The following is a 72,089-nucleotide window of genomic DNA, read 5'->3' as shown; positions in this document are numbered from 1 at the left end:
ATCTCTTTATTTATTCTGAGCATGCGTGGCACTTTGTCCGTCGGATTTGTGTACACACGATCGGAATTTCCGGATTTTGTTGTCGGAAAATTTTATCTCCTGCTCTCCAACTTTGTGTGTCGGAAAATCCGATGGAAAATGTCTGATGGAGCCCACACACAGTCGGAATTTCCGACAACACGCTCCGATCGGACATTTTCCATCGGAAAATCCGACCGTGTGTACGGGGCATAAGTCTACTTATTTAAAGTCAGCAGCTACAGTGTTTGTAGCTGCTGACTTAAAAAAAAAAAATTTCGCTGGCCGGAATCCCGCTTTAAGTTAAAACAATAAGTGGCCCCCAGTGTTAATTTTGACGACGAAAATATTTTCCTCATAATTTTCGTCAGCGGCATTTTTCCAGTGATGAAAAGGAAACGAAAATCACTAGGAAATCTATGACGAAAATCAATTCCAATTTTCGTCTAGGAAGGAAAATGGAACGAAAATGTGAGGGAGGGACACTTTTTTTCTTATAAAGACATTATATAACGGATAAATCTGTGTCTGTTTAGTTTGTTAAAACCTTAATACCATAAATAATAACATATTATGATTTTTTGGTTTTTACTCCAGGAGTATATGAGTTTGGAAATTCTACAGAAATGCATAAATAATGCATTACAATTTAAAGTGACATTAAAGTCTTGTTTTTTTTTTTTTCTTTTAAAAATAACAAACATGTTATACTTACCTGCTCTGTGTAATGGCTTTGCACAGAGCAGCCCGGATCCTCCTCTTCCCGGGTCCCTCGCTGGCGCTCCTGGCCGCTCCCTTCTGCCGAGTGCCCCCACAGCAAGCAGTTTGCTATGGGGCACCCAAGACAATGCTCTGTGCATTCAGACATGAAGCCGTGACTTGGCCCCACCCCCTCTCTCTCCTCATTGGCTCACTGACTTTGACTGATAGCAGCGGGAGCCAATGGCATCTGCTCTGTGTCTCAGCCAATCGGGAAAGAGAGTCCCGGACAGCTGAGTCTCTCGTGATTGTTGAATCGAGATGGGACTCAGGTAAGTATAAGGGGGGCTGCTGCACACAGAAGGTTTTTTTATCGTAATGCATAAAACTCATTAGGATAAAAAACCTTCTGCCTTTACAACCACTTGATATAAACCCATTTGATTTTAGTTGCCTGAAAAGTAGTGCAGATTTTAGTTGACTAAAACGAAAACAATGCAGATGACTAAAATACGACTAAAACTAAAATGGCATTTTAGTCAAAAGACTATAACTAAAACTAATGCAAAATTTGACGTCAAAATTGCCACTTGTGGCCCCTCACCTGTCTTATCCCTCCCCCTCCCCTTCTCTACCCTTCCCCTTGTGTTTAACAATTGCAACATCTCATATCAATCAATTCTAACCAGGCTTAAACGTAACCATGGAGAACTTAAGACCATATTTTACAGTGCCTTGAAAAAGTATTCATACCCCTTGAAATTTTCCACATTTTGTCATGTTACAACCAAAAACATAAATGTATTTTATTGGGATTTTATGTGATAGACCAACACAACGTGGGACATAATTGTGAAGTGGAAGGAAAATGATAAATGGTTTTCAATTTTTTTTTACAAATATATATGTGAAAAGTGTGGCGTGCATTTGTATTCAACCCCCTTTATTCTGATACCCCTAACTAAAATCTAGTGGAACCAATTGCCTTCAGAAGTCACCTAATTAGTAAATAGAGTCCACCTGTGTTTAATTTAATCTCAGTATAAATACAGCTGTTCCGTGAAGCCCTCAGAGGTTTGTTATAGAACCTCAGTGAAAAAACAGTATCATAAAGGCCAAGGAACACACCAGACAGGTCGGGGATAAAGTTGTGGAGAAGTTTAAAGCAGGGTTAGGTTATAAAAAAATATCCCAAGCTTTGAACATCTCAAAGAGCTCTGTTCAATCCATCATCCGAAAATGGAGAGAGTATGGCACAACTCCAAACCTACCAAGACATGGCCGTCCACCTAAACTGACCGGCCGGGCAAGGAGAGTATTCATCAGAGAAGCAGCCAAGAGGTCCATGGTAACTCTGGAGGAGCTGCAGAGATCCACAGCTCAGGTGGGAGAATCTGTCCACAGGACAACTATTAGTCGTGTTCTCCACAAATCTGGCCTTTATGGAAGAGTGGCAAGAAGAAAGCCATTGTTGAAAGAAAGTCATAAGAAGTCCCATTTGCAGTTTTTGAGAAGCCATGTGGGGGACACAGCAAACATGTGGCAGGAGGCGCTCTGGTCAGATGAGACCAAAATCAATCCTTTTGGCCTAAAAGCAAAACGCTATGTGTGGTGGAAAACTAACACTGCACATCACCATGAACACACCATCCCCACTGTGAAACATGGTGGTGGCAGCATCATGTTGTGGGGATGCTTTTCTTCAGCAGGGACAGGGAAGCTGCTCAGAGTTGATGGGAAGATGGATGGAGCCAAATACAGGGCAATCTTAGAAGAAAACCTGTTGGAGTCTGCAAAAGACTTGAGACTGGGGCGGAGGTTCACCTTCCAGCAAACAGCCAGAGCTACAATGAAATGGTTTATATCAAAGCATTGTCAGGTCTTAGATTGGCCCAGTCAAAGTCCAGACCTAAATCCAATTGAGAATCTGTGGCAAGACTTGAAAATTGCTGTTCACAGACGCTCTCCATCCAATCTGACAGAGCTTGAGCTATTTTGCAATGAAGAATGGGCAAAAATGTCTCTCTCTAGATATGCAAAGCTGGTAGAGACATCTCCAAAAAGACTTGCAGCTGTAATTGCAGAGAAAGGTGGTTCTACAAAGTATTGACTCAGGGGGGCTGAATACAAATGCACGCCACACTTTTCGGATATTCATTTGTAAAAAATGTTGAAAACCATTTATCATTTTCCTTCCACTTCACAATTATGAGCCACTTTGTGTTGGTCTATCACATAAAATCTCAATAAAAAACATTTACATTTTTTGTTGTAACATGACAAAATGTAGAAAATTTCAAGGGTATGAATACTTTTTCAAGGCACTGTATAAGAAAATGGCTGCCACATCCTGTGATATCCCCCCTCCTACCCACCATGTTTCCTTTTTTTCTTTTCTCCTTTCCTCTCTTCCACTATTCTACTTTCCCTCTTAATTTTCAGTCTTTCTTGCATATTTTGGCCACCTACATTACCGTACTGCCACTTAACCTTAAGCTTGTGCCTTAATCCTGTAGCCAATATAAGCGGTTATAGTTGATCCACAACAATCAAAACAAGGGCGAGCAAAACAACATTGTGTGAAGCTCCAGGCACATTTCTTTTCTATGCCATTTAGGCCTCTGATTGGTACATATATACATTTTGTTATTCTATATCTTTTGATGTATGATGAACAGCCCCTGCATGGGCGTGATACTTGTTATGCTCTGATAAATACTCAAATACTGTGTATCTACCTCCACTTTCCTATACCTGTAATATTCTCATAGGCGTGCGCACAGGGTGTGCCAGGTGTGCCCGGGCACACCCTAATCGCTTTGTGTGGTGCATATTCCCCACTGTTTAGACCACTGATATTTCATCCCCAAAAAACATGTTATAAAATAAAATAATTTCTTTAAAAAGAAAATAAAACTAATGAGACTGTCCACTGCCCTACTGACACCATCAGTACATATACACCTGCATATGTATTTGAGCTTTGGGGTGCACACCCTAATGCAAGAGGCTGCGTACACCTATGAATATTCTGTTGAAATAAATTGAAATGCAAAATGAAGCACAACCTATTGACGTGGCACCACATCCAATAAATATTTAAACAAAAATGAAAGAAGAAAAAGGACTTTATAGGTTGCCACATATAACCCCTAAATAAAGGAGGTGAGTACTAGAAGATTATTCAGAATCCAAAAATCTTTTCTGGGGTCACAAATATGGGGATCGGCCTTCGAGACTGTTTGTGGATGGTCATCTAAGCAAATTTTTCATTACATGGAATTTACTTACCATCCCAAGAAATAATGTATGACCTAATATGAAGCCACATTTGTTTGAGGTGACCCCATACATTTGAGTGGTGTACTAACCTTGGGGGGGGGGGGGGGGTTCCTGACAGCTGTATTTTATCTTGATATATCACTCTGATTCTGGGGTGGCCTGGACTCCTCTGTGGGCACTGAGCATCTCTGAGCCTTTCCAACTCTTTATGCAATACTCCTAAAGCCATTTTTGGCGAAACATGTAGAGATCAAGACTAACTACAGGCAGTCCCCAAGTTACGAACACAATAAGGACTGTAGGTTTGTTTGGAAGTGGAATTTGTTAGTAAGTCGGAACACTGCATTTGTAAGTGTAACTTCCGCCTGGGTATGGATGTGGGATGTCCTGGGCGCTTGTTATTTCATCTGGGGCTCCTCTGGCCATGCAGTACATATAGTACTGCAGTGTGGGATGTGTCCGGAGGTGCTCGGAGGTATCCAGGACCAGCGTGGAGCACAAGTGGCCGGCATTTAAGGCCGTTTGTAAGTAGGAGTCGTTTGTAACTAGGGTGTTCGTAACTCGGGGACTGCCTGTACTGGATTCCCTACTACCTGGCCCAGCACAATTTGTTTGAAACTCGTCACTTACAGTATCTCACAAAAGTGAGTACACCCCTCAAATTTTTGTAAATATTTTATTATACCTTTTCATGTGACAACACTGAAGAAATGACACTTTGCTACAAGTAAACTAAAGTAGTGAGTGTACAGCTTGTATAACAGTGTAAATTTGCTGTCCCCTCAAAATAACTCAACACACAGCCATTAATGTCTAAACCGCTGGCAACAAAAGTGAGTACACCCCTAAGTAAAAATGTCCAAATTGGGCCCAATTAGCCATTTTCCCTCCCTGGTGTCATGTGACTTGTTAGTCTTACAAGGTCTCAGGTGTGAATGGGGAGCAGGTGTATTAAATTTGGTGTTAAGGCAAGGAATATATAGGAAGTTCATGGGAGGAGCAAGGAGTTCAAGGTTCAACAGAAATCAAGACACAAGGCAGGGTTGTCCAATGGGTCAGGCAGGGAGCTGTCTAGCATCCCAGATAGCTCAGCGAGAAGAATAAATGCTAAACAACAAAGAGGTCCCAGGTTCGAGCCCAGGACACCTCTTCTCAAGATGGTGCATGAGAAATCCTGCAAACTAAGGACATGGATTACTGGAATAAGTAATGTTGTCTGATGAGACCAAGATAAACTTATTTGGTTCAGATGGTGTCAAGCGTGTGTGGCGGCAACCAGATGAGGAGTACAAAGACAAGTGTGTCTTGCCTACAGTGAAGCATGGTGGTGGGAGTGTCATGGTCTGGGACTGCATGAGTGCTGCCGGCACTGGGGAGCTACAGATCATTGAGGGAACCATGAATGCCAACATGTACTGTGACATACTGAAGCAGAGCATGATCCCCTCTCTTTGGAGACTGGGCCGCAGGGCAGTATTCCAACATGATAACGACCCGAAACATCTCCTTTACCCTTTAAAGAGGGTAAAGGTGATGGACTGGCCAAGCATGTCTCCAGACCTAAACCCTATTGATCATCTGTGGGGCATCCTCAAATAGAAGGTGGAGAAGCGCAAGGTCTCTAACATCCACCAGCTCAGTGATGTCCTCATGGAGGAGGGGAAGAGGACTCCAGTGGCAACCTGTGAAGCTCTGGTGAACTCCATGCTTAAAAGGGTTAAGGCAGTGCTGGAAAATAATGGCGGCCACACAAAATATTGACACTTTGTACTCACTTTTGTTGCCAGTGGTTTAGACATTAATGGCTGTGTGTTGAGTTATTTTGAGGGAACAGTAAATATACACTGTTATATAAGCTGTACACTCACTACTTTACATTGTAGACAAGTGTCATTTCTTCAGTGTTGTCACATGAAAAGATATAATAAAATATTTACAAAAATGTGAGGGGTGTACTCACATTTGTGAGATACTGTATGTCTAGCTATGTTGTGTATGTTTCTGGGCTAGAGTTGTATGGGTTATAAGCATTGTCACCCCATTTGGAACTGTAGCTGACATCCAATATGGATGTATTACGTTTGTATACTGGTTTTAACGATTTTTGGATTATGAATAAACTTTGTACACTTTTTACACAATCTTCTAGTACTCATCTCCTTTATTTAGGGGTTATAGGTGCCACTGCCAACCTATAAAGTCCTTTCTTTTCTTTTCTTTTTGTTTAAATCTCTGTTGCAATAAAGTTTATTTTGGTACCAGAAAATGGCAGCCACACTGGTTGATAGGCTATCCAAATATCACAAAATCTGGGCTCCTTAGATTACACAATACTTTTTACGATACCCTTACTATTTTGATCATGTTCATACTATTTAAGCTTTGTTAATAAAGCCCCCAACATTGATAACTCATTCCAGTGAGCTCTGGTCATGCCTTCCCTCTCCTCTTCTTTTACCCCAACTCCCACCCACCACCAACATGACCCTATCCTCTTGTTTTCTGCCCTTAACTTCAGTTCTGGGATGAAATAGAATTGTTCTAGTGCAGAACAACATTATGCAAAGCTTCCGGTACATTTCTTTTTCAATGCCATTTAGACCTCTGATTGATACAAATATACATTTTGTTATTGTGTATCTTATGATGTATGATGAACATGGGCATGTTACTTCTTATGCTCTGATAAATACTCAACGACTGTGTATCTTCCTCTGCTTTCTTATACCCATAACTTTCTGTTGCAATAAAGTTTATTTTGGTACCAGAAAATGGAGGCCACGCTGGATGATAGGCTATCAAATTAAAAAAAAATTAGGGCTGCTTAGATTACACAATACCTTTGACCATTCCCTTACTATTTTGACCATATTCTTACTATTTAAGCTTCCGTAGCCTCCCTGATGGTTTTCCCGAGTGTGGCTCGGGGTTAAAATTCAGTCCCATTAGCGGTAACCCCGAGCCACACTCGGGATTACAGTGCAGGATACTGGTGCGGCATTTCTTACCTTGTCCCCAGGACCCTGCGATGTCCCCCGCTGTGTCTGCGGGCTCTGTCTCCTCCGAAGCCTCTCTGTGCCAGGCTCCATTCCCTTTGAGCGTCGCAACGCACGGGGGCGGAGCCTGGCAGCAAATTCAAAAAATTGTACAGATTACAGTACTGTATGAAATTATTTCACATCCCTTTTGTCCCCAGTGCTTTGTCCCATGCCCTGCATGCAGTTTTATGTTATATATACTGTTCTTTCTGCCTGGAAACTGGAGATTGTCCATAGCAACCAAAAAGTGTCCCTTTACATCAAAAGTGGTTTTAGACCAGCTAGAAAACAGCGATAATAAATTAGAACACTTGCAGAATTGAGCGATAGTGAATCGTGGGGAAATTTATTTTATTATTATTATTATTTTTTTTTTTTTAATTATTTATTTTTATTTATTATATTATAATTTATGTTTTTGTGTTTCAAACTTTATCATACCCGGGATGTCTGCTAGACTCTTGTTTGGACAGATTTAAGTTTGTTATTGTTAAGAATTACACACCTACAAAATAAAACGCCAAATTTCCATGCAAAATAATTTTACCGCTTTCAGCACCTAAAATCTGAAATAATCATACCGCCAGGGAGGTTAATGGGGTTGTAAATGCTCATGTTTTTTCACCTTAATGCATCTTATGCATTAAGGTGAAAAAACACCTGGCAGTCACCGGCCCCCCAGCCCCCCATTTTACTTACCTGAGCCCCTTCACCTCCTCGGTGCGTCCCCGCCGTCCTTCTCTCCATGGAGTCCCGGGATCGATTGGATAGACTGACACAGCCATTGGCTCCCGCTGCTGTCAATCAAATCCAATTCCGCAGGTGCTGGGGCAGGGGGCCGAGTCACACACTCTGCGTCTATGGATGCCGAATGAATGACTCAGGAGCTCGTCCACAAGGCAACCCCCTCGGGAGAGCGCTTCCCCTAGGGGGTTATCTAATGGGGGGAGGAGCCGCGAGAGCCACCAAGGGACCCCAGAAGAGGATGTTCGGGGCCACTCTGCGCAAAACGAGCTGCACAGTGGAGTTAAGTATGACATGTTTGTTTTTTGTTTTTTTTTTAAACAAACCTTTAGTATCACTTTAATAGATCCCTCGACATCGGAAACTCATGCCACTGAGCACTGTTCATGTCTTCTCCCTCCTCTTCTTTTACTCCCACCCCCACCAACATGGCCCTTCCCTCTTGCTTTCTGCCCTTAACTTCAGTTCTGGGATGAAATAGAATTGTTCTAGTGCAGAACATTATGCGAAGCTCCAGGTACATTTCTTTTCTATGCCACTTAGGCATCTGATTGGTGCAAATATACATTTTGCTATTCTTTAACTTTTGATGTATGATAAACAGCCCCTGCATGGGAGTGATACTCCTTATGCTCTGATAAATACTCAATGACCGTGTTTCTACCTCTGCTTTCTTATACCTATAACTTTCCGTTGCAATAAAGTTTATTTTGGTGCCAGAAAATGGCGGCCACAATCATCTCCTTTATTTAGGCTTTATATGTGCCAACCTATAAAGTCCCTTCTGTTCGTTCGTTTTTGTTTAAATTTATGTTGCAATAAAGTTTATTTTGGTACCAGAAAATGGCGGCCACACTCAGCTCCTTTATTTAGGGGTTATATGTGCCAACCTATAAAGTCCCTTCTGTTCGTTCGTTTTTGTTTAAATTTATGTTGCAATAAAGTTTATTTTGGTACCAGAAAATGACGGCCACGCTCATCTCCTTTATTTAGGGGTTATATGTGCCAACCTATAAAATCCCTTCGGTTCTTTCGTTTTTGTTTAAATTTATGTTGCAATAAAGTTTATTTTGGTACCAGAAAATGGCGGCCACGCTGGATGATAGGCTATCCAAATTTCACAAAATATGGGCTCCTTGGATTAGACAATACTTTTGACCCTTACCATACCCTTACTATTTTGATCATATTCTTACTTTTTAAGCTTCCTAAATAAAGCCCTCAACATTGACAACTCTTTCCAGTGAGCACTGGTCATGCCTTCTTTTACCCCCACTCCCACCCACCACCAACATGACCTCAACATGACAGATTAATAGCTTTCCCTGTGTTGAATGATAGCCTTGTTTGGCTTTTTTTCTATAATGTTATTTCAATTGCAACATAAAGACTATGCACTACTTCTGCGTTAATGCGTTCTTACCTATAAATTCATGAAAACTCAATATAAACTATTGAAAGAAAAAAAGAAGAAAGAAAAATTTCACGGCTGAGGAAGTCACTGATTTATGTGTATACTATGAACGTGCCCATACTTTAGACTGAAAAAGTGATCTCCCCACCCCGTAACAAGTACAACCCAGCAGACAACCTTGACCAAATCTTTGAACGTAAACACTGCCACTGCCTAGAAGCAGATTACCGCGCTTTGATAGATCTTGGGCAGATTTTGCTATGTTTTTACAGACAGGATTTGCTTCCCTTAATTCCTTTTTAAGTAACGACTTGGAAACTTTCGGAGAGCACGTTGTTGTATTAGTTCCACAGATACACTCCAGGGTCCAGGGAGAGAGGCTAACTTAACACCTGAGGATCTTGATTAATGTTTGTGGACCTGCTGAAAAGAATCTTTATGGAGGCCATAAATGATGTTCTCAGTATTTCCAGACCTCGGAACAAGACAAGAAACACTAGATGCAGTGAAGAGCCACGCTGCCATTATGAATTACTTCAACCGGCTGACTCATTTGCAGTCTAACGTGTGGAAATATTTTATGCATGCACACACACACACACACATTACCAATTTAGGCATGGCGTATATGGGACCACGCTAATATCACCAGGCAAGGAGTCTGGGTCTTCAAAGTGGTCATAACTCTAGTGTAATGGTGTAAGAGTCATACAGAAACATTCCATACATAACTATAGACAGAACACAAATTTATTTCACATAAAATATGCATCAGGGTATTAACAGCGACTAATCCGCTATGCAGATGGAAAAGCTGGGAGAGGTTTTATTTAAATATGAGACAGTGGAACCTTATAAATCCAGATTTCTATCTACAGTACGAGGTGGAAAAAGTTACCTTTTTCCTTAAACTTCTTGCAATTTCAACATTCAAACATATATATTATTTTTTAATTAGAAATTTTTAATTTAAAAGGTTTTGCAATTTGTTTCTTTTTTTTTTTGCTGTGCAAGCAGTACAAAGTGAGAAACAAAGCTGACCCAACAGGGGGGCTTCTTTCCTCTTGGCATACAAGTAGGCAGCTTCTATTAAGCCAGGTGAAATCTAAAGAAACGCTGTACAATACAGTCTACAGTATAGATTTAGTATTACAGCAATACATATTCAACAGAAACTGTATAGAACAGTCTTTTTCAACTTTTTTTTACCCCAGAGGAACCCTTAAAATGTTTTTTTTTTTTCAGGTTTTGAGGAACCCCTGCTTAAAATTGTTATACTTAGAACCCTCATAGTTTTCATTTTTTTAGCAGCTAAAATAACTATAGCACGTGCATGGAAATCACCTGTAATCAATGTTACGTTGGTGAAACACAAAATATCCTGGATTATGATCAATGAAAAATTGTCCAGTATTTGATAAGATAAGCAAGCTAGGTTTGAAAAAATGTGGAATCCCTGGATTTCTTATCTCCAGGCTCCCTGAATGCTGAGCTCTTTTGTGAGGGGAGGTCCGGGTTGAGGGGACCTACTCTACTCTACTTTGCGCTTTTCTGACTCCTTTTTCTTTCTTTTCATTTTTCACTTTTCTTGCTATTGGTTCTATTATACCATAATAATAATTCTTGATAGGATGCTGCCGGGGGGCAGTAAAGTCTACCCGATCATGCTATATATTTTTTTTTTTATCATCAAAAAGTTTTATTTGAAAGTTATAAACAGCTTACAAATCGAAACAATGAATCAAAGCAATAAATAGATTACAAATCATTCCGGAAACAAACTTCTGATCTATACCAAAATGCAATGTATCACTGTTTCTCGTTAAAGTTGAGCCAATGTAGTGTTTGGTTCGTCTAATATATGGCTTATAATACAGCATAACTATGTCTTATGGAGTATCATATAATACTTATTGTTTCACGTCAGTTTCTGCTATTATAAACAGCCTTGATTTTGAGATTAAGAAATGTATAGAATAGATAGGAAAGTAGATAAGGGTATTTGGATGGGATGAGGTATTCAGGGATAACATGTTATGAATTATTTTATTACTTCTATTATGTTATCTATATCGTCTGGTGGAGAGTGGTCGTTATTGCTTACAAGCATCATATATTTCTGTACTATATTTTAGTTTGCGATTCTTCACTGTTTCATCAACTCTTCATATGTTTTAGAGAATTTAAAAGCAAACCACGGAGACCTTGTCTTTTGGAATTTTTCTGCTTTGTCTGTGGATTGGGCTAGGGTGTCTTCCATGTAGCTAATTTCAGCGACTTTGTTTAACCAATTTTGTATAGACGGAGGGTTCCTATTTTTCAAATTGAATGGTATTAGGGATTTAGCCGCATTGAGTAAGTGTTTTGTCAGTGATTTTTTATATCGTTTAAGCGGAAAATTTGATATGTGAAGTAGACAACAGGGTGCATCAAGTTCGAGACTCGTCTCCGTGATTAGCTTCACAAGCTCCTTGACTTTATTCCAGAATGCACTTATTATGGAACACTCCCACCAGATATGTATCAGAGTACCTTTCTCTTCCTCACATCTCCAGCATCTGTCTGAGGCGTGAGGGAACCATTTCTTAAAGCGGGGGGTCCACCCACACCGCCAAAAAAAAAAAAAAATATTAAAAGCCAGCAGTTACAAATACTGCAGCTGCTGACTTTTAATACATGGCCACTTACCTGTCCCAGGGTCCAGCGATGTCGGCAGGCGACGCCGAGAACCCGCTCCTGGGAGCTGTGTGTTTCCCAGGAGACAGCGCGGTGGGGACAGGAAGAGGCATAGACTCCCATGGGAGTCAATGCCAGAAGTGGGTGCAAATACCTGTCTTAGACAGGTATCTGCACCCCCCTCCCCCCTGAAAGGTGCCAAATGTGACACCGAAGGGGGGGGAGGGTTCCGAAAAGCGGAAGTTCCATTTTTGTGTGGAACTCCGCTTTAAGCTTATCAGGTGTAGCGTACCAGTGTGTCAGGAGTTTTGTATGACGTTTCTTGTGTTTTAGTACTTATTGAGCATTTGTGTGACATAATGCACGCTGCTTTCCACTGTTTGTCAGTAATCTCAACTTGTAGTGCCCTAGACCAAGCAACCTTAAATCTAGCATCTGTTTTCTCTTTTGACTTTTGTAACCAGGTGTATGAGATTGAAGTCGATCTGCTAAATTACGTACCCTTTAGACAGATTTCCTCTAGTTCTGTTAACTGCCTTAGGAAGAAGGGTTTTCTTGGCTTGCTAGTTAGGTAGCTATGTATTTGAAAATATGACCATAGGGGAAGTCTCATGAGATCATTTTCTTGTTTGAGTGTAATGAAATCTTCAATGTTGCCTTTATTTATACAGTTCACTGCTAGTAGTTGTTGTTTACCATCAGGTGTCTGTAAAGTCTTGTTCTTAAGTCCTGGTGGGAAGTCAGGATTGTCCATCAACGGGGAAAGTGGGCTAGGAGCTGAGGTCAGTTCCGTGGTATTTGCTATTTTCTGAAATAGATTTAGTGTGGTGCCTGTCAGTGGGTGTTTTCTAAGTTGTGTATTTTGAGTTTTCCATGGTATCCAGGGGGAGAATTTCAGAGGGGTTTGGCTAGGCATGTGCATTTCGTTTCGTTCCGAATCGAAATTCGGACGAATTTTTCATTATTCGGAAATTCGGATGCATCCGAATTTCCGAATGACAAAAGTAAAGAATTTAAATGAATCCGAAAAAAAACGAACGAATTCGAAAACATATTCGAATCGAATTCGAAAACATATTCGAATCGAATTCGAAAACATATTCGAAAACATATTCGAATCGAATTCGAAAACATAATCAAATTAAAAAAAAATAGAAAACGTTTTTCTAAAAAAAACAATAAGGTAGAATATAAAATAATAAAGCAATAGAATATGTATATATATATATATATATATATATGTTTTTTTATGCTTTTCTTTTCTATTATTTTATATTCTATAATAGTATTTTCAATTCAAATTCAAATTCATTCTATACGAAATTCGAATTTCGAAACATGGCTTCTGAAGTTTGAATTTCGTATAGAATGAATTCGAATTTGAATAGAAAAGATTAGAACAGAAAATAATAGAAAAGTATAGACTATAAAAACAATAGAACAGAATAGAAGAAAATATAATATATATATTATATTTTCTTCTATTCTGTTCTATTGTTTTTCTAGTCTATTCTTTTCTATTATTTTCTATTCTATTCTAATCTTTTACATTCAAATTTGATTTCGGTCTATATGAAATTCGAATTTTGAAAGATGTTATATATATATATATATATATATAATTTTCTATTCTGTTTCATTGTTTTTCTATGCTATTCTTTTCTATTCTATTCTAAACTTTTCTATTCGAATTTGAATTCATTCTATACGAAATTCGAATTTCGGAAGATAGCTTCTGAAAGTGGAATTTCGTATAGAATGAATTCGAATTTGAATAGAAAAGATTAGAATAGAAAATAATAGACTAGACAAACAATAGAACAGAACAGAATAAAATATAATATATATAATTTATTCTATTCTGTTCTATTGTTTTTCTAGTCTTTTCTCTTCTACTCTATTCTAATCTTTTCTATTCAAATTCGAATTCATATTATAAGAAATTCAAATTTCGGAAGATGGTTTATATATATATATATATATATATATATATATATATATATATATATATATATATATATGTGTGTGTGTGTATATGTATAATATATATATATATATATATATATATATATATATGTGTATATATATTATATATATATATGTATATGTATAATATATATATATATATATATATATATATATATATATATATATATATATATATATATATATATATATATATATAACCATCTTCCGAAATTTGAATAGAAGAGAAAAGAAGAGAAAAGACTAGAAAAACAATAGAACAGAATACAAAAAATTATACATATTATATTTTATTCTGTTCTATTGTTTGTCTAGTCTATTATTTTCTATTCTAATCTTTTCTATTCAAATTCGAATTCATTCTATACGAAATTCCACTTTCAGAAGCCATCTTCCGAAATTCGAATTTCGTATAGAATGAATTCAAATTTGAATAGAAAAGTCGGCGATTTTGAAGATCTGTCAGCTCAGGATCGCAAGGGATCGGCGTATAACACGCACCCATGATTTTCCCCTGATAAATACGGTATATATATTTATATATATTTTTTTTATTTTTATTTTTTTTCTATGCTGGTCTATTGTTTTTCTATTCTTTTCTATTCTTTTCTATTTTATTCTAATCTTTTCTATTTGAATGCGAAATCATTCTATACGAAATTTGAATTTCCGAAAATGGTTATACAGAAACAGAATGAAATAGAATGAAATCGAATTCTAATAGAAAAGACTAGAACAGAAAAACAATATAGCAGAAAAAAAAAATATATATATATATATATATATATATATATATATATATATATACACACACATCTTCCGAAATTGGAATTTGGTACAGAATGAATTCAAATAGAAAAGATTAGAATAGAACAGAAAATAATATAAAAGAATAGCATAGAAAAACAATAGAACAGAATAGAAAAAAATATAAAATATTCTATTCTAATCTTTTCTATTCTAATTCATTCTGTACCAAATTCCAATTTTGGAAGATGGTTTTATTTATTTTTATATATATATAAAATATTTCTTTCTATTCTGTTCTATTGTTTTTCTATTCTATTCTTTTCTATTAGAATTTGATTTCATTCTATTTCTATATAACTATTTTCTGAAATTCGAATTTTGTATAGAATGAATTTGAATTCAAATAGAAAAGATCAGAATATAATAGAAAATAATAGAAAAACAATAGAACAGAATAGAAAAAATATTTTATATATATTTTATTTTATACAAAATTCGAATTTTGGAAGATGGTTTTATATATATATATATATATATATATATATATATATATATATATATATATATATATATATATATATATATATATATATATATATATATATATATATATATAAAACCATCTCTTCCAAAATTCGAATTTTGTATAAAATTAATTTGAATAGAAAAGATTAAAATAGAGTAGAAAGAATAGACTAGAAAAACAATAGAACAGAATAGAATAAGATATAATATATATATTATATTTTATTCTGTTCTGTTCTATTGTTTTTCTAGTCTATTCTTTTCTATTCAAATTAAAATTCATTCTATACGAAATTCGAATTTCAGAAGCCATCTTCCGAAATTCGAATTTCGTATAGAATGAATTCAAATTCGAATAGAAATGTTTAGAATAGAATAAAAAAGAATAGCATAGAAAAACAATGAAACAGAATAGAAAAAAAAATATATATTATATTTTATTCTCTTCTGTTCTATTGTTTTTCTAGTCTATTCTATTTCTATTCTAATCTTTTCTATTCAAATTCGAATTCATTCTATACAAAATTCTAATTTTAGAAGCCATCTTCCGAAATTCGAATTTCGCAAAATGGTTATATATAGTTTACTTTTTCAAATTCAGTTATTGTTTTTTTCGAATGTTATAGTTTTTTTCGAATGTGGTAGAATTTTTTCGAATTTGACAGTTTTTTTCGAATGTGGTAGAATTTTTTCGAATTTGACAGTTTTTTTCGAATGTGGTAGAATTTTTTCGAATTTGATAGTTTTTTTTTTCGAATGTGGTAGAATTTTTTCGAATTTGATAGTTTTTTTCGAATGTGGTAGAATTTTTTCGAATTTGATAGTTTTTTCGAATGTGGTAGAATTTTTTCGAATTTGACAGTTTTTTTCGAATGTGTTAGAATTTTTTTCGAATTTGATAGTTTTTTTCGAGTACGGTTGAATTTTTTCGAATGCGGTTGAATTTTTTCGAATGCGGTTGAATTTTTTCGAATTCGAATACGAAACGAAACTAATTCCGAAAACGAATGTAATGAATGCAACGAATTTAACTAAACGAATTAAGTTAAATAACGAATTGAAACGAAACGAAACTAAACGAATTTTTTCATCCTGCACATTTGGCACAGTGAGGCCTCCAACATAACCCAATCTTTAGACTCAGCATGGCAGTGCCAGTCAATCACCCTTGTGAGGTGTGAAGCAAGGTAGTAGTTATAAAAATTTGGTATTCCCATACCCCCCTGATCTTTTGGTCTAGTGAGTAGTTGGAATTTGATTCTGGCTTTTTTGTGTCCCCAGAGGAATTGTATCAGGGTAGATTGCAAGCCCTTAAAGAATACTTGTGGTAGCTTGATTGGGAGGGATCTAAGTAGGTATAGCAATCTAGGAAGAATGACCATTTTTACTATTGCAGCCCTACCAAACCATGAGAACATGCTATAATAATTTTTTATATGTTTAATTGGTCAGGGTCACGGATCATTGGATAATGCATCCTTGTTTTACAAAATTTTCTGACGAATATTTGAGCATACACTTCTGTATGATGTTTTAAAAATTGTAAACAAAAAAAAAATTGTTATGCCTACAATTTGCAGTACATTAGCGTGAAAATTTAATTGTAGAATGTTTTATATACAAAAATAAATAATATGGCATACTTTTCACAATTTTCCACAACCCGCCTGCTCTGTACAACAACATTTTTGGTAGTAATCTTGAAATTAAATGAATAATAATAATAGAATAGAAACACAGACAGTAAAAATGGTGGTGTCCCCTAACATTAGTGGTCCCTTGCACTAGTGGCCACTGTATGTAGAAGATCAATTCCTCATTGCCTGCTGCTCAATGAACCCCTAGCAAACTCAGGAGGAACCGCATATACACGGGTGGACTTTTTGACCGGACTGGTCCGACAAACTTTCCAGCGGACTTTCGACGGACTTTTGACGGAATTCCGACGGACTTTCTAATGAACGGACTTGCCTACATACGATCACACCAAAGTCCGACGGATTCGTACGTGATGACGTACACCGGACTAAAATAAGGAAGTTGATAGCCAGTAGCCAATAGCTGCCCTGGCGTGGGTTTTTGTCCGTCAGACTAGCATACAGACGAGCGGATTTCTGGGTCCGGCGGAGTTACGACGTAAAGATTTGAAGCCTGTTCCAAATCTAAAGTCCGTCAGATTTGCGGCTGGAAAAGTCCGCTGAAAGTCCAGGGAAGCCCACACACGATCGGATTGTCCGCCGGATTTGGTCCGTCGGCGTCCATCGGACTTTTGTAGCCGAAAAGTCTGACCATGTGTACGCCCCATTAGAGTTCCATTGAACTCTGGTTGAGAAAGGCTGGTATAGAACTACTTTGATTCAGACCTAAATTAATTGGTATAATTAAATCACTCAACCGGATTTGATTTACTAAAATCAAATAGGCTGTTCACATTGCAAAGCAAGCTGCACTTTAAAAGGGAATTTGCACCAGACCTTAGTGAATGTGGTGGAATTTCACTTTGCAAAGAATACCCAATTACATGTAAGGCAAACAAAAACACAGCTTTTTTTGCATGCACACAATTGCATGGTGGAAGTCAGAAGAGATTCACCTCAATGACTAAGCTCTGGGGCAAATTCCTTTGTAAAGTGCAACCTTCCGTACATAGTGAACAGCCAATTTGCCTTTAGTAAATCAAACCCCTTATGTGTATTTGTAGGTAATTCACCCATATTTTAATCTGTTTGTTGCGCATGCCATAGTGACTCCAGAGAGACCCTACATGAGAAGTTGAGTAATTAACTATCCAAGGGTCCAAGGTCATGAATTCAAACATATTTTATAGCACGAAGAGTTCATTTATACAGTATTAGGCATCCATTAAAGCAGCCTTTCTCAACCTTTTCAACGCGGAGGAACCATTTAAATAGCTTTCCGGTCTCAGGGAACCTCTACTAAAAATTACTGTATCTACAACTCATGATTATATAAAAGAAAAATAAAGGTTGCAACAAACATATATAATTTATGTCAAACTAATATTAAATATGAACTATATATAATATCAGTTTGACATAAATTATATATGTTCGTTGCGCCCTTTATTTTAATTTATTTAATTTATTTAATTTTTAATTTCAATTCCAGGTGTAGCATCAGACGTATTAGAATTTCAGGTTTGGCGCTGACACCCCATTTTTCCACTTTACAACTCATGATTAGTGTGATGGTCAGTGGGATGAATGCTCCTTACACTTGTGGTCATTGGAAAGTATTCCCCCCTTACAGATCGCTAAAAAGATCAATGGTGGCAGTGGGAACTTATCTGACAGGCAGAAATTGTCTATTGCTCCAAGAAACCCCTAGCAACCTCTGGAGCAGGGGTAGGCAACCTGGGGCCCTCCAGCTGTTGCAAAACTACAAGTCCCATCATGCCTCTGGGAGTAATTGTAACTGCCAGCCTTGCAATGCCTCATGGGAAATGTAGTTCCACAACAGCTGGAGGGCTACTGGTTGCGTACCCCTGCTCTGGAGGAACCCTGGCTGCGAAACCCCGCATTAAAGATTACACTAGATGTCACATGGATAGTATATACAAAAGATAAAGGCATTTAATTCTAATTGCATTGATTTTTCAATAATAACTTATAGTCAGGGCTGGCGCTACCTGTAGGCAAGGTAGGCGCTGGCCTAGAGCGCACATCAGTCAGGGGCGCTGCAACCTCGCTCAGTGCCAAGCAACACAGTCCCTCCACCACCCACTCACCCGCCTCCTGGCTCGCCCACTGCACATTCCCCGCCTGCTGCACATCCCCCGCTCACTGCAAGGCATCTCCGTCATGAATAGCAACCACCGGCCACTCTCTGTAGGCAGCGGAGGCTGGTGACATAATGGAACGCCCCTTTATGTTTCAATCAGCAGAGAACAAACACCTTGCGCCTGGAGTCTTCTTCCGGGGGTACATGCTCAGCCAGCCAGCATTCCAGAACTAGAGGGGTGTGTTTTACCTACTGACCAGTGAGAGAGAGCGTTTAGGAGACGTTCACGCCCACTCCTTTAGCCTAAAGGGTCGGGTGCTGCAAAGTTAAATGGCCCTGGAGCTACCTGTGGTTGTGTGTGCCACGTCTGCTGGAAGTGTCAGAGGGAGGATGTTGGGGGTGATGGTGCTTGCTGCTCGGCCGGCCTGTGCTGGGGGCGCCCCCTCATCCCCGAGACTGAAGTGCAGATCACAGTGCTGGAGAAGCCTTATATCTGCAAGAGGAGGACTAAGACTGGGAACATGCTGCTCCTAAACGCCTGTGGGTGCATAAACACATAGGCTAACATGTAGGGGTATAGTATACAAACAGTGCAGGGCCAAAAAGAATATAATAAATTATACATTACTGTGCATATATCCAGGGCTGGTGTTACCTATAGGTAGGGTAAGCGCCGGCCAAGAGCGCACATCAGTCGTGGGCGCCGCAGACTCGCTCAGTTCTAAAGTTGGGAGGTATGCGTGTGCATGGGCAGGGCAAAGGGTGTGGAGTCGGGGGTGGAGCCAAGGGGGGGGGGCTGCAGAATGAGGTTTCGTCTAGGGTGTCAAAAATCCTTGCACCAGCCCAGCTTGTAGTAAAGCAGTAGTCTCCAAACTGCGGCCCTTTGCTTGCTTTTATCCGGCCCTTGGGACACTATTTTATAGACTGATACTAACATTGGGGCATAATTCCTCCCACTGACACCAACGATGGGACACCATTCCTTCCAATGACACCAACGATGGGGGACGATTCCTCACAATGACACCAACAATGGGGCATAGTTTCTATCAATGACACCAACAATGGGGCCCAATGATATCAGTGATGGGGCACAATTCCTCTCAATTATACCAATGATGGGGCACTATTCCTTCCAATGACACCAACGATGGGGGACAATACCTCACAATCACACCAACAATGGGGCATAGTTTCTATCAATGACACCAACAATGGGGCCCAATGATATCAGTGATGGGGCACAATTCCTCTCAATTATACCAATGATGGGGCACTATTCCTTCCAATGACACCAACGATGGGGGATAATACCTCACAATGACACCAACAATGGGGCATAGTTTCTATCGCTGATACCAACAATGGGGCTCATTGACATCAGTGATGGGGCACAAATCCTCTCAATTATACCAATGATGGGGCACTATCCCTCCCTATGACACCAACGATGGGGCACAATTCCTTCCAATGACACCAGCGATGGTGCTCGATTTCTCTCAATGACACCAACAATGAGGCCCAATGACACCAATGATAAAGCACAATTACTCCCATTGAAACAAACAACGGGGCATTATTTTTTCACAGTGATTTCGGGACCTTTTCACTGACCACAGTCCGGACCCTCGTAAAGTCTGAAGGACAGTAAACTAGTCCTTTGTTTAGAAAGTTTGGAGACCCCTGTAGTAAAGTACTTTACATTTTCAGGAATTAGTAGGTTTGGATTAATTGATAATAAAGGGATTTTTCTCTATGTTCTAAGCGCAAAAAACCCTCTTACCGCTGACCAATGCTAAAAATAGGATTTTTTACTTGGACGTCAGTGATCACCGTTTTTTTTTTTTTGCAAGTGCAAAATACGACTCTATTTTGTTGCAGTACTTAGAAGTGCTCTGCCTTTTTTGGCACAACACAATTCCAAATGGAAAATAGATTGAAGGCTGAGCTTATTCGAGTACTTCAGAAAATCGTCACTGGTCTGTATGTGGAAGAATTTTCAAAATAATAGCTGACAGTGGGAAAGCCCCTTTACACAGCTTGAATTCATTTAGGTTACAATGTAGCGAAAAGTACAGTTAAAGTGGACCTTTACACCCCCAGAACACAAAAGTACATGGTGTATGAAGCACTGCATGAGCATACATAAACACCATAAAAGTAATTGGTGCAATAAAAACATTTTGGTAAACTTACAATTTGTTAATTCCTGGTTTCCCCGAGACCCTGGTGACGTAGCCCCCACCCCACAAGTGCTCCCTTGGAGGGCTACATCGCCAGCAAAATTTTGCATGAACTCTCACATGGGCCGTATGAGATGTGGGGTGTTTTGTTATTGTTCAATAACAAGCAGCCCCATATCTTGTACCGCACATAAGTGAGAAGAGTCGAGATGCCATTGTTCGGCCGACAATACAACAAGGAAGAAGAAGCTGCCAATGGCACCTTCTTTTGAAAATAAGATACAAGGAGGAGAAAGAGCAGCACATTAGCATAAGGCGACACAATATAGGAGGAGCTAAGCAATTGCTTTTAGATTAGTATATTTAAATTTTTATAGCACAATAATTATTATCAGATGAGGGGGAAGACCACTTTAAAATGACCCATGACTCTTCTTTCTATCTGTTAAAGTTTACAGATCCCTTTATCATGTCACAATGCTCGAGCAATCCTTGGACAGCAGCAGGTACATTTTTCCGGGTACTGCTTAGGTATAATTAGCATTTGTAAATGTTTCTGTAACATAGCAAATCCTTAATTTTTTAGTTCAGGTCCACTTGGCTACCCACCAATGACTTCCTTAATATAGAGCCATTCAGCACCAATAAGTGTATCACTTTGCTAGCTTCTGAGGAAGTCAGATGTCAGGGGGAGGGGTGACCCCATTGAGGCACCAGGCAGCAGAGCGAATGCACAGGTGGTTTGCATGCAGGGCCATCTTTAAGGCAGGGCAAAAGGGGCAGCTGCCCTGGGCCCCATCATTGTTGTGGGGCCCAAAGCAGCTGCCTCATACTTGCCAACTATCCCACTTTCAGTTCCCTTGCCCCTTGGAGTTTTAGTCCTGTGCTGTTTCCCCGATATCTCAGTGTGAAGTTCTGCTACTAATGCTCCCCATCTCTGCCCTATTGCCGTGTACAGACTCACCTGCAGACTCTGTGTTTACATGTAAATAACCTGCATTGATATGTAAATAGTTTGCATTAATTTGTAAATAGCCGCAGACCAACACCATTGATATGTAAATCATGCCCCCCCCTGAGGTTATATCCACCATCACGTCTGCTGAATGCTGGGGTGGTAAAGGGGCATGCTTGAAAGTCTTAAAAGTCCTGCCTGTGGTCATTAATCATACCACCAGCCTGTTCTGGAAAGGTAAGCAAATTGCCCCTTACTTTGGTGGTCAGTGTAAATCCCCATTACATTGGTGGTCAGTGTAAATCCCCGTTACATCGATGGTCAGTGTAAATCCCAATTACATTGGTGGTCAGTGTAAATCCACATTACATTGGTGGTCAGTGTAAATCCCCATTACATCGGTGGCCAGTGTAGAAACTCCTCTTTATATTGGTAATCGGTAAAAAAATTCAGACTTACATTTGTGGTTAGTTTAGAATTCTCCCTTACATTTGTGTTCCATGTAGAAGCCCTATTTAAATTGGTGGTGAGTGTAAATCCCCCCTTACATTAGTGGCCAGTGTAGAAATCCCATTTTATTGGTTGTTAATGTAAAATACCCCAATACATTGGTTGCCAGTGTAAATTCTTCCCAACATTGGTGATCAGTGTACATTTTCCTTTACATTGGTGATAAGTGCAGAATTGCCCTTACACTGGTAGTCGGTGTAAATCCCCCTTTACATTGGTGCTCAGTGTAGAAGTGTCACCTTACATTGGTGGTCAGTACAAATCTCCTCAACAATGGTTGTCAGTGTAAATTCCCCCTTACATGGAGGTCATTGTATATTCCCCCTTACACTGGCGGTTGGTGCAAATGCTCCTATTACATTGGTGTCAGTGTAGAAATCCCTCTCTATATTGGTGGGTGGCGTAAAATCCCCTGTTACATGGTGGTCAGTGTAAATTCCCCTCACATTGGTGGTCAGTGTAAATCCCCCCTCACATTGGTGGTCATTGTAAACCCCCAATTACATTGGTGCTCAGTGTAGAATTCCCCACTATATACTTGTCAAATATTTCCAGCTTTGCTGTACATGATTCAGATTTTGCCACAGTGTACTGCCTCCTAACCAATCCCATCCCCCCCACCGCTGCCACTGATCCTATCAACCCTTCAGCATTTCCACTGATCACCGCCCTCCCCTCAGCATCGCCACTGGTCACCGGAGTCCTTGGGGTTTTCTGCCTATTGATGGGTCCCCTCACCTCCCCAGTCCATGGTGTGCAGGCAGTGAGGAGATGATGTGCTGTAACCTTTAGCAATCAACGAGTGAGCAGTATTGATGTACAGTAATCTCTAGCAACCAATCATTGAGCGGTAAGGAAATGCAGGACCCTCTTGCAACCAATCAGTGAGCAGTAATAATGTACAGAAACTTCAAGCAATCAATTAGCGAGTGCTAAGGGTGTCCAGTAACCTCTAGCAACCAATCAGTGAGCAGTATTGATGTACAGTAATCTCTAGCAACCAATCAACAAGAAGAAGTCATGTGCTGTAACCTCTAGCAAATAATCAGCGAGCCATAATGTGTGCTGTAACCTCTAGCAGCCAGTCAGTGAGTGGCAATGATACGCTGTAACCTCTAGCAACCAATCGCAATCGCTGCCTAACCTGATTCAGAAAAAAGAAAATGTTTGCCCAGGGTCCAATTAATATTAAAGACGGCCCTGTTTGCATGCATGCGGTATATATTAATTTTGATGTGAGGACCAGTTTGAGGTTAATAAATTATTTTACACACACGGAGAGCATTAGATTTCGTTTTTTTTAGGAATTGTCATGCAGTACCTAATTTTGGAGAAGGCTGCAGCACTTCGCAGTGGAGATGCCTTCCCAGAGGGAGGATTCGGTTTCCGACATCCCAGAAAGGGGATGAGACTGAGGGACAAGATACAACATTTACAGTATGTTACAAGTGATCTTGACCTTCTATATTCATAGGGGTCAATACCTGATGGTGAGCCCATATTATTACATGTATGTTCACATTTGGTATTTTGGTACTGATGGAGAAATACTTAAAGACATCAACCTGTTGAACATTAATGATGGACACTTTAAATACTGTGGACTTTTGAGTTAATAATTGCACAGATCTATTGTATAATAATACACGTTTTTTTGGGTTGCGAGTCACTTTGAGGGATCACTTTGGTGGAGTGATATTTAGGGCAATATATTCACTATTTTGTCAAGTGATTATGTTATGAGGATTTTTTTTAAATATAGCCTTCTTACATTATTGTTTGTATAAGGTGTTAGAGTTTTAGTAATTTACATTTACTAGGAGAAGAGGAGTGCTGCACTGTTTTTTGTTTTGTTTTTTGTTTTTTATCTTAGAGTTTGTGATGGCTAAATTGCAGTTTTTCTCCTGACTTCCTGTTTGGTTAAACCGCCGTCTCTATGACAGTAAAATTTGAAGGGAAAATCTCCCTAACAGCACCAAATAACAGTAAAACTCGAAAGTAGTTTCGCTACTTGTGCAGCATATTCATTAGACACACATTTTTTTTCTAAAAACTTCAATATTTTTTCCCAAAATGTATTAAAAATGAATAGATCCATATAAAAACATTTGCCATAAATGACTCAAATACCTATGGTCCTGTATTATAGCGGTGTGATATAGATCAATCTCGACATGTTTCGCCCTCACGGGCTTCTTCAGGGTATACACAAGCTGCTGACAATCAGAAATTGTTTGGTTTGGCATCTTTGTCCATCTATTAAACATGGCCCTGGCTTCAGGCAATCCGTGGCTGTTCACAGGGTAAGCTTGGTAAAATCGGCAATATTGAGCATGCATGCATATGTTGATGATTGTTTATTTTGGTGTTATATAGAATGCTTACATTGTTTTTTTATCCTATAGTAATTTCTGATTATCAGCGGCTTGTGTATCCCCTAAAGAAGCCCTTGAGGGCGAAACATGTGGGGATTGATCTATATTACACAGCTATAATAAATGACTATATGTATTTGGATCATTTATGGCAAATGCTTTTATACGGATATATTAATTTGTAATACGTTTTTGAATAAATATTGAAATTTTTAAGAAAAAATGTGTGTCTTATGAATTTTCCGCACCGGTAAGATTCCATAAAATTATTTTTCTCTCGATATATCAAAGGATGCTGTGCTATAACTGAATGGTGATCCATCCACATAAATATAGACTCGTTTTAATACTTCTCCACCCTATCCAAACCAAACAAAAAAAATAAATAAATAAAAATATATATATATATATATATATATATATATATATATATATATATATATATATATATAATTTTTTTTTTTTTTTTTGGGCTAGATTTACACTCCTCTAAAGAAATCTCTTGGTCCAGTTTTCTAATAAAATGTCCATTTCAAAGTTGTCCATGTTTTGCCTATATTGTCTGATTTAAGAAGAGCAAATATCATAAAGTGTCCTGTACTTTATTAGTTGTACATTTTCAATACAACTCTTTATACATGGCTATGAAGAAGGATAAAAACTCCATATGTGTGATAATAACATTTATGTATTTTATCTACTGCAAAAGGATAAATGTTGTATCATTGGGTGAAATAAGTGTTTTCCATTCAGATATCTATATTTTAGAAGAAATATGTTTTTGTCGTACAAGTGACCCATCAATCTCATTTACAGAGGAGCAACCTATAGAAAAGAAAGAAAAAAAAAGAAGATGTTTTGTGTTACATATTTAGAAATAAAAATATTAAATAAATAAATGGGTTTCCTTCATGAGCTGAGAACTGATGTCTTCTTTGAGACCACAAACAATACAGTGGGTATAGAAAATAATTGCCCCGCCCTTTAAAAAAATCATATTTTGTTGCTTTGCAGCCTGAAATGAAGACAGACACAGTTTTTGTTTTATCCAGCTGTATCTACTCAGTGCAACTAATAACATCCAAGTGAAAGATATAACGCCAATATGTCAGAAAAAAAAGAAGAAAAATATGAAAACAGAATCACTGAGTTGGAAAAGGGATCACCCCTTCCTAAAAATGACTTGTACACTCAATCAGGCGTAGCTAATCACCTTCTCAATGGCACACAAAGCCATTTGACTTTCAACTGTGATCAGCTGTGGTCATTTTGATTAGCTCAGCATGAAAAGAGCTTTCCTAGAGCATTTTAGTCCCTGGTAATGCAACTGAAGCAAACAATCAACTATGGGTGGCATGGCACTGTCACCGGGATCTCCGGGATAAAGTTGTGGACAGGCACAAGTCAGGAGATGGATACAAAAAAAGTCAAAGGCTTTATATCTTTCATTTGGATGTTATTATAAGTTGCACTGGGTAAAAACAGCTGAATAAAACCAAAACTGTGTCTGTCGTCATTTCAGGCTTGAGCCAGAGTGTGCTGGGAATGCACATTGAGCTGCGCATGCAATAGAGCCGGGGTGTGCTGGTAATGCACATTGAGCTGCGCATGCAAGCAGGCAGGTAAGCATGTGTTATTGCAGAAGAGACATAGCATGTCACAGCTGCTCACAGTTTTTTGCAAGTTAGGTTTAGTTGCACTTTAGGCTGCTTTTACACTGCTCCGTTGCAAAAACGTGGTTAAAATGCATATGTTTTTTTTTTTTTTTCATGCTCTTCCAGTGTTTCTTTTTTTGGTGCCCTATTACCCAGCATACACCTGTGAAACTTTGATATGTGACTGACAAATGCACCAAAAAAATGCAACCACGTCGCGTTTTTGATGAATTTTTTATGTGTTTTCAATGCATTTCAATGAGGAGGTGCGTTTTTGGTGTGATTTTAAACATGCACCAAAATAACAGCATGCAGCACTTTTAAGAACGCAACGGACCTGCAACTGACTGGTGTGAAGAGTTCCATAGGATTGAATGGTCATGCATTTTTCTTCTGCTTTTTGTAATGCAAAAACAGAAGAATAACTCAGCAGTCTGAAAGCAGCATTAACATCAAGACACTCATTTTCACACTGCTCCCTTGCAAAAACACGGTAAAATTGCATATGTGTTTTTGCCACGTTTTTGATGCGTTTATGTTGAGTTTTCTGGTTGCCTGCACCTGTAAATAATGGACATGTGACTCAAAAAAGGCACCAAGGTGAACGCGGTGCATTTTTTGATGCGCTTTTGCCATGTTTTCCATTAATTTCAATGTGTTTTTAGCGTGGTTTTGAAAACCTCACCAAGGATACAGCATGTGGGACTTTTTAAAATGCACCGCACCCACAGGGCAATGGTGTGAAGAGACCAATAGAATTTAAAAGAGATTGCGATTTTGATGCATTTTTAGCATGGATAAAACTTAGCAAAAATGCATCAGCGTGAAAGCAGCCTTAATATATACATTTATATAATATATACATGCACAATGAATAGATATACAGTATGAATAAATATATAACATAATAATAATAAAAATTAAATATATACAGTGCCTTGAAAAAGTATTCATACCCCATTGACATATTCCACATTTTCTCATGTTACAACCAAAAAACGTAAATGTATTTTATTGGGATTTTATGTGATAGACCAACACAAAGTGGCACATAATTGTGAAGTGGAAGGAAAATGATAAATGATTTTTCCAATTTTTTTTTACAAATAAACATGTGAACAGTGTGACGTACATTTGTATTCAGCCCCCTTTACTCTGATACCCCCTAACTAAAATCTAGTGGAACCAATTGCCTTCAGAAGTCACCTAAGTAGTAAATAGAGTCCACTTGTGTGTAATTGAATCTCCGTATAAATACAGTTGTTCTGTGAAGCCCTCAGAGGTTTGTTAGAGAACCTTAGTGAACAAACAGCATCATGAAAGCCAAGGAACACACCAGACAGGCCAGGGATAAAGTTGTGGAGAAGTATAAAGCAGGGTTAGGTTATAAAAAAAATATCCCAAGCTTTGAACATCTCACGGAGCTCTGTTCAATCCATCATCCGAAAATGGAAAGAGTATGGCACAACTGCAAACCTACCAAGACATGACCGTCCACCTAAACTGACCAGCCGGGCAAAGAGAACATTCATCAGAGAAGCAGCCAAGAGGCCCATGGTAACTCTGGAGGAGCTGCAGAGATCCACAGCTCAGGTGGGAGAATCTGTCCACAGGACAACTATTAGTAGTGCTCTCCACAAATCTGACCTTTATGGAAGAGTGACAAGAAGAAAGACATTGGTGAAAGAAAGTCATAAGAAGTCCTTTTTACAGTTTGTGCCATGTGGGGGACACAGAACACATGTGGAAGAAGGCGCTCTGGTCAGATGAGACCAAAATTTATCTTTTTGGTCTAAAATCAAAACGCTGTGTGGTGGAAAACTAACACTACACATGACCCTGAACACACCATCCCCACTGTGAAACATGGTGGTGGCAGCATCATGTTGTGGAGATGCTTTTCTTCAGCAGGGACAGGGAAGCTGGTCAGAGTTGATGGGAAGATGGATGGAGCCAAATACAGGGTGATCTTAGAAGAAAACCTGTTAGAATCTGCAGAAGACTTGAGACTGGGGCAGAGGTTCACCTTCCAGCAGGACAACGACCCGAAACATACAGCCAGAGCTACAATGGAATGGTTTAGATCAAAGCATATTCATTTGTTAAAACAAGAAAATAGAAAGGAGAGGGCGCACCGGCCTTGTGCATTATCCTTTAACAAGGTTATTTAAAAGAACACGTAATAAAACTACTCACAAAGATCGATGAAAATCAAGCTTAAGATAGTCTTTGACTTGTGACAATCTGTCCACTTGTCACAAGTCAAAGACTATCTTAAGCGTGATTTTCATCTATCTTTGTGAGTAGTTTTATTACGTGTTCTTTTAAATAAACATGTTAAAGGATATTGCACAAGGCCGGTGCGCCCTCTCTTTTCTGTTTTCTTGTTTGATCGCCAGGATATCCCTATCCTTGAGGGCAGCAAGGCTGAAAGTTACCGTCCATCCTGAACTTTGAACTGTCGGGCTAACACATTTATGCGCAAGAGTTTTTGTTCTGTTGTATTGGAGATTCATTTGTGAGAATGGCCCAGTCAAAGTCCAGAACTAATTCTAATTGAAAATCTGTGGCAAGACTTGAAAATTGCTGTTCACAGACGCTCTCCATCCAATCTGACAGAGCTTGAGCTATTTTGCAAAGAAGAATGGGGCAAAAATGTCCCTCTCTAGATGTTCAAAGCTGTTAGAGACATCTCCAAAAAGACTTGCAGCTGTAATTGCAGAGAAAGGGGGTTCTACGAAGTATTGACTCAGGGGGGCGCCATACAAATGCCCCCCACACTTTTCACATATTTATTTGTAAAAAAATTGGAAAAACCATTTATCATTTTCCTTCCACTTCACAATTATGTGCCACTTTGTGTTGGTCTATCACATAAAATTCCAATAAAATAAATTTATGTTTTTGTTCGTAACATGACAAAATGTGGAAAATTTCAAGGGGTGTGAATACTTTTTCAAGGCACTGTATATATATATATAAAAAAAGTCCAAGAGGTTGCTGCACTTAAAAACTTATTTGCTTTATTTCACAATATCTTCAGGAGAGATTTACAAAGCAAGTATAATAATAATCCTAATCTCAGGAAGGGCATAAACTGACTAGCCCGAAACGTAATCCATCCATCCATCCATATCTGAATCTACTCATATCTGAAACTGTGTAGGCATTTGTTGCCTTTTGATATTGCTTGAAAGGATTATACTTGCTTTGTAAATCTCTCCTGAAGATATTGTGAAATAAAGCAAAGAAGTTTTTAAGTGCAGCAACCTCTTCTACTTTTTTTCTATATACAAGGTCAGTGGGAAGACCTGATTGCTGGCACTAATCTGTAAGCAGAGTGCGGTTCTCCTCTACAAGTGAATATATATAAATATATATATATATATATATATATATATATATATATATATATACCTGTGTGTGTATATATATATATATATATATATATATATATCCACAATAAATGAATGTACAGTATAAATAAATATATATAACTGTAGTACTATAAATATAATACTATAAATAAATATTTAATACCATAATAATAAATATTAGATATATAATAAATTGTGTATACATAATAGATATAAATCTTGCAAACATAAAATAGAAATAACTGACCACAAACCACCTTTCATTATAATGTATTGCAGAAACATTGATTCCCAGTATTTAGTCTCTGAATTATCAACAATATAAAATTCACACTTTTCTGCAGTGTTAATCAGTGTTAAGCTCTAGTAAGAAGATAAGCCCTCGCTTTAGGTAATTTACAAAAAAAAAAAAAAAAAAGGAATGGTAGATTAATGAATAGCTGGGATACACAATTGTTTATAAGCGGCCTCGTCTTTGATGAGATTGAAAAATAACATCAAAGAATTAGCTTTTAATGGACAGATTAAAACTATAAAAACAAAATAAAAAGAAAAGTTTGATGTGTGAATTGTTTAGCATGTCAATCATCACTTGAACATTTTGGTTCGGGGTGAAATTTCTCCATGAAAGGTGTCAGGGAAGCCTGACACCTATGCCGCAAATCCACTTTTAATTAACCGATTAAATTATATAAGCTTTTAAAGTATTACACCTAAATTGCCTATTCCAGTCACTGCATGAAGGTATTTAAAACTAATTAGGATAAAGCTCTTATAAAAAAGCGTTTGGGACCTAATGTTATATTACATTGAGTGGAATTTTTTTTTTTACAAGACAAGCAGTACGATGTGTCTAAAAGTAAAACTTTAGGCTCACAGCTAAATATTAAATTACAATACATATTTAAACTGTTTTACGTGTCAAAAGACTTGTAGTTTTGTTAGCAGTCAGCTTTATTGTACTTCCAACAATAGAGAGGCAGCATTTCCAGCATTTAGTAACTTACGCAGCTTGTCCACAGCAATAAAACATAGGATACAAAAATAAACCCTTGGCTTTCTTTCTCTAGCTACACACCAAAATTCACTTTCTAGTAGGGAAATAGACCTTGTGCCCTGATCCCACAAAAAAGTAGTGGTACTTGCAAAGCTGCCACCATATGGGTGTCTCTCTATGTCACAGGTGTGAAACACAACGCCCGCGGGCCGAATCCGGCCCTCCAGGCCATTTCATGTGGTCCTCACACCTCTCCTGCAGCTGCAGGAGAGCTCCAGCCCTCCTCTGGTCCTCCTTCAGACCCCTACTTTCTGCTTTCAAGCAATGCATCCAGCTTCTTCCCAGCAGCAGCATAAGGAAAGGGGGGTGCACTGTAATGTTAGGGAGAGTAGGGGACTCAACTTCTGATGGTGGGGTGGCTCTTGATATTTAATTTAAGGGGAGGGGATGCGCTGAAAATCTAATATTACAGATACAACCGGCCCTTTTGAGCACAATCATAATGCTAATGCGGCCCACGATGAAATTGAGTTTGACACCCCTGCTCTATGTGGTAGCAAGCTGACTTTCTCAAGGTTTGCAAGACTTTGAAATAGACTCTTGTGGCAGATGTTCTCCTTTTTCAAACAGAATCAATAAAGAGCTTACAACAGCCTCTGTGCACTAGTACTGTGAAGTTGGCCATAGACCCATAGATTCATTTCATTCAGTCTGTTGGCTGAACAAAAAATAGAACAGATTCCTCCATGCGCACTAATAGTGCAGATCAACAAATTCTCCCTGCCGAGCTGTTGTGTTCTGAACAAAGGTGCTGGGTTGCTACCGATATCTACCTAATATCACCACATGGCCATATTTGGATAATGTCATTGACAAGATATGGCCATGTGGCAAAGTTAGATCAATGATGCCCTGGCCATGGCTGATTGGGTGCTGATTTGGCAAGAGTGACAGCTTGCTTCGGTGTACAATCTGAAGTACGTTTGGACTAAACCCATGCTTGTTCCTTGAAGGTTTGGGGATACACCAGAAGCCCCAGGATCTCCAGTGTTTATCTGCACCAAATCCAACAAGCAAACCAAAACTGGCAACCAGTCAGATCATTTTATAACTAGCTGTGAAAGTAACATGTACATGGGCAGGGGAGTGGAGGTCTTGTGGTTCTTTCTCTTAAAATTGTTGGCTAATTCTTTTACCTTCCAGCAATACTCTGCTTCCCCGATCATATCTAAATTGTTTATGACATATCTCCATCTACTTGAAAGAGCCATTGCCAACATCATTGACTATATTAGGTTAATTATGCCCTTTCTCATGGCAGATCGGGCATTCATTTGGTGGGAGTGACAGCTTTCTTTTGGGTTTAATCTAAACCTAAGCTTGGACCAAACCAATGCTTGTTCCCTAAAGGTTCAGGGACAGACCAGAAACCTAATACTCACTCAATGACAGCCAAAGATCTCCAGTGTGTAACAGCACCAAATCCAAGAAGCAAAGTAAACATGGTAACCACTCAAATCAATATGTAACTAGCTTCTAAAGTGAGGTGTGCATGGGCTGGGCAGTTGAAGTTGTGTGGTTCTTACTCTCTTAGAACTTCCCAGCAAAATTCTACTTCCCTTATCATATCCAAATTGTGGATGACATATCTCATCCTACCTGAAAGAGCCATTGCCCACATCATTGGCCTTATTAGGCCAATAAAGTCCTGGCCGTGGCTGATTTGGCGGGAGTGACTGCTTGCTTCCAGGTTCGATCCGAACTAAAGTGTGGACCACATTTGTGATAGTCCCTTAAAGGTTCAGGGGTACTTCAGAAGCCCAGAGTTGCTCAATGGTATCCAAAGACCTCCAATGTGTAACTGCACCAAATCTAACCAGCAAACTAAAAATGGCCAGATGAATTTACGACTCGCTGCTAAAGTAAGGTGTGCATGGGCAGGGCAGTCCAAGTATTGTGGTTCTCTAACTCTTAAATTGTTGCCCAGTGCTAGTACTGCCCAACAACATTCTACTTCCTGTATTATATCCAAAATATTTATGACATACTGTATCTCAGCTCACCTGAAAGAGCCATTGCCAATTTGAATTCTTCTTTTAAAATATTAAGAACTTCTTTCACACCATCTTCTCCCTGGAATACAAAAAAAAAAAAAACAATAAAAATTTAGTCATAGCCCCTATACCTAGAGTGATATTATTCACAGTACAGGCAGAATTCCAATCTACCTGATAGGCCAAGCCCCATAATACAGGTCGTCCAACGAAAACTGCTTTGGCTCCAAGGGCTAAAGCCTTCAGGATATCCGTTCCTTTCCTCACTCCACCATCTAGATAGACTTCTACTTTACCTTCTACTGCTGCCACAATTTCTTGCAGCACGTCAATCTATGTAAAGGAAAAACAGAAATAAGAGAGATAGAGGTGTTGTATTTTAATCTTACACTTAATCAGCCTTGTATGAAAGCCATGTATTAGATACCATGCCATACCTAGATTAGTTCCTATCTAGTTAAAGTATTCAAGGGTATGTGTACAGGAGTCCAAACACTATACACCGCTTTAGGTTGGTCCGCTCTTGTTATTTAGCCCCAAGAGAATCAGGTGCTGGTCTGGCTCGTACTGCTAGGCATCAAACATGAAGATTGGATGACCACACACTATTAACAATAAGATCTTTGAAGTTTATTTTCAAAAAATAAAAAATCAAACAATTTCAAATAACAAAGACACGGTAAAGAGCAAGTGTTGACGTGTTTCATGCCAACAAGCGCTTAATCGCATCACATGCACAGTGGCTCTACCATTTAAGTACTCAAGCAATCAATTTACATGTCCAGCTATAACCAATCTGTGTATATACTCTAGAGATGACAAACATAAAGATTAGAAGCATTAGAGCATTAGAATGGGGAAGAAAGAGGATTTAAGTGACTTTCAACGTGGCGTGGTTGTTGGTGCCAGATGGGCTGGTCTGAGTATTTCATGAACTGCTGATTTACTGAGATTTTCACACACAACCACCTCTCAGGTTTACAGAGCATGGTCCAAAAAAGAGAAAATATCTAGTGAGTGACAGTTGTGTGCAGGAAAATGCCTTATTGATGTCAGAGGTCAGAGGAGAATGGGCAGACTGGTTGGAGATGATAGAAAGGCAACAGTAACTCAAATAACCACTTGTTACAACCAAGGTATGCAGAATACTATCTCTGAACGCACAACACATCCAACCTTGAAGCAGAAGGCCTACAGCAGCAGAAGACCACACCGGGTGCCACTCCTGTCAGCTAAGAACAGGAAACTGAGGCTACAATTCACACAGGATCACCAAAATTAGACAATAGATTGGAAAAACATTGCCTGGTCTGTTGAGTCTCGATTTCAGCTGCGACATTCAGATGGTCGAGTCAGAATTTGGCGTAAACAACACGAAAGCATGGATCCATCCTGCCTTGTGGTGGTGGTGTAATGGTGTGGGGGATATTTTCTTGGCACACTTTGGGACCCTTATGCCACGTACACACGAGCAGACTTTACGGCAGACTTTGCTCGGCGGACTTTTCGACGGACTTTACGACGGACTTTCTAAATGAACGGACTTGCCTACACACAATCCACAAATCAAATCTAAGTCCGTCCAACTTTTGAGAAAACAAAGTCCGCTGGAGCCCACACACTATCGAATTGTCCGACCAAATCCCGTCCGCCGGGCAAAGTCTGCCGTAAAGTCCGCTCGTGTGTACACGGCATTAGAATTTGGCGTAAACAGCGTGAAAGCATGGATCCATCCTGCCTTGGTGGTGATGGTGTAATGATGTGGGGGATATTTTCTTGGCACACTTTGGGCCCCTTAGTACCAATTGAGCATCGTTTAAACACCACGACCTACCTGAGTATTGTTGCTGACCATGTCCATCCCTTTTTGACTACAGTGTACCCATCTTCTGATGGCTCCTTCCAGCAGGATAATGCACCATGTCACAAAGCTTCAATCATCTCACCACTGGACAATGAGGTCCCTGTACTCCAATGGCCTCCACACTCACCAGATCTCCATCCAATGGAGCGCCTTTGAGATGTGGTCGAACTGGAGATTGGCATCATGGATGTGCAGCCAACAAATCTCCAGCAACTGCGTGATGCTATCATGTCACTATGGAGCAAAATCTCTGAGGAATATTTCCAACACCTTGTTGAATCTATGCCACGAAGAATAAAGGCAGTTCTGAAGGCAAAAGGGGGTCCTAGTGGCTATTAAATATTGGATACAATAAACTTATCATAACTATAAATCCACAATTATATTCACATATTAGCTAAATTAGTTCTCATAATTAGAGATCAAGATTGAAAACATTTAAAAAATCTTAGGTGCCAGCAAGAGACAAGGAAACAGATCTTTATATTTGGTCTATTTTGTATATTTTTGGTGTTTTTGTATGTTATGTTTGTTTGGAACGTATAGGCATTTTTGCTTTTATGGGTTTTAAGTGTGAGTCTTATCACTAGAGCATAAACACAGATTGATTACAGCTGGACATGTAAATTGATGTACTTAAATGGTAAATAGTTAGTCAGGTTGAAAAAAGACATCCATCTAGTTCAACCAATAAAAAAAAAAAAAATGTATGCAATCCCAAATACACCATCCTATACCCACAGTTGATCCAGAGAAAGGTGAAAACCCCAGCAAAGTATGATCCAATTTGCTACAGCAGGGGAAAAAAAATTACTTCCTGATCCCCCAAGGTGCATTCGGCTTGTCCCTGGATTAACTTTACCTATAAATATTAGTATCCAGTTATATTATGTACATTTAGGAAAGAATCCAGGACTTTTTAAAAAACAATCTCCTGAGCTGGCCAGAACCACCTCTGGAGGGGGTCTACTCCACATTTTCACAGTTCTTACTGTGAAGAAACCTTTTCGTATTTGGAGGTGAAATTTATTTTCCTCTAGGCATAAAGAGTGCCCCCCTGTCCTCTGTGACGACCTTACAGTAAATAACTCAACACCAAGTTCACTATATGGACCACTTATGTATTTATAAAATGCCGATCATATCCCCCTTTAATCTTCTCTTCTAATGATAGAGATTTGGACAGTTGTGGAGGCAACACAGACTCTTGTGGTACGATATGAACTTACAACAGTCAATTTACAAAAATATATAAATTTATTATGCACAAATATACACATCATAAAAAGCCTTCAATAGTAGATAATATACATTGAATGCTGCTAATCATGTAGCATCAACTTGTCTGACATGAATTGGAATTTATGTCAGACAAGTTGATGCTACATGATTAGCAGCATTCAATGTATATTATCTACTATTGAAGGCTTTTTATGATGTGTATATTTGTGCATAATACATTTATATATTTTTGTAAATTGACTGTTGTAAGTTCATATCGTACCACGAGAGTCCGTGTTGCCTCCACAACTGTCCAAATCTCTATCTAGTAATAGGACGAAGGTACATTCATTTTTTCATATCAAGTAGCGTTTTCATATACTCCTCTTCTCGAGAGGGAATAGATTCAGTTCCTCTAATCTTCCCTCATAGCTGAGCTCCTCCATGCCTCTTATCAGTTTGGTTGTCCTTCTCGGCACTTTCTCCAGTTCCCCGATATCCCTTTTGAGAACTGGTGCCCAAAACTGAACTGCATATTCCAGATAAGGTCTTACTAATGATTTGTACAGGGGGGGCAAAATGATATCTCTCTCTCTGGAGTCCATACCTCTCCTAATACAAGAAAGGATTTTGCTTGCTTTGGAAACTGCAGCTTGGCATTGCATGTTATTATTGAGCTTATGATCTACCAAAACTCCCAGATCCTTCTCCATCACTGATTCCCGCAGTTGTACTCCCCCTAGTATGTATGATGCTCTTAGCCCCCAAGTGCATAACTTTACATTTATCTACATTAAACCTCTTCTGCCACGTAGTCGCCCAATGAAACATTGAGGTCGGTTTGTAAATTGGAGACATCCTGTAAGGACGTCACATTATTACACTGCATAGCTTGGCGTCAGCTGCTGTGTATAATGTGTTATGATTAAGCACCTGTTAGAGTGAAACGCGTCAACACTTGCTGTTTACCCTGGGCTTTGTTATTTGGACTTTTTTGCTTTTTGGAAATAAACTTCAAGACTCTTATTGTTGTCATTGTTGTTATTGAGTCTTATTATCAGTGTGCAGTCATCCAATCTTTATGTTTGATGGTTTGTGTACAAGAGTCCCGATATTTTGGCTTTGGTATGCATTTATGAAGAATATTTTCAAGAATCAGGAATGCATTGTTTTCTCCTGTATGAGATATAAAATATGAAAGGTGGATTGAATGATTTATTGAAAGTCTGTATTGATTTTCTAACCTTAACAAGGATACCTGGAATCTGCTATCTGGGGAAACCTAGGTGCTTTTCTTTTGTCCTGTTTTTATGTTTTGTGATGATCACTGGATATACAGAAGTGTTTTTCTTAAAGCTGAATTCTAGGTGTGGCAATTTTTACATAGTTGCATTGATCTATCTTGGATCAATGTAAGTACGGATGTGTCATACCTTTGGGATCCTCGCGGAAGCTGGAAATCACTAGCGTAGGCATCGCTACTACAATCATCTTCACAAGCTTCTGGGTCCCGTGTCAAGCCGCTACCCTGCTGCATTGTGAACACCAAAGGTCACTTACTTGGCCCAGGATCCAGGGAACACTGCATTTTCTGAATGAAAAAAAAAGCTTTCTCTGATTGGATAAGGTGGTGTCATGATCTCCACCTTGTCCAATCAGAGAACATTTTGCATTCAATGAAAAAAATACAAAATGTTCCCCGATAGGCATTCATGCCAAGCAAGAGACCTCCGGTGTTCACAATGCAGCTCGGGATAGGACCCACAGATCACAGTAGTAACATTGCCTACTACAGTGATTGCCAGTTCCACTGGAGTTCCACAGGCATGGTACATACAATACATACTTATATTGGTATAAAGTATTAAAGACCAATTCCATCCAAAAGTAGTATTTTTTTTTCGTTGCCATCAGTTGCAGTACATAACTGTGGAAGCTGAAACTACCAGTCCTACAGAAAATATACTGGTATTTACACTTGTATAAGGAGGTGAGGAGGACTTATGTCACCTCTTTACCACCTGTTTTACCCCTTAAACCTCGCGCATGCGTGCCCCAACTGCATGCATTGCACATGGATGTAGTACTGCCTGCTGAACCCAACAGAGGGGATAATTTTTGTGGCACTGCTCTGCTTTGCCGCGGTATATGTACACTGCCCTACACTGCCTTTGCAGCTCAAGGGGGGGGGGGGGGGGTAAAATTTGCAGTTGAGCCTCCAACTGCAAGTATAAACTCAGCCCTACGATCTTGACATTTAAACCTCCTGATCTAGTCCATTGTAGAACTCACCAACTTCTTATATATCTGGAAGACTTCACTGGTGAGAACTATTTTCTGTAGTTTGTATCTCGGCCCATCTCATAATGATATCTTGACTTTCTAGCAGCCAAACTGCACAATTGTTTGTTTTTTTCTACATAACTTAGAATCTTTCTTGGCAGCAGAACATTATTATTTGGCTTTTTAACCACTGAATAGGTAAACAGCAAACAGTTTCGATCCTCTTAACGTGGAACTTTAGTCATTTTTTCATCTTTCCGTCTATTAAATCCTCTGTCCTTGTTGTTTTAACTTTGGATAGTAAAACATTTTTTTCTGCCAGTAAATACCTTATACAGCCCACTTCCTCTTTCTTGTCTGGTAAAAAGCCTAGGCTTATGACATCATGCACAACTCTCTCTCTTTCACTCTCATGAGAGTTTGCCAGGAAGGGGGTGAGTCATAAGAGGGCCAATGAGAGCTGCAGAGCTGGAGGGGTGTCTGTGTAAATCCAGGAAGTGAATAGGCAGCAGCTTCAGCTGCCCAGAGTTAAAATGGCTGCATCCAGACTCAGTGGGAGGAGATTTCTGCAACATATTTGTATAGTAAAGAATCACAGTATATATAAAATAATATGCAAAGTGGTTGGAGGGAAGCTTCAGGGTGGCAAAGATATTTTTATTACATATTATGTGAGCAGACTGCTGTTCCTCTTTAAAGACAATCTGTGATAGTAGCAGTAAGGCCTGCAATACCCTGTTATTATTGCCAAATGACCATCCTGGCAGGCAAAGGTCAGAAAGATAGTTATATAGATAGTACCAAAGCTTACCCATTCTTTCCTACTTCCACAGCATTTCTATTGGACATTAGGCAGCCCAACACAATGATAGGTCAATAGAATTGTGGGGGGGGTAGTGGAAAACTTGGTTGATAACACAGAAGTCATATCTTCAGTTTTCATAAATACGGGGGCTGTACCGAAAGTAATGTAAAAGGGGGCATAACTTTTTTTATTAACTTACTTACTGTAGATCGTTCAAATTTCACATGTTGGTAGAGTAACTCTTATTCTTATTCTTTTTTTTTTTTTTTTATGGCTTTTTCAATAATGGAGCAGAAGCAACCTGCCATCACTGAGTTCTTGACAAAGGAGGGGTGCAGGATGTCCAACATCCACAGAAGGCTACAGAATGTTTATGGAGATGACACCATGGACAAGAACGATGTCTTGTCATTGGTGACTTATCAATGGTCTCATCTCCATACACATTCTGTAGCCTTCTGTGGACGTTGGACAGCCTGCACCTCTCTTTTGTCAAGAACTCAATGGTGGCACTTTGCTTTTGCTTGGAATCCATTATTTGCCGTAAAAAAGAAGAAGCATATGTAAGTTTAATAGAAAGTTATGGCCACTTTTGAAATACTTTTGGTATAGCCCTTGTAACCTAACTCATAAATGTAACAATAAACACCACTCACTGTAGCTGGAGCACCATCTAACTGGCGTGCACCATGATTTGACACCAGGATGCCACTTACTCCACGTTTAACAGCTTCTTTAGCATCATCAGCTGGAAAATAAAGACATTGTTTTACATAAAAAAGTGTGATAGAAAAGGACATGGCATGCCGAAAAAGGTACAAGTAGGGTGTGTTGCCCGGTTGTTACTTTACTAGCATGGTTTGTAAAAATGAGACTTGTCTCCGGTATTATATAAATAGGAAATAGATCATAAGGCTGGTACTCCTTCCTAGGAAAGGTGGTAACTTTGACACAATAAAGTCAAATGATGTGGATTGAATCTTATGGGACAGGAAATTATAAAATATCTAATCACACCTTGGATTACAGACTTCTATTTGTACTCTTTAGGGTTGATTCACTAAAGGATGCTGATTTTTTTTTTTTTTTTTTTTTTTTTGCCACGTCAGTTAACTTTATCCAGAGACTACTATCAGATTAATGCTCATATGCGTCTCTAATCTAGTCACATCATTGTGGCATTCTATTGTTATTCCCCCCTTTTTTTTTTTTTTTCCCCCCTTCCCCTCGTAAAGTGAGGAATTACAATTTGCAATACAGTGTGTAAGTGTCACCAGAAGTCCCAAGCTGCGGGGCCCGTATCATGCAACTAGTGCCCCTGGACCTGGTGACCACCTTCCTGCCATGGCCGTGTCATATTAGTATATTTTATTGCCTTTTCACGTAATTGGACCCTCCCCCCACCCCCCAGTAGCCCTCTCTTAATACCCTCCATAGTATCCGGGCGCTGCTGATGGGCAACGACAAGGCTGTGCAATATTCTCTCTTAACTCTGAGTTGCACCTAGTATAGCTGTGCCCCGTTACTGAAGACATGAGCGCTCTCAGCATACAGATAGCACTGCTTGCAGGCACGGCATTACTTGGACCCATGGTCCCCACAACCTCACAAACTTGTTATAGTTGCCAGCCCTAGTATAGAACGTCCTCTCGCACCACACTGTGGAGTCAACTATTCTATTCCAATCCTCCGAAGTCGGAGGAGTTCTTGATTGCCAGAGCTGCGCTATTAGTTTCCTCGCTTGGAACAAACATCTAGCTACGGCCACCGCTGTGCTCCTGTCTCTCAGCCCATTGTTGACATGGCCAAGCACACAAGTCTTAGGATCAGGCGCTAAGTTAGTTTTGAACGTTGTATTTATTTTCTTTAAAATCTCGGACCAATACCTGACTAACTTTGGACACCGCCACATCATGTGGATTAAATCGCCTGTTCCTCTACATCTAGGGCACTCATCATTGATTCTACGGCCAAACACAAAAAGCTTTTTTGGAGTGTAATAAGATCTATGTAGCAGCATCAGATGGGAGGCCAATTGTGAAGGCGAGACAGACACTTCAGTGCCAAATTCCAGGATCCTCTTCCACTCAGCGTCCGTTATCGCCCCCACATCGGCCGCCCATCTGGCCCTACCCCCAGGGAGGCCTACCTGGATGTTTATGCTCTTTGTTAATTGGGTGTATATCTTTGAGATTAGCCCCTTGGAGGTCTCTGATTTAACTATGGTGTGTAGCAGCGGAGTCCTACACCATATGGGAGGATGCCTATCAAACTGCCTATTCAAGGCATGTCTAATCTGTAAATAAGTATAGAATGCGCGAATTGGGATCCCATACTCGTATTTCAATTCCTCGAAAGGTTTCAAGATATCCCCCTCATATAGCTGTGTTAGCCGGCTTATCCCACACCTTTCCCACAGCCTGTTACCCTCAACAGATAATAATTCCTATAAGTTCTTGTTGTTCCAGATTGGGGAATATTCTGAAATTCCTTTATATCCCATTATTCGCTTGGTTGTCTGCCAGACCCTGGAGGTCATTTTAAAAGTAGGGGTCTCTCGTTGTAGTGACTCTGCCTCCAGTGCTTCCACCAATGAGCTATGTGGGCAACCTTGCAAAATAAGTTGGGCACTCCTACTTCCCCTTTCATCAGTGTCGCATCCGCCCAGCTGCTGCAGCTGGGCTGCCAGAAAGTAAGCAAAGGGGTGGGGAACCCCCAAACCCCCCTCCGTGGTAGGACACTGCAGCTTTTGCAGGCCTATCCTGGCCTGCCCTTTTTTCCATATTAGTTTCCCAAAGAGAGATTGAATTTTTTGGAACCACTTCTCTCCAATCCAAACTGGGGAGTTATGGAGCAGGTATAGCAGCTGAGGTAGCCAAACCATTTTGATCAAATTGGCCCGACCCGCCACAGACAGGGGGAGTCTACTCCAAATATCACATTTCTTTTTAAATTTTAACAGGAGGGGGGCCAGGTTATCCTCGATGAACTCACTGAGGTCCCTGGATAGCACAATGCCGAGATACTTCATTTTCTCAGTGACTTTCAGTTGGGGCAAACTAGTCGGGATCGGGCTAACCAATGGATCGACCGGCAGGAGCGACGATTTCTCCCAGTTAATGATTAACCCTGAGAACTTTCCGAAGTCCTCCACAAGGTTCATGATCTTCTCCAGTGAGGAGGTCGTATCTCCAAGGAAAAATAGGAAGTCGTCCGCAAAAAGCGCTATTCGCTCCTCCCGCCCTTTTCTAAGAAATCCTTGCAGTTCGGGTGATGATCTCACCGCGCCCGCCAGTGGCTCCATGGCTAAAACATACAACATAGGAGACAGAGGGCAACCCTGTCTCGTCCCTCTTTCGAGGGAAAAACTTTCCGAGTAATCATTGTTTAACTTAAGCCTTGCACTGGGATTTCTATAGAGGATCTTTAACCAGCCAATAAAAACAGGGCCAAATCCAAACCTCTCAAGTACCCACCAGAGGTAGTCCCACTCTAGGCTATCAAAGGCCTTAGCGGTGTCCAGGGACAATATGGCTCTAGTCCCTGTATTCTCGGTCGGCACCTGGAGGTTCAGGTAGGCCCTTCTGATATTAGTGCTAGTTGACCGACCAGGGATGAACCCTGATTGGTCGGGGTGTACCAGGTTTGCGATGCATTTGTTCAATCTGGATGCGAGCACCCTTGCGACAATTTTGGCATCAGAACACAACAATGATATCGGTCTATATGAGGTGACTTCCAGTTGATCTTTTCCCTCTTTTGGAATCATTATTATATCGGCCTCTGACATGGATAAAGGCAGTCGTCCATCCTTGAACGACTGCTCCAATACCCTTAAGAGCTCCGGGAGCAACACTTCCCCATATTTTCTGTAAATCTCCAATGGCAAACCGTCCGGGCCGGGAGATTTCTGGGCTGACATCTCCATGACAGCCCCTTGGAGTTCCTCTAAGGTCAGGGGGGACTCCATTGCACTCCTATCCCCTTCCGATAAAGCGGGTAGGTCCACCCCCTCTATAAACCTGTCCATACTGCGCCGATCCGACCCGCAGCGCGACCTATACAGATCTCTATGGAACGCAGAGAAAGTTTCTAGGACCGCGACAGGATCGGAAGTGATCTCTCCAGCCGGTGTCCTAATCGAGAAAATGGCCGATGGGGATAGGTTAGACTTCGTTATAAGTGCAAGGGTCCGACCTACTTTCTCCCCTTCACCAAAATAATTTTGTTTCTGGAAAAGTCTTTTATTCTCTGCTCTTCTATTGATTACCTCTCTATACTCTTGTTGTCGATTGAGCCAGATCGCCTGCTTTACAGGAGTTGGATCCGCCACATATTGCGCCTCTGATTCCATAGCTTCCCTGCTGGCCCTCGCCTCCCATTCCCTTGACTTTTTCTTTATTTTGGTGACCTGTTGGTGTAGTAATCCTCTAAGAAACGCTTTTAGGGCATCCCACACTACACCCGTCGGTGCTGTACCTGCGTTAAATGTTACAAATTCTTTTAATTTGGAGGTTACTTCTTCTGGGCAGCTTATAAGATCTAACCAGAGCGGTTTTATTGTCCATCTTTTCCGGCCGATTCTAGTGTTTAGATTCAGGGTCAGAGTCATAGGAGAGTGATCTGAGATTCCCCTCGGCTTATACTCTATGTTCCCTACTAATTGCAGGGCCTCACAGTTACCTAATGCCATGTCTAAGCGCGAGAGGGTGGAATGTGTTCCTGAGTAACAGGAATACTGCCGGGTGTTTGGGTTGTGGGATCTCCATAGGTCGCACCACCCAACCTCTCTCAGGAGTTGACCTAGGCGTCCCTCTGATAGTCTCTCTGCCCGATTCAGTGGTGGAAATCGGTCCATTGTGTTGTCCAGAACAGTATTGAAGTCCCCCACCAAAATTATAGGTACATCAGCCTTGTTATCCACAAACTCCAACAGATCCAATATGGGCTCTGTATTAAACGGAGGCGGAACATAGATATTTGCAAGCACTAGTGGTCTATTTTCCACAACGCAGCTCAGGAATACATAGCGGCCCAGCGCGTCTATCCTGGCTTCCCTGCAGGAAAATGAAATACTCCTACCCACCAGTATGCTCACACCTCTTGAATATGAGGTGTATACAGAATGATACTGTTCTTGAAATTTATAGTTCCGAGCGTTTGATTTGGTATCGTTGGTGAGGTGAGTTTCCTGCAGACAAGCCAGTTCGACGCCATAAGCCTCCATCGCCAAAAACACCGCGGCCCTTTTGGCCGGGTCGCTCATACCCCTAATATTCCAGGAACCTATTCTTAACGTTTTTAATGGCATCTAGTCAAGAAAAAAAAAGAAAAAAAAATACCAAAGCAACCTAAAAAAAAATGGAGAATCAGTGCCTTTGTGGATTCGTGGGTCCAAAACTTGCCAACTACGTGAATGTGCAAACCAAAAAAAAAAAAAAAAGAAAAAAAAGGGAGAGTGGGGAGGGACGTAGCACCCCCGTACTCAGGGATCTCTCCATCCCCACTCTACAACCCTTAATTGCAAATACAAAAACACGTGTACCGGTATACATTGCCTTTAGAGGCCTCCCCCTCCTAATTATGTGTAATTTGCAAGCGCCCCTTTGCCCAACCCTATAAATCACTGCAAACCCCCCACCCGCCCCCCCTCCCCCTGCATTCCTCCCCCCCCCCTCCCCCCTAGTTCGTGACCCCCCCTCCTGCCTAGTTAGGCTAGCGCTGGGGGCAGCACTTGTGACCTGGTTTTTCCCCCCTCCCAACCATTCTGAAAACATCACCTGACTCGTGCAAAAATAAGATGCATAGTGTCTTCCTACCACACCCTTACCCCCCTCCCTCCTTCCCACTGCCCTCTTCCAAACTTTCAAAGCGATACTTAAAGCATTTGTGATCCGTGTAAGCGCATCATTGATTCGTGCTTCCATCTAACACCCCCCCCCCTTCCCCCCCCCCCGTGTCGTCTACTGTTTGCTCAAAAAAAAAAAAAAAAAAAAACGAGAAAATGACAAGAAAAAAAAAGAAAAAAAAAAGAAAAGGAGAAGGAGAAAAAAAAAAATGAAGAAAAAGTATACGTTTTCCTCCCCTCCTTTCCTAACTTGACTGGCCTTTTTTTTCCGAGCCCTAACTCAACAGGTCCTTTTTATTATCTTCCAGCCATTTTGTTGCCCCTGTTGTTGTGTCAAAGTAATGGGTAGACCCTAGGGCAACAATGCGCAGTCGAGCGGGATACAGCAGGGCATACTCCAATTTATAATTCCGCAGGTTTCGCTTAATATCCCTGAATTCAGCCCTTCGTTTTTGGAGATCTGGGGAATAGTCGGGGAAAAATAAAATCTTAGTTCCATTGTACAGGATATCTCCCAATTCTCTGGCCCTGCGCATCAGGGTTACCTTATCCCTGTAGTTGATCAACGTTATAATTATAGATCTGGGGTATCCCCCTGTTGATGGAGTCCTAGTTGGCACCCTATGAGCTCTTTCAATGGAAAAAAGATGGGAGAAAGTTTCCGCCCCGAATATTCCCCTAAGCCAATTCTCAAAGAACTCCTCGGGGTGGGAGCCCTCACACCGCTCCGGTAGTCCTACCACCCTTACGTTGTTTCTGCGGGACCTATTTTCCATTTCCTCAAATTTAGCGTTGTGTAGGTCTATCTGCATTTTTATTGCCTTAAGCTCTTGTTTTAGTGGGTTTAGGTCGTCCTCAGCTTGGCTTACTCTCTCCTCCAGTGTTGTTGTTCTAGAGATAGTCCTTTGCAGTTCTTGGCTTACTGTAATTAGCTCATCCTTTAGCCCGGTGAGCTGGGCGCACAAATCGCTAAGGGAGGCCTTGCAGGAGTTGACAGCGCATAAAACGTCTTTCAATGTGGGTTCCGCTTCTCCTGGTGCGTTATGCACAATAGCATTGTTGTTCACTGATCCTGCGAGCTCCCCCTGTAAGCTTTTACTATTTGCTGCCTTTGTTGTGTGTGTTGTCGCAGGTCCTTTTCCTAGGCTCTTCCTGTCCCCTGCCTGTAGTCTATCCTGCTGGTGCTGGATATTTTTAGATGGAGAAGAGGAAGAGGTAGAGGGGTGAGCAAATTTTTCAAGTTTGGCCGCTGCTGCCGCTGCTACCTGATTTCCCTTCTCTTTAGAGGCGCGGGTCGTTTGGGAGCTAGAGTTCTCCTGTGGCTGCGGCTCTTCTCCCTTTTTCCTAGTCATAGCTGGTTGTATTGGTCCGAGAGATAGATTAGGAGGTTTTAGCCACGCGTAAAGTTTGTGCTATGCGACTTTTCCTCTCTCTTCTCTTCCTATTCTCACCCCCTCTGCTCTCCCCTTTGCCCTGCCTTCCCGCACTCTCCCCTCCTCCTCTGCTTTCCCCCCCCTCTCCACCCCACCTCCCCCCACCTCTCAACACCCTCAGCGGCTTCACAGACCCAGCAGTATCCTCCAGGCAGGGACTGGGATAACCGACCAGCCACAAATCCAATCAGCCGAAAATCGGCTGAAGCCGCTGCACTGTCAGTCTCCGGGCTATTACCCCCTCCCCACCCCAACCCACCGCCGACTAGCAAGAGGTATGTTGTCACTGAATAGGATGAAAAAGGTGCTGGGTGTCAGTGTAGTGGGTCACCTATGTCTTCACCCCCCCACTGTCCGGGTGGTAGTCCGCCCCACGGGAAGCAGGGGGAGATGGTCCGCTTTTTAGTAAGCACAACAGTTAGTAGTAACAGTAGTGGTGGTAAAAATTAGCAGCCGGTACCTTAGTGCAGCTCCTGGATGCTCCTGGCAGTGGCTGTGGCTCCTCCTGCCCTATACTCACGCTGTCTCAGCCGCCACTTCCCGCTGGTGACGGGAGCGTTGCTCGGGCGACCGCTCGGGCAGAAAGCCCAGCCCCCTTCTCCCCGCTCCGAGGGCTCGGGTCTCTTCCTATTCCGGGCGGACGTACCTCTGTCCCGGGGTCACACTCCGTCTCGGACTGGCGGGCAGGGGAGACAAACAGCCAGTGAGGCTCGCAGCAGGGGGGAGAAGCTCATCCAGGCAGGCTCCGGGCGCTAGGCACATCAGACGGACACGGAGGCATCGGGCTGGGGGAAGCTCACGCACGCCTCACCTCCACTCACTCTAGCATCCCGTCACACATCCGGTCACGCCCCCCCAAAGGATGCTGATTTTGCAAGAGAATTTGCCCCAGAGTGAATGTGGTGTATAGCAATGGTGGACTATAATCGTAATACAGTATGTTTCCTTGCCATTCCCTATCTGTAGTTATATCTCTTTAATGCTGGGCGCCAGTGACTGTCATCATATTGGTGAGCCCAACCCAATGGATTGTGGGATTAGTAGTCTTTCTGCCAGCGATTGCATTGCCTAACCACAAACCGGGAGTACACATCCCAGGGATCTTCGCCACCAGCCGAGGAAAGTCTATAAAGGAGACCGGAGATCCGCCCCACGGTCTCTTCTTCCTGGTCCTTGCGGAATGCACACCTCTCCGTGATGGGGAGAGAGAGGTTGAGGCTTACCATGCGGTGTTCAAGTGATTCCGGCCCAGTCCTGGAAGGCCCAACTCTGCTTGCTGTTCCTCAGACATCTACAGGGAACCAACTCAGCAGCTTGACATCACGCTCATCCACACTCTGCACCTGTGGGTCATCGCTGGCGGTTCCATTGACGGACGTCTCTTCCCAGGTCGCTGTCTGCAATGCATCTAGTTCGGTTCAGTCGTTGTTTAGAGGGCAAATGCCCATCTTCCGCAATCTTTCCCTGGTTCCTTTATTGGAACACTGTGTACAGACACCTTTACCTTGGGAACACTTTACTGCAATTCTATTTGAACACTGTGCATAGACACCTTTACCTACAACTGTTTCAAGGAGTACCATTAGCCTGTTTAAGCCAGTCAGTCTGTTATAGCATCACTGTGCCTTATTGGATACATTCTAATGAGCTCCAACTGCCAGGATTATTAGGCCTGCACCTCAGACATTGCTGTTGTTACTATTTAAAGGGCTCTACACCATCCTCATTCTGTCTAATCTCTCACTAGGATTCAATGGTTTAATAGGCCGGCCCGGGGTTCCCCTTTAGAGTGTAACCACCTTGCATTAATCACCCAACCCTTTATTGTCCTACAGGTCATGCTTCAGATAGTATCTCATTGTACATACGTGTGTATTGTATTCTCCCGTAAATTATAAACACATACATTAAACGTGTTCCATACGGATTTACGCTATTTGCCTTCTTTCTTCTTTTAGCGGTGGGGAAGATTGCCCATATCTATTGACCCCACTCACATCCCATATCCACCTGGAGGTCCATCTGGAGGTCATACCTGGATTGTGAACCTGATCCCCTTGGTATATTATACCACAAAGTTTGATTGACTCACTAGGTGTAGACCTACCTGAGCTCAATCCCTCTGGTATACTGCTTCTGGTGTCTTTGGTGGTGGATCTACTAGCAATTGTTAACACACCTTATGCATACATCTGAAGTTAAAGACTGTCACCATATTATATGCACCTATATGTGGTTGAGGATTATCATTATATTTTTTATATGAAGTTGAAGATCGTCGCTGATTTTTTTTTTTTGGACATTGCACTTTGAAGTTTCCTTTTTATTGACATTATATGTCCTATTAGAGGACTCTTTGGATTCACTTGTGCACATTATTCATTTATTTCATTCATATTGCTTGTCATGGTTTATATGATTGTTTAAGTGCTGCACATTTCACCCATTTATTGTATTCTCCCAATTGTTCTTAAGCTGCCTTTGGGGGAATTCCTCTACCGAGTCTGGGCTGTTATCCAGAACTTGGTTGATCTATTTCCCTTTTGTAAACTAATACTACTTTTCTTACTTCAGTAAAATCTGAGATAATACAAATATATTTGTGTGTGACGTGTCATTTAAAGGTGCTTGTGAAAGATGTCTGAACCCAGAGTGTCAGGTGGTCGGAAGTTTCACAGGGTCATGGCAATGCAGACGAGCAGGTAAATCCAAGCAATCCTCAAGGGGACTGTGCTACAGGTGCAATCTCACTTTGCAAAGGGTACCCAATCACATGCTTTTTTGCTGACATGTGATTGGATGATGGAAGTTATCAGAGCTTCACCTAATTCACAGGCTCTGGGGAAAATTTCCTTGCAAAGTGCAACCTACCTTGCAAAATGATCAGCTTATTTGCCTTTAGTAAATCAACCTTTATACAAATTAACTCATTAAGTTAATCTTAAACTGTTGTAAATATATTCATTGACAATTCTATCAATAATCTTGTGTAATTCTATCAATCACTTGTCTGTCTATAATCTACTGTATTTCTATTAATAATCTATTGCAACTCTTTTAATATTCAATCTATACTGTATTGCAGTTCTATCAGTAATTCGTTGTAACAGCAAAATGGGACAACTTTATCATATTATGTGAAGTAAGAACTGTATTGTCCCATACAATATGCGAGCAATCAGATTAAACCTAAACCAGAAAATTGCATCTGGAAAATAAATTAATCTGACCACTGAATAATATTACTGACTGTTCTTATAGCTGACATTTTAATAATTTAAGCCCAGTTTAAAAAAAAAAAAAACTTTAAAATGATACAATTTTAATTTTGTTTTACTACATTCCATACCTCTTAATATGCCTTTAGCTACAATAGGAAGGGAAGTAAGTCCCCTGAGCCACTCTATGTCCTCCCATGTGATAGAGGCATCAATAGCCTGTGATACATAGACGGCTAGACCACTGTCTTCCCCATAGCCTTGTTTAGATGAAAAAGCCAGCTCTTCAGTGTCAAAGTTTTTCATTCTGGAAATAAATCAAAGAAGGTTATCTTTGCTATCACAGCTTCCACACTATGTATAGTAAATGCCTGGTCTGCAAAGTTAGCCTTTTTTGTAACATACCAAAGTCCAAAATGAATAATTTCAAATGGGCCTTTACTTTTCAAATTCACACTATCAAATGATCAGCAGCAAAATCGGCAGTTTTGGTGTCTACTTTTATTGAAAGCTGCCGCAGGCCAATATGGTGCAATATGGTGACCCCCAAGGTAATGCGCTCACCTCAGAGCGTGTGACTTAGTCGCTAAACAAAGTCAAATCACGCTTTTGAACCACCCCAGGGCTCTACGCTGATCACAGGATCCCAGACTCCATTGCAGTGTGTACAGATAGATGAGAAGAAAAAAATATATAGTATAATATCGTTTTTAAAATTTATTCAGAAATGAAAAGCACTCCCCCAAATGGGGTACTCACAATCGTTAGGTGTGTCAGTGCACCGCTCTATGTAAAGCAAACAGTTGCTGTAACATGAGGGTATGGTGTGCATCTCGTCAAACAGCAGATACACTGCCTCTTGCTCCGTCCTGGCCCCTCCCCTACGCGTGTTCGACACAGGGATCACGTGTCTTCATCAGGGTGATTTCCTTGAAACCACTTTAAGGAGCCTAATACCCTGTAACATGTGTGCTCTCTAGCACTGATACTGCACTGGTACTGCCGCCAACACCTAATGTATGATCAGTCCTAAACACCCCCTTACCATTATGAAGAGAAAGCTAAGGTACCTAAACTTCTTCACAAAATACAATGTTCATCCATACAATCAAAGAAAGTGCTCCAGTCTATGTTGAGAGATAGTCTACATCTTCATCATACTGTTTACATGGCAGGACTTTATTTTTACTTTTAAAACTATTGGTCAGAAAAATGTGCTGATCTTATTAAATTATTCAAGCTCCCAAATATGTATTCAAGTGTAATGGTGTTAAATAACACATAACTATCTAAATAATAAATAGAGAAAAGAAAGAAAACTTGAAGATAATAGAATAAAATAACTTTCATAATGGTTTTCCAAATTAGAATGGGTGTTCTATCAGAAAGCTGCTACCCATCAGAATATGCAACCAAAGTGACGTTCCGTCGTGGCCATCTTGGTACACCCGCACCTGTCCGTACTAAGCCTATAGTGAGAAGATGGCAAGCAGATATCTTTTTACACCCACTGAAGTCTTGCATTTCACACTTAATTTTACAAGTAAACTGAGCTTATATATTGAAATACAGTCTTTAGAAATCTGATAGTTTGACTGTTTTGATGTTGAATTTTAAAAGCAGCGGTGTTCTGTCAGATCAGCAAACCTGTGAGATTAGCATGCTTGCCGATGCTTTTAAAATTCAACATCAAAACAGTTTCACAGACTTCCAAATACTGTATTTCACTATACAGTGGGGATCGAAAGTTTGGGCACCCCAGGTAAAAATGTGTATTAATGTGCATAACGAAGCCAAGGAAAGATGGAAAAATCTCCAAATGGCATCAAATTACAGATTAGACATTCTTATATGTCAAAAAAAGTTAGATTTTATTTCCATCATTTACACTTTCAAAATGACAGAAAACAAAAAAATGGCGTCTGCAAAAGTTTGGGCACCCTGCAGAATTTATAGAATGCACTGCCCCCTTTGCAAAGCTGAGACCTGGCAGTGTCATGGATTGTTCTCAATCATCGTCTGGGAAGACCAGGTGATGTCAATCTCAAAGGTTTTAAATGGCCAGACTCATCTGACCTTGTCCCAACAATCAGCACCATGGGTTCTTCTAAGCAGTTGTCTAGAAAACTGAAACTGAAAATAGTTGACGCTCACAAAGCTGGAGAAGGCTTTATAAGCCTTCTTGTAAGCCTTTATAAGCCTTGTATAAGCTCAGTTTACTGGTAAACATAAGTGTGAAATGCAAGACTCCAGTGGGTGTAAAAAGATGTCCGCTTGCCACTTTCTGACTGTAGGCTTACTGCAGATGAGTACGGGGTGTACCAAGATGGCCGCAATGGAACGTAACTTCCGTTTGCATTTTCTGATGGGTAGCGGCTTTCTGACAGGACCCCGGCATAAATGTATGGTTAAAGCACCAGTAGAATTTAGTTTTCAGAAAGTTTGTTCAAATTTCTAATAGTTAATGGGGTCAAATCAACAACCGGATTTTCACTGTAGTGATGAGAAAATTGAAGGAACAGGTTGGAATTTTGTGCAAATTTTAACAGGGAACATGGTTTTCATTCCATTCATTCCAAAATTGAATGATAAAGGCATTCACATTTTCAAGTCATTTTGAATTCATCACGTCTCAAGGGTATGGCCAGCTTTACATCCGCATTTAAAGTGTTTCTAAAGGCAGCAGGGTTTTTTTTAATCTTAATGCATTCTATGCGTTAAGATAAAAAACCTTCTGTGTACAACAGCCTCCCTCAGCCCCCCTAATACTTACCTGAAACTCATCTCGATACAGCGATGTTGCCACGAGAGACTTGACTGTCCGTGACTCTCCCTCCTCATTGGCTGAGACAGCAGCGGGGTGCCATTGGCTCCCTGCTGCTGTCCATTAAAGTCAGTGAGCCAATGAGGAGAGAGAAGGGGCAGGGCCGAGCCTCAGCTCCGTGTCTGAATGGACACACAGAGCAGTGGCTCGGCTCTGGTGCCCCCATAACAGGCTGTTTGCTCTGGGGGCACTCGGCAGGAATGAGGGGACAGGAGCGCCGACGGGGGACCCGAGAAAAGGAAGATCGGGGCTGCTCTGTGCAAAACCATTACACAGAGCTGGTAAGTATAACATGTTTGTTATTTATAACCAAATAAAAAACAAGACTTTATTATCACTTTCGTTTTCAAAGATATTAGTATTACATCAGATTTGTGTGATCTTCATCAAATAAGTAAATCTTATGATCTTTACAATTTACAGTAAATTCTTGAATATTATAGCCAAGCTTTTATTAGAAGTAACGAGTACCTGAGATGTGGGGGGAGCTGAAACTTGTTCCGCACATCGTCATGTCTTCTCCCCAGGTACGGTGTGTCCACTGTTAAGAAGATCCCTTTGTAGCCCATTCGTTCTGCCCTTTGTACCAGAGACTTCGTCAGGTTACGATCTTTGTAGATATACAGCTGCATCCAACGTAAGCCGTCCGGAGCAGCTTCTGCCACTTCTTCAATGGAGGAGGTAGCCCAAGAGCTCAACATCATTCCAGTCCCAACAGCTTTACACGCTGCCAAATAAAAATTAGATCAAACTATTAATAATGATTATATTATATTATTATACTATTTATATGGTGCCACCTTATTAATGTGAACTTGTACTTTTCAATGCAGAGCAAAGCAACAGGCTACATAGCTGCCATCCTTACTGGATGCACATGATCATTCTTCCTTCACTTACCAATCACTGGTAGAAATACCCCATACTTCCAGGTGTAGCACTACCCCAGTAGGGGGCGCTGTACATATACACAGGTTCTTTCTCTAATCAGTGCAGAGCAGCCAGACACACAGCAACATTTCATCCACTCAGGCTCAATAAACAGTCCAGGGGTGTCTCTTTGAAGTTTTATGGCTAAATAACTAGTAACTTGAGAGGACAATAGGGTATGGGATGCTCCAAGATGCTTGATGCTCAAACAGCAGAGGACTCTTCCCTATCTAGTCCAGTCATTCACTCTCAGCTGAGGACCAGGAGAATTGATAGTCACACGTAGGAGAAATAGGTTAACGTAGTTTAGATTCTTTCAACTGGGGAACACAAGACTGCAGTACAGGGGCCTGGCTTTACTTACAAATTCTGGCAATGATCAGTCAAGAGATGCAACCACCCGCTGAGTAGTCCAGCTTCTAGTTCAAGAAGGTGGGGGGTCCAGGAACAAGTAGTCCCCCTTCCCTTGAGCATGCGGATCCCCATGGGGGGGGACCAGACTCTCAAGGTTCCAGACTGTTTAACAGCATTCCCAATCACCATCTGAGCACACCTCCCAAGGGATTGGCCAGGTCCTGCTAAATATTCAGGCTGGTTATTTGAATTCTCCCTCCCTAATCTCTAGAAACTTCTTCTAGCGGCAGGGAGAGGAGTAATCAGGCTCCCAGCCTGGGAAACCCTAAACAGACTAGACTAAACAATCACTGCTCCTATGATTACAGAGCATGCCAAAAATGTAATTTACCTAGCAGCCTAGCTAGTAGGGGGCTACGCAGGTGTAATAAACATGTGCCTTATCCTCTTCTTCCATCACAACACCCTGGTGCATGGTGATTGTCAGCTCAGTCACCCAGTGCTGTCTCATGGCGGTGGGGTAAACTCCCTGACCGCTGTGTGAGTTACCATCTTGGGCTTCCTTCTTTTCCAATTGGAGCAACCAGGAAGAGAAAGAAATGTGTTGGTGAGGAGGGCAGCAGTTGGGGGAACCTGTTTTGCTTTTACATCGGCAAAGCAAACATTCTTTTTGAAAGGTTACATAGTTACATAGTAGGTGAGGTCGAAAAAAGACACAAGTCCATCAAGTCCAACCTATGTGTGTGATTATGTGTCAGTATTACATTACATATCCCTGTATGTTGTGGTCGTTCAGGTGCTTATCTAATAGTTTCTTGAACTTCTATCGATGCTCCCCGCTGAGACCACGGCATCCGAATTTCACATCCTTGTCGCTCTTACAGTAAAGAACCCTCTACATGGTTTAAGGTTAAACCTCTTTTCTTCAAATTTTAATGAGTGGCCACGAGTCTTGTTAAAGCGGGGGTCCACCTATCTATCGTTTTTTTTTTTTTTTGGAGTTCATTCACAAACTTTTCTTCTCATGATTATCTACTCACATGTTCTGTGTAATAAGTCCGCCTGTGTCCGATTTCGTTGTAAAGAATAACTTAGAAAATTCACTGAAGGCGGTTTCCATCTTCATTGTGGGCATTTGAAGCCCACAAGCATGTATTTCCTGGATGCGGTGAATGCTGTGCTCCCAGCATTCACCGAGATGTTGTGATGACGCTGTTGCACAATGCATGCTGGGAAGCCTGAGACTATCTCCCAGGGGACTGTGGGAGGTCTGGGAGAGGCTAGAAACACGCCTACTCCCATGGGAGGAAAACCAGGAAGTGCTAAGAAGATTAGAAAAAAAAAGGTAATTACGGCGATTTAAATTTTTTTACACAGCATGTCAGCATCTAGGCAAGGAAGAGAATGCATAGAGATAATGTTCAAAATTTGGGTGGAACCCCGCTTTAAACTCCCTTCTGCAAAAAAGTTTTCTCCCTATTGTGGGGTCACCAGTACGGTATTTGTATATTGAAATCATATCCCCTCTCAAGCATCTCTTCTTGAGAGAGAATAAGTTCAGAGCTCGCAACCTTTCCTCATAACTAATATCCTCCAGACCCTTTATTAGCTTTGTTGCCCTTCTTTGTACTCGCTCCATTTCCAGTACATCCTTCCTGAGGACTGGTGCCCAGAACTGGACAGCATACTCCAGGTGCGGCCGGACCAGAGTCTTGTAGAGCGGGAGAATTATCTCTTTATCTCTGGAGTTGATTCCCTTTTTTAATGCCAATATTCTGTTTGCTTTGTTAGCAGCAGCTTGGCATTGCTGAGCCTATCATCTACTAGGACCCCCAGGTCCTTTTCCATCCTAGATTCCCCCAGAGGTTCTCCCCCCAGTGTATAGATTGCATTCATATTTTTGCCACCCAAATGCATTACATTGAAACCTTCATGCCATGCCAGTCCCATGCAGTGACTCCAATACTACAAGGCCACAATACACACCCATCATAGGTCAACCCCTATCCTTCTAATCCCCTTGTGATTCCAGGGGGCCATATCATTACTGTAGAAGAGTGTTCCCTGTAGCACATGAAGCACTGGCTGAGCACCATTGATCTCAATGAAGTCTCTTACCTCTGACAGTGGCAGTTTCCCCTTCAGGATGAGCCATTCTCTGCATTGCAGTGGCCGCTACGCATATAGGCATGCTGACTTTCTGCCCAAGTATGGTTGTTGAGAGATCTGTGTTTGAAACATCCCTTAGAACACGAGGATACAACCTGTATCTAATAAGAATGACATGTCAGTACAGCAAGCATGGCATTAATGTCCCAACCTGGACTGCTGTAAAATTTACCCATGCAATGTGGTCCCCCCGCACCGCACTTCGAGCATAGCTCCCAACTGTCCCTTATTTCGAGGGACTGTCCCTGATTTGGAGCAATGTCCCTTTGTCCCTCTTTCCTCCTCATTTGTCCCTCATATTGGTCTGATCCTCATAGTTGCATAAGAATTGCACTTTTTTATCTTCCAAAAAGTGTTTCCCAGTGCTAAACCTTTCATCTGATTTCTAAATTGTTGCATTTGTAAATTCTAAAAGCCAATATAAAGGAATAGTAGTGGTAAAAAAAAGCTCTTATGGATTTAATTATCCTTTTGTTTTGGTTAATTCTCCTTTAAGGGGGTGTGGCAGGGGGCGTGTCCTATGCCTTCATACGTTTGCTAGTAGGTGTTCCTCATTCCCATCTCAAAATGTTGGGAGGTGTGCTTCAGGGGTTAAATGCTCAATTGACTAGGGGAAAAGGATTAAGGTAATATACACCCATTATTCCTTGTTCCTGCAGGCTTCCTGCTCTCCATGCATAGTTACTTAGTTGAAAAAAGACATAAGTCCATCCAGTTCAACTAATAAAAGTGGGGGAGGGGGGTAAATCATACAATCCTATATACACAATCCTATACCCACAGTTGATTCAGAGGAAGGCAAAAAAAAAAAAAACAGCAAAGCATGATCCAATTTACTCCAGCAGTAGAAAATAATCCTTCCTGATCCCAGAGAGGCAATCGGATTTTCCCTGGATCAACTTTACCTATAAATGTCAGCAGCCAGTTATATTATGTACATTTAGGAAAGAATCCAGAACTTTTTTTTTAAAGCAATCTACTGAGCTGGCCAGAACCACCTCTGGAGGGAATCTATTCCACATTTTCACAGCTCTTACTGTGAAGAAACCTTTCCGTATTTGGAGATGAAATCTCTTTTTCTCCAGACATTAAGAGTGTCCCTATGTCCTCTGTGATGACCTCAAAGTGAATAACTCAACACCAAGTTCACTATATGGACCCCCTATGTATTTGTACATGGTGATCATATCCCATAGAATCAGCCCCCACCACTTAAAGTGTGACTAAACTGTATCTGAGCACCACATTCATTTTTTTTTTAAATTCATTTTTAATATTCATTTCATTTTTTTCATTCCTTTTGTAATATTCAAAGCAAACTCCCCTTCCATCCATGTCTCCATGCTTTATTCCAGGTGATAGGCGACCTCGGGCCCCCAGCTGTTTTGAAAATACAAGTCCCATCAGACATTGCAACACCCTGACAATCACAGGCATGACTCCTAGAGGCAGAGGCCTGATGGGATCTGTATTCTCACCACAGCTGGAGGGCCAAGGTTGCCTATCTGTACTTTATTTTGTTGAGAAATCACTTTGAACCCCCCCCCCCCCCCCACCAGCATTTCCATCTGCAGCCATCTTGAGGAAGCGCAGAGGATTCATGTAGCATTTACTTCCTGGAATCCATCTGCCTTTAGCTCAGGCATGCAGACAAGAGGGTGTACTTAGCTGAGAAAGCCCCCCCCCCTCCTGAAGACTCCTGGGATGTATGACATAATTTTGGCCTAGGCCACAAACCAGGAAGCAACTGAACAAAAGTAAAAAAATTGGTTAAAAACAAATACCGTATATACTCAAGTATAAGCCGAGTTTTTCAGCACATTTTTTAGGCTGAACCCCCCCCTCAGCTTATACTCGTGTGGGGGTCTCGAGTGAGGTTGTAGCCTCACTGTGCCCATCTGCAGCTGTACCTTTGATAACCAAAACAGCGGGTGTCTCCCGCTGTTTCATGCACTCTGTTCGGTGGCCGTCCATTGTAACAAAGCCCCGCCTCCTCCTCGTCTGTGATAGACGGAACACTGATACAATGCTGGGAAACTGTATCAGTGTTCCTCTATCACGGATGAGGAGGAGGCGGGGCTTTGTTACAGTGGACGGCCGCCGCACAGAATGCATGACACAGTGGGAGACACCCGCTGTTTTGGTTATCAAAGGTACAGCTGCAGATGGGCACAGTGAGGCTGCACATGGGCACAGTGAGGCTGCACATGGGCACTGATGATACAGGTGGGCACAGTGAGGCTGCAGATAGGCACAGTGAGGCTGCAAATCGGCACAGTGAGGCTGCAGATGGGCACTGATGATACAGGTGGGCACAGTGAGGCTGCAGATGGGCACAGTGAGGCTGTAGATGGGCACAGTGAGGCTGCAAATTGGCACAGTGAGGCTGCAGATAAGCACTGATGATACAGGTGGGCACAGTGAGGCTGCAAATGGGCACAGTGAGGCAGCAAATGGGCACAGAGAGGCTGCAGATGGGCACAGTGAGACTGCAGATGGGCACAGTGAGACTGCAGATGGGCATTGTTTACCCAGTAGCTGCTGCATTTACCACCCTAGGCTTATACTCGATTCAATACGTTTTCCCAGTTTTTTGTGGTAAAATTAGGTGCCTCGGTTTATATTGGGGTCAGCCTATACTCAAGTATATACGGTAAATATAATATACCTTCCTATTTACTAACGCTAGGATTAAAAATAGTTCATGTTGATTGAGAGAATAAAGTTCCACTTTAACTTCCATTCCTGCCCACAGCTGTCTGATGTCATCACATGCAATGCAGGACCAACAGCCCTTCATTGTATAGGAGAATGGCGAGGTTCCGCCACATTCTGGAGCACCAGACAGCGGAGAGCACCAGCTGTTGGTGGAATGAGGAATAAGGTAAGTATTTGTACTTACCCCCTCAGGCCAAACAAGCATTTAACCCATGGGGGGGACAATGTACTACATGGGGGGACAATGTACTACATGGGGGACAATGTACTGCATGGGGGGACAAAGTACTGCATGGGGGACAATGTACTGCATGGGGGACAATGTACTACATGGCGGGACAATGTACTACATGGGGGGACAATGTACTACATGGAGGGACAATGTACTACATGGGGGGACAATGTACTACATGGGGGGACAATGTACTACATGGGGGGACAGTGTACTACATGGGGGACAATGTACTACATGGGGGGACAATGTACTACATGGGGGGACAGTGTACTACATGGGGGACAATGTACTACATGGGGGGACAATGTACTACATGGAGGGACAATGTACTACATGGGGGGACAATGTACTACATGGGGGGACAATGTACTACATGGGGGGACAGTGTACTACATGGGGGACAATGTACTACATGGGGGGACAGTGTACTACATGGGGGACAATGTACTACATGGGGGGACAATGTACTACATGGGGGGACAGTGTACTACATGGGGGACAATGTACTACATGGGGGGACAATGTACTACATGGAGGGACAATGTACTACATGGGGGGACAATGTACTACATGGAGGGACAATGTACTACATGGGGGGACAATGTACTACATGGGGGACAATGTACTACATGGGGGGACAATGTACTACATGGGGGACAATGTACTACATGGGGGGGACAATGTACTACATGGGGGGACAGTGTACTACATGGGGGGACAATGTACTACATGGGGGGACAGTGTACTACATGGGGGGACAATGTACTACATGGGGGGACAATGTACTACATGGGGGGGACAATGTACTACATGGAGGGACAATGTACTACATGGGGGGACAATGTACTACATGGGGGGGACAATGTACTACATGGAGGGACAATGTACTACATGGGGGGACAATGTACTACATGGGGGGACAATGTACTACATGGGGGGGACAATGTACTACATGGAGGGACAATGTACTACATGGGGGGACAATGTACTACATGGGAGGACAATGTACTACATGGGGGGACAATGTACTACATGGGGGGACAATGTACTACATGGGGGGGACAATGTACTACATGGAGGGACAATGTACTACATGGGGGGACAATGTACTACATGGGAGGACAATGTACTACATGGGGGGACAATGTACTACATGGTGGACAATGTACTACATGGGGGGACAATGTACTACATGGGGGGACAATGTACTACATGGGGGGACAATGTACTACATGGGGGTCAATGTACTACATGGGGGACAATGTACTACATGGGGGGACAATGTACTACATGGGGGGACAATGTACTACATGGGGGGACAATGTACTACATGGGGGTCAATGTACTACATGGGGGACAATGTACTACATGGGGGGACAGTGTACTACATGGGTACATTTAACAGCAACCCTGAGTGGGGCTTTACACTAATGAAGTTATTCTATACAAGAGGTAAATGGAATTTATAGTTGTTTCATTATTGTTTAGATATACATGTAAAATAGATCAGCTTGATGTAAGTAATCTTATCCATGTGTACTGAAGCTTTCAGAATCTTTCCCCTATGTAAGATTTGTAAATATGAATGTAGACTCCATGCTTGCACATTACATATGCAGGCTCTGCTTCCTTCTTAGTAGTATTACACAGTGCCTGTTCTTTAGGGCTCCTTCACACTGGGACACACAGGGCTTTTTTCAGCGGGTACACAGGAAATGCAGTTCCCACACCTCCAGCACTAAATGTATGTAATGTCAAGGAGTGTGGAGTGTCCTGGAGGGTCTATATTATTGGCTGCTAGGGGATCTATTGTCACTGGTAGGGATCTGTTCTTGTGTGAAGGTCTATTGTTGCTGGGGAGGTCTTATGTTGCTGGTAGAGATCTACTTTTGAGGGAGAGGACTATTGTTGAGGGAGAGGTCTATTGTTGCTGGCTGCTGGGAGATCTGTTGTTTCTGCTGGGGGGGTACAATGTTGCTGGGGTTGATCTTTTGTTGCTAGGGGTGGTAGTTGGTTCTGGGTGGCCCATTGTTGCTGTGGTGGAGTCTATGGTTGTGCGGGGTCTGTTGTTGCTGAGGTATGGTCTGTTGTTGCTGGGATAGAGTTTATTGTTGCTGCAGGGGGGTTATTGTTACTGGTGGGGCCTTTTGTTGCTGGGGTGGAGTCCATTGTTGCTGGGGGAAGTCTATTGTTTGGAGGCTCTATTATTGCTGGGGTGGGGTCTATTGTTTTGTGAGGGATCTATTGTTGCTGGGGTGGAGCCCATTGTTGTGTGGGAGACCTATTGTTGCAGGGGTGGGGTCCATTGTTGCTGGGGGGGTGTTTTTTATTTTGTGGGGGATCTACTATTGCTGGGGTGGGGTCCATTGTTGTGTGGGGGATGCTTTGTTGCTGGGGTGGGGTCCATTGTTGCTGGGGGGGAGTCTTTTGTTGTGTGGGGTATTTATTATTGCTGGGGTGGGGTCCATTGTTGTGTGGGGGGTCTATTGTTGCTGGGGGGGTCTTTTGTTCTGTGGGATCCATTGTTGCTGGGGAAGTCTTTTGTTATGTGGGGGTGTTTTTTTTTTTTTTGCTTTGGTGGGGTCCAATGTTGCTGGAGACTATTGTTGTATAAGGGATCTATTAATGCTGGGGTGGGGGATGTTTTGTTCTGTGGGGGGATCTAGTGTTACTGGGGGAGTCTTTTGTTGTGTGGGGGAACTATGGTTACTGGGGTGGGGTCTATTATTGTGTGGGAGATGTTTTGTTGCTGGGGTGGGGTCTATTGTTGCTCAGGGGGTCTTTTGTTCTATGGGGGATCTATTGTTGCTGTGGGGGAGTCTTTTGTTGCGTGGCTGATCTATTGTTGCTGGGGTGGGATCAATTGTTGTGTGGGGAATGTTTTGTTGCTGGGGGGGGGGTATTGTTTCTGGATGCAGGGGATCTATTTTACTGCTTTTCTTGTTATCATTAACAAATTCCATACAAATTATTTAGCACCACAAAATAATACTTGGTTCTGTCTTCTCTAGAAGGGGCTGTACTGGGAAGTGGGTAGGAGATGGAACCAAGGAACGGTGCTCAGAGGTACACTATAAAAAAAGTTGAACAAGGAGTTCATAGAGCTGGGAGAGGAGAAACAGCAGCACACTGGTCTTCCCGGTGAATGGTTGTGCAGGGGAGGGAGCGTGTCAGGGCAGGCTGAGACCTCAGCACAGCTAGCGAACTGAACATGCTGTGCTTTCATGCCTAGTGTGGTCAGTTTTTTTTTCAGAGGAAAGCAGAGAGACTGGCAGGAACACCAGGAATTTCAAACAAAGGAAAGAGAACAGGAGTCTTTCTCATACAAGTACATGGTACAGAAGACACATATCAGGAATATGAAATGTTGGGGTGAAATATTCTTTAAATCCAATACAACAACTCAGGAATTATTGTAAGGAAATCAAATATAATTTACAGTGTATGGCAGTGGCGTATCATAAATGTGTGCAGGCCCCAGGGGGGATGGGGCCCAGTGTGTCCTCATTGACTGCACACATTGAGGATTAGCAGGGGTTGCCTGTGCTCTCCGTGTCTCCTGTCCCCCAGCAGTCTCCAGTGCAGACCACGAGCTCCCGTCACATTGTTGGTCGCTAGAAGCTGACTGCCACTCGCCTGCCATTGTCCTAACAACCAATGACACGCTTGCTCAGGAATTCACAGGACACTGGAGCTTCCTGTGCAGGAATAACCCCCTGAGGAAGTCATGTGCCTTGTGACGAAACACGTAGGAGCGGGGCTTTTGGATGACATTGGCACATATGCATGGACCCCATCTGAAGTCTGCCAGCAGACCTGCTCTGCCTCCTGGCTTTGCTCTCTGCCCTCTTGCAGCGCTGTAAGGTATATGAAGGTGAATGCTCTGATATTTATAGGACTCTGATGTGAACAGGGGGCCCCTAACAAGACCAGGTACACCCGATTAGACATGAGCAGAGAGAAAAAAAAATTTGTTTCGTTTTTATCCATTATTTACATAAATTGGTTTAAATAGATTTGTTTAATTAGTTTCGTTTATTCAAATTTGAATCAATTTAAATTTTTCGAATTCTATTCAAATTTATTCTATACGAAATTCGAATTTTGGAAGACGGTTATATTCTTTCTATTCCATTCTATCCTATTGTTATTTCTATTCAATTATTTTCTTTTCTATTCTATTCAAATTCAAATTTACTATGTTCAAATTTTGTAAAATGGTTATGTTGTTTTATTCTTTTTATTCTATTATTTTCTATTATCTATTCTATTCTTTTATTTTCTATTCTTTTCTTTTCTGTTATTTCCATTCCAATACAAATTTATTATAATTGAAAATTGAATTTTGTAAGATGGTTATATTCTTTCTACTCTATTCTATTATATTCTATTCTAGGCAATTCTAGTCTTTTATTTTCTATTCTATTCTAATCAATTCTTTTCTATTCTATTCAAATTTGAGTTTATGTTATTCATATTTCGCGAAATGGTTATATTCTTTTATTTTCTATTCTATTCTTTTCTATTCTACTCTTTTCCATTCTAATCAAATTCAAATGTATTCTATTCGAAATTTGAATTACAGAAGATTGTTATATTCTTTCCATTCTAGTCTGTTCTATTATATTGTTTTTGTCTACTCTATTCTATTCTTTTCTCTTCTAGTCAATTATATTATTTAACTTTCTGTTCTATTGTATTTTAATTTATTTTATTCAAATTTCACAAAATGGGTATATTCTTTTATTTTGTATTCTTTTCTATTCTATTCTTTTCCATTATATGCAAATTTATTCTATTTGAAATTTGAATTTCAGAAGATGGTTATATTCTTTCTATTCTGTTCTTTGCTATTCCTTTATTTTCAGTTCTATTTTATTCTGTCATTTTATTTTCTATTCTATTTTGTGCTGTTTTACTCTATTCTTTTATTTTCTATGAAATTTCTTTGTTTTTCTATTCTATTTTTTTCTATTCTTTTCTATTTCTTTTTTTTTTTTCTATTCTTTAATTCTCTTCGGAAATTGGAATTTGATTCGAAAACTATTCTAATTTGATTTGAAAACTTTGAATTCCATTCAAATTTTGATTCATTATTTCAGATTTGTTTAAATTCATTACTTTTGTCATTCAGAAAACTTGGACATTCCAATTTCTGAATAAAGAAAAATGTGTCCGAATTTCAGTTTGGAATGAAACAAACTGCCCATGTCTACTCCTAATGAATGGGGAGAATCGGGAGTGAACATGGGACTCTTGATAGGACCAAGGTGCCATCTAGTGGCCATATTGCAGTACTTTTTTTTAATACAGTATCTCAATCAAGCAAAAAGTACATTATGGACATTGAATGTCACTTACGATCATAGGAGATAATTACTGTATATTATTAAAGAGGTTGTAAACCTCCATGGGGAAGTTGTACCTAAAGGTAAGCCTATAATAAGGCTTACCCGTAGGTATTGTAAATATCTCCTAAACTTGCACCGTTTAGGAGATATTTACTATATGCTGCCGCCGACGTCATTGGCGCGCATGCGCACTTAAGGAGCGGCCCGCTCGTGCCGTTTTTTCAGGGCCCGTGCCGTGACACCTGTGATCCCTTACATGAAATGTCCCCATCAGACTGGCTTTATGGATCAGTGTGTAGGCAGGTGCAGTTAGCTACTTTGCCACTATAAACCATGTTAGGTGGAGACCTAGCAGGACTTGGGGGATGTGAGCTAAACACCCCACACCTATATGGTTGAAGTAGCACATGTAGGTCCAGGATAGGACAGGAGGATAGGAGGAGTAGACCTGCACCCAGGAAGAACCAGCTGAAGTCTTTTTTGTCCATTTTGGAGGTGGGTGCTAGGGCGGGTATGCAAAAGGCCTTTCAGGCCAGGCCCTGAGTGAGGCTGCATCCCTGGAGGGTGTACATAGGAAGGAGGTGACTACAGAAAGCACAGTTCTGTGAGTGCTGATTACCCCGGGGGTGAAGGGGAGACTGTACAAGGAAGATGGCTCCCAAGGTGCTTCATATGCTTTCACATGTGACTACTGCGGACCATCCACTAAGTGTAATTGCCTGTGTAAAGTCAGGTGACTCTGGATTGTATGTCCTAGTGATGTGACTGTTATAGCATTTCCGGAATACCTTCATTAAAGTGCAGCAAACTACTTTATGTGTGAAAGTTCCTTCCTTTGGGGATGTAAAGGTCAACAGCCAGGAATGTCATGTCATGGCATAGAGTGGGGCACAACATGGCGGAGGGTTTGGCCTCAGCAAGGAAGGACAGTGCTCTAGCAGGACAGGAGTAGGGGTAGGGACTTGTGCTCTTGGCACCAAATCTAGCCAGCCATGAAGCCCCTCTTACAAGTGGATGAACTGAAAGACATACACTATATTGTCAAAAGTATTGGGACACCTGCCTTTACACGCACATGAACTTTAATGGCATCCCAGTCTTAGTCCGTAGGGTTCAATATTGAGTTGGCCCACCCTTTTCAGCTATAACAGCTTCAACTCTTCTGGGAAGGATGTCCACAAGGTTTAGGAGTGTGTCTATGGAAATGTTTGACCATTCTTCCAGAAGCGCATTCGTGAGGTCAGGCACTGATGTTGGATAAGAAGGCCTGACTCGCAGTCTTCGCTACAATTCATTCCAAAGGTGTTCTATCGGGTTGAGGTGAGGACTCTGTGCAGGCCAGTCAAGTTCCTTCACCCCAAACTCCCTCATCCATGTCTTTATGGACCTTGCTTTGTGCACTGGTGTGCAGTCATGTTGGAACAGGAAGGAGCCATCCCCAAACTGTTCCCACAAAGTTGGGAGCATGAAACTGTCCAAAATGTCTTGGTATGCTGACGGCTTAAGAGTTCCCTTCACTGGAACTAAGGGGCCAAGCCCAACCCCTGAAAAACAACCCAACACCATAATCCCCCCTCCACCAAATGATTTGGACCAGTGCACAAAGCAAGGCCCATAAAGACATGGATGAGCGAGTTTGGGGTGGAGGAACTTGACTGGCCTGCACAGAGTCCTGACCTCAACCCGATAGAACACCTTTGGGATGAATTAGTGTGGAGATTGCGAGCCAGACCTCGTGCAACATGAGTTCCTGACCTCACAAATGCGCTTCTGGAAGAATGGTCAAACATTCCCATAGACACACTCCTAAACCTTGTGGACAGCCCTCCCAGAAGAGTTGAAGCTGTTATAGCTGCAAAGGGTGGGCCAACTCAATATTGAACCCTACGGACTAAGACTGGGGTGACATTAAAGTTCATGTGCGTGTAAAAGGCAGGTGTCACAATACTTTTGGTAATGTAGTGTAGGGGGATGGGTACTGCCTACCCTAGTACCCCTTGTTTAGACCTGGGCCTGCATTTCAGCAAAAAGCTGTTTTTTAATTATATCTTTTAATGGGATCTTCATGTTCATCTTGCTTTTCTTTGGCTGGGGTTCTGCTGAACACACTATGACATCTGCAAATTATTCTAAAAAAAAAAAAATTGTAATGTTTTAGTAGAAGAATTGGACTTGATCCAGACAAATTTCAAGCTGTTAATGACTCCCGATCATTATAATGTCTGATTAATCCCTCCATGCACACTCTTGTTTCCAGCAGGAACAGAGCGCCATTATTCAGGTATCTATGAACTTACTTACTTATACATTTTTCGGAGATTAGTTCCCGGTAGATTAACCTCGTTACAGTAGCCTAATTTTTTGAGCAATTAACCTTGAGAGGAATTGTAAAGACTAACTACTTCCAGTGCAGATCAGTCGTCATCAGATCGTTTATTTTCTCTTTATGGGGCTGATTTACTAAAGGAGTCATTTTTACACTTTCCTATGTGCATTTTATTCTGGAAACGTCTTAAAGGGAACCTGCACTGAGAAAATACATAGGCTGCCATTGCAATGCTTTTGAAAATGATAATTGACTGGCTCTAATAGTCTTCCAATTGCCATAAGGGCTGCTTCACATCAGAGGCAGTCCAGTGCGTTTTTATTCTGCATCAAAAAACGCATCCACAGCTTTTTTCATGGATTCCAATGACATAGTTCACACCATGGAGAGGAAGGTAACTTTTACTGCCATGACCACCAAAGTGGGGTGTGGGGGGTGTGTGGGATTTAACGTTTAATGCCATGACCACCAAAGCGGAATAGGGGGGTTAACTTCCACTGCCATGACCACCAATGCAGAGGGGGGAGGGAGTTGGGGGAGGTGTGGTAACTTTCACTTCCATGACCACCGATGTAGGGAGGTGGGGATTCATTTTTACTGCCACTGACCAACAATGTAGGGGGGTGGGGGACTAAACTTTACTGTTAGTGACCACCAATGTGGGGAATGTGGCGAAAGAGGAAGGAGGTAATAGTACAGACACCAATGCTGGGGGTTATTATTGCAGCCACTGATACCAATATTGAGGGTTATTATTGCACTAATTATCACTAATGCTGGGGGTTATTATTGCACTCATTATCACCAATGCTGGGGGTTATTATTGCACTCATTATCACCAATGCTGGGGGTTATTATTGAACTCATTATCACCAATGCTGGGGGTTATTATTGCACTAATTATCACTAATGCTGGGGGTTATTATTGCACTCATTATCACCAATGCTGGGGGTTATTATTGCACTCATTATCACCAATGCTGGGGGTTATTATTGCACTCATTATCACCAATGCTGGGGGTTATTATTGCACTCATTATCACCAATGCTGGGGGTTATTATTGCAGCCACTGACACCAATGTTGAGGCCGGGTTCACATATGTACGGCTGCGGTTCCCAGCATTGGGTCCGGTGGGTCCTTGTTCACCGGTTCAGGTGGGAATCAGGTCCAAATTTTTGCCTGAATTTGCACCTGGACCAGACCCAAACACGCACAGGACCTTTTGGGAATGTGGACCGAGGCCACCCCGGAGCTGTGTGAACTGGCTCCATTGAGAGCCAGTCACACTCGCATGTCATGCGAATTGGATGTGAAGAAACCCGAATCCAATTCACACATATGTGAACCCGGCCTTAGAGTTATTATTGCACTCATTGACACCAGTGCTGGGGGTTATTATTGCACTCATTGACACCAATGCTGGGGGTTATTATTGCACTCATTGACACCAATGCTGGGGGTTATTATTGCACTCATTGACACCAATGCTGGGGGTTATTATTGCAGCCACTGACACCAATGTTGAGGGTTATTATTGCACTCATTGACACCAATGCTGGGGGTTATTATTGCACTCATTGACACCAATGCTGGGGGTTATTATTGCACTCATTGACACCAATGCTGGGGGTTATTATTATTGCACTCATTGACACCAATGCTGGGGGTTATTATTGCACTCATTGACACCAATGCTGGGGGTTATTATTGCACTCATTGACACCAGTGATGGGGGTTATTATAGCATCCACTGACACAATTCATGGGGGGTTATTATTGCCCTCACTGACACCAATGATGGGGGTTGTTGTACTCCAACTTTTTCAGTGATATGCTGCAAAAAATGCAACTGGGCTGATTTTATCCTTCGGGTTGAAAGGTAGGTTCTAGCTCATTCAATTTGAACCTTAATGCATGAAAATGTGCTGTTATTGTTTAAAAATCTCACCATACATCAGCCTGCATGCGCCTTCTGCCCGTCTAGAACCATCCCGAGCTTTATTTTCAATTAAGTCCTTGCCATGTATGGCCCAGGCTTGGTATCCAACTTGAGTAAAGTGGAACCGCACTGGCAAAGACGGGTGGCTTGAACGTGATACGTCACTTCCGCCGTTTGCAACGCAGCTTGGAACGCTAACGGCGTTTTCCAATACGTTGATGTGTAAGCTGCCCGGGACGTTTTGATTTTAAACTTTTTTTTACCTGTTTCTAATGGAATTTTTGGAATAAATCGTGACATACTTCACTATGGAAGCCCTCTTTTTCTTTCTTATCCCCCACTTCACCCTGGAAACTTGCTGAGGCTATGGTAATTATCATTCACCTTGTGAAATACCTACAGAAAGTCCAGCACAAATCTACCGATTGAATCCCGTTTTACCATCCGTTTGAACCAGTGCTCATAGCTGTATGGAATTTCCATCTGGATTGTCGTTTAAGCGTATATGACTACTTGTGATGGGTGTCATGGGATTTTGGTGAGTAGGATGTGTGGCAAGTGTTGATGGTGGTGGAAAGATCCTTGTTTTACCAAGACCCGAAAAATTCACAGAGAATTCACAGAGAATGAACTTTTTGGTATATCATATACCTAATTATATGCACTTAATCACTTTATATTGTGGCTGTCACATATAATCTACACAACAGATGAGTATAATTTGATGCCGAGTTTACATATATATATAGTTTTGTTTTTTGAATTTATATATTTTGAGCTGGTTTGCACCAGAGCGCTTGCACTTTAAATCACTTTCGAATGTATTCTTTAGGGAGCGCAGTTTAATTAATTGTTTATTAATTATCTTCGTTAATTCCACACTTGTGTACAACGAGCTGCTCTCACATAATTGTTTATTTATCACCATTTGCGCAAGTTGAGTGATATCTTCACTTACCGGTACATATTTTCTGTTTATAATTTGGGCCTTCTAAATGCTGCATATCAGTAAATATTAGGGTTGTCCTGATACCGATACTAGTATTGGTATCGGCACCAATACCAAGCATTTGCCCAAGTACTTGTCCTCGGGCAAATGCTCCCGAGACTTCACCCGATACCTGGACAGTCAGCGGTGATCGGTGAGTGGGGGAGTTACAAGCTTCTCCCCCCCTTTCAGCTGCTTTAGAGAAATCTATACAGCGGTGATCGGTGCTTGTAACTCCCCCACACACGATCACTGCTGACTGTCACCGCATCCTCCTCCAGCCCCCCTCCGTTCTGCTGTCCCCCTCCTTTCTTCCTCCGTGTCCCCTGTCGTTCTGCTGCTGTCCCCCTCCAGTTTTCCTCCAGTCCCCCTCCGTTCTGCTGTCCCCCTCCTTTCTTCCTCCGTGTCCCCCGTCATTCTGCTGCTGTCCCCTGCCGTTCTGCTGCTGTCCCCCTCCGTTCTGCTGTCCCCCTCCGTTCTGCTGTCCCCCTCCGTTCTGCTGTCCCCCTCCGTTCTGCTGTCCCCCTCCTTTCTTCCTCCGTGTCCCCCGTCGTTCTGCTGCTGTCCCCCTCCAGTTCTCCTCTGTGTCCCCCTCCGTTCTGCTGTACCTCTCCATGTCCTCCTCCTTCTTTTATTGTATGGACAGAGTCAGCTGACTCTGTTCATTCACATAACTGAAACATTGTAATCTCCTGTGATTACAATGTGTCAGTTTATGAATGGAGAGGAGCCGCTGTCTTCTCTCCATTCATTCTCAGTGCAGCTGAGGCTGGAGAGAAAGGAACTGGGGAATCTCTATCCTCTGTCTCTTTCTCTGTCTCAAGGGGGAGATTTCAGGGGTCTATTATGACTCCTCATATCTCACAAAGCCCCCCAACAGGGCTGATTAATAAAAAAAAAAAAAGTATTGCAATAAATAATTTAAAAAAATTATTGTAAAAAATAATAAAAATTAAAATAAAAAACACACAGACACCGTCCACCCCCTCCCTCCCTAAAAAAAAGAAAAAAAAGAAAGCATTGTAAAAAAACAACAAAAAAAAATAATTGTAAAAAAGTTGTAAAAAAAAAAACCCCAAAAAACACTGTCATGTGACATTAAAAAAAAGTATCGGTAATCGGTATCGGCGAGTCCTTGAAAAAAAGTATCAGTACTTGTACTCGGTCTTAAAAAAGTGGTATCAGGACAACCCTAGTAAATATACAAAGCTAAGACCTCTGTGTTTCATAGTACTATCAAAAAGTGTACCCGTCCATTGAACAAAAAGCAAAAATGAAAAAAAAAAAAAAAAGGCCCCCTGGGACCCTGCAGACACTAATCTTTATTTTCTGCTTTTCTTTATTTATCAATAAAATCTTTTGGTAATAAAAAAAAAAAAAAAGCTCTGACGTTGTAACTTACCTTGAAAATGCTGCTACATTGTCTGTCAGCGTTTGCTGACCGTCCGCTCCCGATCGGTAATAATCAAATACCGACTTCTTAAGATGATATTTGGCGTGTTTCTCGAAATCTTCCACTGTTATTAACTTTCCAGACATTTTGGGTCTTTCTGGAAGCTGCTCAGCACTTCAACTGATGAGCTATTTGTAGCTGTAGGACGGGGGATGTGGATAATAAATAACCATTTCTCTCTCTTATGTTTGCATGACCTGTGTTTGGTTTCTCTGTCAATGTGTAAACGCAGGTTTTACGTGCGTGGCTTTGGCACTGGACTTTCTCCTGCAGTCTGCACGGGACGTTTGTCATTTGGAAATGGTACAGTGTCCATTACATGGGATTACCGACCTTGTTAATGAAGACATTGAAATCTACATACAGGAAAGTGTGGCTGTTAACCACTTCAATCCCGGGCACTTTCACCCCCTTCCTGCCCAGGCCAGTTTTTCAGCTTTCAGCGCTGTCACCCTTTGAATGACAATTGCACAGTCATGCAACACTGTACCCATGTGACATTTTAATAATTTTCTTCACACGAATAAAAAAAAAAAAAAAAAGTTTCTGTCAGAAAAGTTTGTAAATAAGTAATTTTTCTCCTTCACTGATGTGCGCTGATGAGGCGGCACTGAAGGGCACTGATGGGGTGGCACTGATGAGGAGGCACTAAAATGCAGTACTTATGGGCACCAGTGTCGGCCCGTCCATTGTGGGCGCTCGGGTGCCGCCTTCCCTATCCATGCCCCCAGCGTACTGAAAGGGGCATGAATTATAGCGGCGGGGTTTTTTTTCGAAGTACCTGATTAGAGCCAGAGGCTTCAAAATAGGGTGGGCTCGGGATGCAGAGCATTGCGTCTGGAGCCTACCCAATTGTATTGCAAGAAAAAAAGAAAAAAGAGAAAGGTCTGGTGTCCCCAGTAACACACTTCCATCCCTATAACATATAGTAAAACGAAGGATTCGCCCTGGGACTTTAAATGAAGTGGGTTCCGTTTCTGCCATTAAACATAACAGTAGTAAATACAGTATATGGTTTATTCAAGTAAAATTGTTTACATGCATAGATAACACCAACAGTTGCCAAAAAAAAAGATATATAAACAAGAAATATTGGTACATGAATGTAATAGCAGTCATAGTACACGGGCATCATACTACCCGACTAGT

At 41.3% G+C, this 72,089-nt stretch overlaps 1 protein-coding gene across 1 annotated transcript; it reads right to left on the bottom strand.

The window, feature by feature from the left end:
- Positions 1–25,564: 25,564 nt before the first annotated feature.
- Positions 25,565–71,148, bottom strand: HAO1 (hydroxyacid oxidase 1). Its single transcript, XM_073628623.1, has 8 exons — positions 70,890–71,148; positions 55,878–56,029; positions 52,947–53,202; positions 49,783–49,958; positions 39,809–39,900; positions 33,154–33,312; positions 32,989–33,058; positions 25,565–25,721 (listed from the first exon to the last, which is right to left on the bottom strand). Exons 1-8 carry the CDS (start codon positions 71,024–71,026, stop codon positions 25,654–25,656), a joined length of 1,110 nt encoding a protein of 369 aa, XP_073484724.1. The 5' UTR covers positions 71,027–71,148; the 3' UTR covers positions 25,565–25,653.
- Positions 71,149–72,089: the final 941 nt, after the last annotated feature.

Source organism: Aquarana catesbeiana, linkage group LG04 (assembly GCF_042186555.1).
Source record: "Aquarana catesbeiana isolate 2022-GZ linkage group LG04, ASM4218655v1, whole genome shotgun sequence".
Lineage (NCBI taxonomy): Eukaryota > Metazoa > Chordata > Amphibia > Anura > Ranidae > Aquarana > Aquarana catesbeiana.
The sequence above is the reverse complement of the archived record's forward strand: the minus strand, read 5'-3'. Positions and strand labels throughout refer to the sequence as shown.

Bases quoted from the DNA above. Each gene is read 5' to 3' on its own strand.
- HAO1 (XM_073628623.1), bottom strand. From the start codon at position 71,026: ATGTCTGGAAAGTTAATAACAGTGGAAGATTTCGAGAAACACGCCAAA. The intron at 53,203-55,877 runs GTAAGAGACTTC...TTTATTTGGCAG, and splicing joins GGAAACTGCCACTGTCAGAG to CGTGTAAAGCTGTTGGGACT. The intron at 25,722-32,988 runs GTGAGCTGAGAT...TCTTTTCTATAG, and splicing joins ATTGGCAATGGCTCTTTCAG to GTTGCTCCTCTGTAAATGAG.